At 37.8% G+C, this 65,019-nt stretch overlaps 3 protein-coding genes, 1 long non-coding RNA gene and 1 other non-coding gene across 12 annotated transcripts; 2 read left to right on the top strand and 3 right to left on the bottom strand.

The window, feature by feature from the left end:
• Positions 1–343: 343 nt before the first annotated feature.
• On the bottom strand, positions 344–5,833 carry LOC104610703 (uncharacterized). Of its 2 annotated transcripts, none has more exons than XR_016079380.1 (3): positions 3,392–5,833; positions 976–1,145; positions 344–694 (listed from the first exon to the last, which is right to left on the bottom strand). It is a non-coding gene; the product is annotated as an uncharacterized LOC104610703 (long non-coding RNA). The 2 variants fall into 2 exon arrangements; XR_737480.2 differs by having other exon boundaries at positions 1,025–1,145; positions 3,392–5,826.
• An 890-nt stretch (positions 5,834–6,723) lies between these two features.
• Positions 6,724–8,231, bottom strand: LOC104610704 (putative CCR4-associated factor 1 homolog 7). Its single transcript, XM_010277446.3, has 2 exons — positions 7,953–8,231; positions 6,724–7,806 (listed from the first exon to the last, which is right to left on the bottom strand). The coding sequence occupies exon 2, from the start codon at positions 7,679–7,681 to the stop codon at positions 6,857–6,859; it is 825 nt and encodes a 274-aa protein (XP_010275748.1). The 5' UTR covers positions 7,682–7,806; positions 7,953–8,231; the 3' UTR covers positions 6,724–6,856.
• Positions 8,232–28,606: 20,375 nt separating this feature from the next.
• TRNAT-AGU (transfer RNA threonine (anticodon AGU)) lies at positions 28,607–28,680 on the top strand. Its single transcript has one exon. It is a non-coding gene; the product is annotated as a tRNA-Thr (tRNA).
• Positions 28,681–31,090: 2,410 nt separating this feature from the next.
• On the top strand, positions 31,091–46,248 carry LOC104610705 (uncharacterized). Of its 6 annotated transcripts, none has more exons than XM_088892981.1 (5): positions 31,106–31,384; positions 31,893–32,965; positions 33,477–33,656; positions 42,001–42,774; positions 44,912–46,248. In XM_088892981.1, exons 3-5 carry the CDS (start codon positions 33,525–33,527, stop codon positions 45,896–45,898), a joined length of 1,893 nt encoding a protein of 630 aa, XP_088749107.1. In that variant the 5' UTR covers positions 31,106–31,384; positions 31,893–32,965; positions 33,477–33,524; the 3' UTR covers positions 45,899–46,248. The 6 variants fall into 6 exon arrangements, with proteins under 6 accessions (XP_010275749.1, XP_010275753.1, XP_088749107.1 ...); XM_010277449.3 differs by having other exon boundaries at positions 32,182–32,965; XM_088892982.1 differs by lacking the exon at positions 31,106–31,384 and having other exon boundaries at positions 31,877–32,095; positions 32,182–32,965.
• Positions 46,249–46,683: 435 nt separating this feature from the next.
• LOC104610706 (RTF2 RING-finger protein) lies at positions 46,684–56,588 on the bottom strand. Of its 2 annotated transcripts, none has more exons than XR_016079431.1 (2): positions 55,182–56,588; positions 46,684–47,623 (listed from the first exon to the last, which is right to left on the bottom strand). XR_016079431.1 is itself a non-coding variant. In XM_010277452.3 (2 exons), the coding sequence occupies exon 1, from the start codon at positions 56,423–56,425 to the stop codon at positions 55,277–55,279; it is 1,149 nt and encodes a 382-aa protein (XP_010275754.1). In that variant the 5' UTR covers positions 56,426–56,588; the 3' UTR covers positions 46,684–47,623; positions 55,234–55,276. The 2 variants fall into 2 exon arrangements, 1 of the variants encoding a protein (XP_010275754.1); XM_010277452.3 differs by having other exon boundaries at positions 55,234–56,588.
• Between the last annotated feature and the right edge of the window lie 8,431 nt (positions 56,589–65,019).

Here is a 65,019-nt window from a genome sequence, read left to right on the forward strand (position 1 = left end):
TCTGACTAGATTCTGCTTTGTTAGGATCTTGTCCAGCACTGCTGACCAGAGAGTGTTTTACTCATTTGTTGCATATAGGTACCTAGGGCTGTCAGTTGGACTGGATTTGGTCCAATCCAATCCAGTCCGATATTGGTCCATTTACAAATGGACCGGACCAAATCCAGTCCAAACCCAATACAAACCGGATCCAATCCAGTCCAATTGAAATGCAAATGGACCAAATTGGACCCAATCTGGTCCAAATTAAATGAAGCTTTATAAATGAAACATGGATGTTGTTTAAAATTTACAGATTTACAGTCCAAACCAGATTGAAATGCAACGCTTCATTCCATATTAAGAGTTTGTTAATATAATCTTTTAGAATTTAATTCTTCAATACTAACACACATTAAAAAAAAAAAAAAAAAAAAACAAACAAACAAAAGATGAACCAAATTCCAACCATCTTGACAAGTTCTTAACCAAAGAATACACAAGAACTACTGCATACTGTTCTTATGCAGGTTATTACTTATCAATTGAATCCAAACAGATTCTTCTTTCTATTTCCTGCTTCTTGAGGAGCCACTAGCCAGGTACACTCCCCATGATGAACACCCCAAATAATGTGAGCACTCTGTGTGGGTGTATGGACACACCCCAAATGCTTTTCTCCTGAAATTTGCCGATTCTCTGAGAAACCATAGTCCTGAAACAAAAGAAATGCAGTTAAGAACGATCTCCTTGTACTCTTATCCTGTGAAGAAAAAACAAATTTCAGCTAGACCACCAAACAAATCCAACTCCAATTACACGTCAAATTAGGAATTAGGGCAGGAGACTAGGGAATTGATTTTCTGGCAAACCAGGAACATGATTTTAATAGGGAGAGGAGTGAGGACCCACACCAAAAAAAACACAGTAAATGGGTCACACCATAGAGTTAGAGATTTTTTAGGTAGAAAATCAAGATATTAAATTGATAATCACCATGAATCTTTGCTGTCAAGATCATCCAACCCTTTATCCAATTTATTACCTAAGATTTGTGTTACAACAAATCATCATCATCAGTCCCAAGTCTCCAAACACAGTTTACTTGGAGGAAACAACTACCCAAAAAAATGTTGTCATCATCATCACTCTGAGTTCTGCAATTCCTGTAAAACAAATGTATAGAAAGTGAAAGAATTAATTAATCAGTGGAAAACGGCTATGGACATGATGCTCAAGCTACCCAACTTCAAACAATATGTTTTACCATTTGAAAATGAACTTTGCATTGACTACTCTATCAGCCAATTAAACCACAAAGTTACAAGAAACAACCAACACTCACATCTAATAACCATTTGATTCAATCCAACTTGCACAGTTCAAATAAGTTAGTAGAATCTCCTCCATGATCTATGTCAGGAACCTTGAATTTTGACCTGGTTACTAGTTAACCAATCCATGAGCTCCATGACCCATCACTCCATCAGCATTCTGGTCTGATTTTCTGTGCAGTCCAAGTCTGAGAACACTGTTTTGACTAGAAGCTCTGCCTTATTTTATCTTTTCTTTGTTAACCCCAAAGATATTGCTGTCACAGGACAGCAACCCAACCATGTTATTGTTGTCACAGAATCACATGACAGATGATGGACTAGGTAGGTGAGATGCTCATCTATGACTCTCTGAGTAGTAAGTGGTTCATGTGTGCTACTTCTATCAATGGTTTTGGGAATCAGAAACATTTGAACTATGAGGGTGTTGCAGAAACGATTAAAGCCAAAGACAACAATATGAATTAGACAGAATAGAACATGCAATCTTTAATGGAACACATCTTCTATTTGGTATCCCTTTTGGCTCTGGAGTAAAAATATCATAGCACAGGAGGTAGGTGTTGGAGGCAGAGGACAAAGAAGGATTTATATTAAGAATTTTCTAATAGTCTAAAAAGATCTTTAATAAGGATCTTACCAATTAGTAGCCCTTTTTTATATGATTAGTAATTCATCTATAAATTCTTCTTATATAAAAATACAAGAAATGGGATTTAGAAAACAACTGAATTTTAGTTTTTAATTCCCTGTTTTAGTGAAATTAAGAATAACTAGAGTGAGTATGACAACATTTAAGACACATTCAAAGAAACAGAGCAATTAACAAGGCAAAATTCCTAAGAATGCAATGGATAGTTCACTAAAACTAATCAATCATGTTATCTGAAAAAAAAGCAGTAAATTAAAAAGTATATTACTGTTGCAATTCTAGAATGACCACTGAACAATAACTGAAAACTCTCCACTCGTGTTCCACTTCTAGCCCCACATATCTAGCTGACCCTCCTTGACTGGTCTATCTTTTAAGACCTGCAAAACCTCACAAACAAAGCCCAGCTCCCAATCAAAGAAGACTTGCAAAATTTAGGAACCCACACAGTACCACCACCTTCCATCACTACACATCCAGCCAGATAATAATCCTTACATTCAGCTAGTCTTATTGGACTGGCCCAATCCAATCCAATCTTATTGGACTATTCAACCTGGACTGGATTGGACTAGTATAATCCACATGAAAAATAATTCACATAGAACACCCCCTTCATCTTTCAATTTTGGAAACAACACATGCACACCCAATCTATTTTCAAACCAGATGGTTGTCATTTGTTTTTGGAACTCACATAAAAAATAATTCACATAGAACACCCCCTTAATCTTTTTCTTTCAATATTTTGAGAATCATCTCTAGATGTTTTTAGATGCAATCCTACAATGGAATGACAAGATGGCCCATAAATTTCCTAAAACGAAAAACTGTGAATTTTATTCTGTTACAATCTCTCACTAAAAGAGAAAACCCTCTGATTCAGATAAAAATGTATCTCTATTTCTGGTTTGTCAACTGTAAAAAATGGATGTATTGCCTACTTTTTATTGCCAATCAGTGCCTGAAAAGCTTGAACAATCCAGTTTTTTTTATTTTTTTGGGTAAGCAATATCTTTATTGTAAAAAAGGATAAATACAACTAAAGAAAAGCAACACAACAACAGAAAACAAACAGACCAAGGTTACTTTTGTATATAAATCTAGGTCTTTCACCAGAGATGCTCATGATTTGGTTCAAAAAGCAAAAGATGTGAAAGATGTTTGTAATTGGTGGAACTGAAATAGCAAACAACTGGCCGGAACAACCACTACTTAACAATCAGGCATCTTAAGTTTGAATTTTCTATAAAAAAAGAAATAGAAAACAGACCGATACTACCTAAGACAAAGCACCATTAAACATCACTAGACTGGGCACAAACACAATTAGACAACCACTTCAAAAATGAATCAAATAACAAAGTAGACTACAAGACAGAAGAGCTGTGCCATCAAGGAAGCCAACTGAGGGGTGATATATTACCTATTTCAACGATTGATTGCAGTTTACAGAAGAGAGATGGCCGTTGGAGAGAGAAAACTGGTGGACATAAAAATGTTAGAGAGAAACTGCTGGAGAGAAAAAATGTCAGAGATAGTCGCTAGTGAAGACAATACATTTTCTGCACATGCAACTCAAGCAAACTAACAGAGATAGTCGCTGACTTGCCGGTGAGAGAACCATCAGAAAAAAAGCCGTTGGAGAGAGTTCCCTTGGATAAACCCTAGGTTGGAGACTTGGAGAGTTGGAGTCTGAAGTGAAGACAATATATTCTCTGTACATGCAGCTCAAGCAAACTGACGGAGATAGTCACCGACTCGCCGGTGAGAGAACCGTCGGGAAAAAAAAAAAAAAAAAGAGCCATTGGAGAGAGTTCCCTTGGAGAAACCCTAGGCTCGAGACTTGGAGAGTTGGAGTCTGAAGTAAAATCGATCCTCAGGTGGTTTGCGGACTAATCGACTTCGTCCGTTTCGGTCCACCAATTACTTAGGACCAAAATAATACGGACCAGTCCAACCTAATGCCAAAGCATGGACCATCCAACCCGTCCAATTTAAATGCGATTTGGATGGGGTCCAACCCAAATCCGGTCCATTGACACCCCTATAGGTACCACATCCCCTTCTAACTTTGATTTAATTCAAGCAAGTTTCCCCCAACGGTACCTCAAAGATAAAATGGCAGCCCAGTGCACGAGGCTCCCACCAACGCAGGGCCTGGGGAGGGAGAGATGTACGCAGCCGTATCCCTGCACATACAGAGAGGCTGTTTCCAAGATTTGAACCCTGGTCACCCAGGTCGCAATGGAGCAACCCAACTGCTGCACCAAGGTCAAAGATAATTGACCCCAAATGAGATTGTTGATGATAAACAAGTCTAGTTTAGCCCAATCTTATCATTTCCCAGACTCTGCCAAGAGGAACTCCAGTATTCCTCACGCCCCTATAGAGGATTTTCCAACTACTTTTATCCAGATCTATTATGCATGTTTTCAACACCAACCAGTATAGGCTAAGGGCTAAAGTAATGACGGTATTGAAAGGAGCACAAAGGGCATTGAACAAGTTAATTATTGAAGGTGACTCAGGGACAGTGATTGGATGGTTGCAAAAGGATGGTGCATCTCTTTGGGCTTACAAAATAAAATCAAGAAACTCAGATGGCTAACAAGAAATATGGAAATGAGAATCTTATGGATTCAAAGAGATGCAAATAGAGTTGCTGATTCCTATTGATGGGTTGTATCTTGTACTTTTCCCCTTTATTTAATTAGTTAAATGATTGGTTATTGAACAAAAGAAAAGAACTATTAGGAGCCATTTGATAACAGCTGAAGTTGGGCAGATTACTATACCCTTGAGTATTTTATTATTTAATTATTTTATCCACTAATACAAAAGAATATAGTTCAGCAATTTCAGCGGTTACTGAATGGCCCCTTAGAATCCAGAAACACCTGTAACATCTCCCCCCCCCCAAACAAACAAACAAACAAACAAGAAAAAGAAGAAGAAGAAGAAAGATCAGTAACAATCAAAGCAATTTATAAATAACGAATAAATTATAAAAAATGCTATTACTATTTGGCATACAAAATTCAATTACCTGCTTGATGAAAAGATAAATCAAATTTGTCAGGAAGAATTATTTCATATCAAAAGAGAGAAAACAACTTATCCATACATTTTTGGTCATCAAGCAACTTACACATTCAGAACTTCATCAGCTATATATGTAAATGCAGTAAAAGAGGAGATATTTAATCTGAAAAAGTAACCATGTAACAAATAAAGCAAATGCCAAGTAGAACAAAATAAAATGATAATCAATATAAACAGAAGGCAATTATCTGAATAACTCTTTAGGAACATAATTCTTCACCAGGTTATTGAAATTTTTATGTAACTTTGCTGAAACATGACAGGTAAGCAGAATGGTATCTACTATCTAGACTAATATAAAGGACTAATACTTTTAGACCACTTAAACATGAAATTCACTGCTACGATCTAAGTTCCATAGAGATTTAAAAAGTGATGCTAGTAGATTCTAATAATAAAAAATATATATAACAAAAACAAGGCAATTATCAATTTCCACCACCAGCATGCCCCAACTGAACAAAAGTAATTAATGATAAATTTCACTTAAGGGGAACAAATTAGATAATATCATCTGAAAAAGTAAAAAAAAAAAAAAACAGAAAGCACAAGACACACACTGGATCAGAAAAAAAAAAATCTTAAAAGAACTACAAGGCAGAGAGCAGACCAACATGACATACTTCAAAGTTTTTTTTTTATTTTTTATTTTTATTTTATGATTAGTCATACTTCAAAGTTTAGAATTCAGATTAAATTTTCAATTAGAAACAAAATTAAAACAAGGGCATATTGCAACCCATTCCAGGGAAGATAAACAGAAATACCACCTTCTCCTGTTTAATGTTGAACCACCAAGAAGGCCATCAAAAGAATTTTCTGCTTCTCGAAAACAAATCACCATCCTCACATCCAATTGCTTCACTTGATCCTTCACCAATTCTTTTTTTATCAATAAAGGATAAACTGTAACTAATGTCTAAAAACGAAAATAAAATAAAATAAAATAAAACAATTGTTACAGAGGATGAGGGAACACGCTCCACAATCAACAATGGCTCCTATACAATTATCATTGACTCAGCCAAAAACTATTACATAAGGATGAAGCAAAATGCTCCATGATCAGGAAAAAACTGTAACTAATGTCTAAAAACGAAAATAAAATAAAATAAAACAATTGTTACAGAGGATGAGGGAACACGCTCCACAATCAACAATGGCTCCTATACAATTATCATTGACTCAGCCAAAAACTATTACATAAGAATGAAGCAACACGCTCCACAATCAACAATGGCTCCTATACAATTGTAATAATGAATGTGGTGAAATTGTACTTAAGGCTCAGTTTGGAAGGAGTACAAATACAAATATTAGAGTGCAAAACCTTGTATTTGGTATGTTGTATATATTGGTATTTGTACTCTTTCCAAACTGAGCCTTAAGTACAATTTCACCACATTCATTATTACAATTTCACCCAAGACCTCAAAAGCAACGACCCCATCCCACCCATCCCCATCCTTACCCCTGCCCACGCCAACCTCAACCCCCCCCCCCACCCCTCAAAACAACGTTTTTTGAGTTCCAAGCGTCTCTATGGAACAATGCTAATTGCACTTACGTTTCCTCGCTAAGATTACTTAAGTGTATGTGGCGTAATTATTTGAAGTTCCACAACATTCTCCACAAAAATCCCATAGTAAAAGATTAAAAAAGAAAAGGAGAAAATTCATAACTTAAGAAGCTTTGCCAATGGTGTACATAGAGAGAAGGGAGACTCACACCAAGATGTTCAAACAAACAGTTCTCTTTTTTTTATTTTTTTGTTATCTTTTGCTTTTCAATGAGTATTCTGTCCATTCTCAACACCGAGACCATACAAAACACCTGCGTATTTCTCGGTTTGGCCATTAAAGAAAGCCTCTTTCAACTTCCTGAATGTACAAGATGTAAGCAAACTATCAGACCCTGCTTGGTGACAGATACCAATCCGTTCCACTTCCAACAGCTCCGCAAGCTTGTTCAAGCCACCGTGAAGGCTATTGCAAAACTTCATGAGGTGCTTGATATCATACACAGTTGGGAAATACATTTTTATCAGGGTAAAGAAACCAGCCTGCGTATCCGGAAGGTTCTGGCACGTCAGGAGCTTAAGCAAGTACCCAAAATCGTATCCGCTGTGAAACGTCACCCAAAGCACGCTGTCGTTCAACACAATCCCTGATGACATGAGGAGCTCTCCGAACCGCTGCGCATCGATACCCTTCTCGTTGTTCTTCTTGAAATCAATCCCGCTCTGGCGCAGCAGCTCGATTGAGTCGTTCGCAAAAACATCTTCGCTGACATTGAACTCACGGAAGTTGAATTGCCAAACGCAATACTTGTCAGTCCCACATGTCGGAAGGTTCCCCGCCTCGTCCGAAAAAGTAAGCCCCAACTGAATCAGCTTCAACAAATCAACGTTGGCCTTCAGAGTCTGGTAATGATAATCAGAACTGGTCTTGAAATTGCCCACAGGCCGAAGGACAATCCCAGGGAACTCGGTATCCATGGCGATGTACGGGTAATCATCCACGATCTCACGAATCAAAGCGAATTCCTCCTCGAGATTATCATTCCACACCTCCCTGATGTGAATCGAATCACTCTTGGGTAGAATCGACATTTTCGCAGAGAAGCAGCGAAATCAAACAGCAGGCCTTTCAAAACCAGATCCTAACCAAACCATAAGCAATAGAGCCCCCCCAAACCCTAACCGATCTACCGTATCTCGACTTCCTCCAGCCAGATCTGCAAAACACCAACCAAACAAACCCTAAATCACCCGCAAACAAATAGAAACCCTAAAAAAAACTCGGCACAACCCTAGAACAACACAATCAAAACCAGAAAACGAAGAAACCAAAACGAAACGAAGCATAAATCCAAGATCTAACCTCAAATCCGCGAAACTTCGAGCCTCGATTCACAGATCTTGAATTCCCGATCACTGGCCTCTTCTTTGACGGAAAAAGAAACAAGGAGAGAAAGAGAAATACAAATTCGATGAAGCCTTTCTTTCCTAGGGTTTCTATCGTTCCTTCTTTTCTTTTTAATAATTCCTTAACTTTCAAGAGGGCTGCTCGGAGGAAAGCGAGATATTCAGGTCAACATCGGGGGGTTCGTCGACAACGAGAACGAGACGAGAGGCTCTTCGAGGAAGAGACCCACAAAAAATCTTCCACAGCGGGAACAAATCATGAGAGAGAGAGGAGAGAGAAGGAGAGAAAGGACGGAGAGTAGAGAGAGAAAGGGCTTAGAACACGGCTTCTGCCCTTCCCTGCTCCAATCGACATTAAAAAGAAAGAAAAAATAAATCAAATTTTGATAAAATAGAGAGAGAGAGAGAGAGAGAGAGAGAGAGAGAGGAGGGGAGGGAGTGTGTGTAGGGACTAAATCATAATTTTTGAAAATAAAGAAAACAATAATTGTAAGTGGGGCCCTCCGTTCATAGGTCAGTTGAGAAGAAACGTGGCCGACTGCGAGACGTGCGTGAGTCTGATTTTTTTTATTTTTCCTTTTTTCCTTTTACAGATACAGTGTTTCTGTCTGAGAGGGTGCATTACGAAAATGTGGCTTACTTTTTCTATAATAGCGGGGAATGTCCTGGATAATTGTAGGTGTCTGAGGGTGTTTGGTTGTGCGGATTGAGTTGTCCCGTCAATGGATCAAGATGTGAAACTTGTTTCTTTTTGGCAGGAAGAAAAGGTGGGAAAACTGTGGCAGCCTTGGCCATGGCCGTCGGTGGAAACCGTGGAATAGACGTTTTAAGAGATGCTCACATTAGACATGATCGAAAGAGGGAAAGAAACACGTTACACGTGCGTGAAAGATGAAACATAGTACCACCTGGCAATAAAATATATTCCAACACTCTTCCAACATGATCTAATACCGCACATCTCATCATAAAAATAAGACCTGCTGAATTGGTGATCCGAACTCCTGAATTTGTAACTGAGAATTTCTGAACAAGACTGGGTTCCGAAGTTTGGCATTTTGTTCCAGAGCTTTGATTGGGTGGATTTAATTTAAAACGGAAACCCTACATCGGGTTATATGCATAGGGGCGTTAAAAGGGGCATTATCACTTCAGTTGTCCTATGTCATATATATTCATGTATTTGAATTGAAACTATAAATTGTTATAAGATGGGACTATGATATTAAAAAGAATGATATTTGAAAAACTGATAATCAATCAATCAATCAATTCTAAGTACAAACCGGGCCATGTTGAGTTGGGTTTTCGGGTTAGGTTGAGTTTGGGTTTATCTCACTTCTCTCTACTTCTCTTCATGTCATATGTTCTTATTTCCAAGACTCATGGTTTAATAAAATTTTACATTGAAACTTAAAATTATTGACATATACAATAATACACATTCATACATATATATGTATAAAGAGATAAATAGATGCATACACATAACATATAAAGGATATATAGTTGTATATATACACATGCATGCATGCATTCATATTTAGTTATATACATAAGTATTTACATACATAAATACATGTTGATATGATAATCACACATACAAATATGAAATTGAGTCAAGTTTGGGTTGGTAAGGCCTCAACCCTAACCCAACTCAACCCGTTAAATCAGGTTCATACTTTTTAGTTTAACCCTAACCTGAGCTTCTACTCAACCCAATCCAAACCTAGCCCAAGTTGCAACCCTACCTAGTATTCATGAAAACTTAGATGGGAAAGGGTATGCCTGGTAAAAGCTTCTTCTTATATATATTATATTACCCTTTTGACATCATAGAAATTGTCATTATTGTATAGAACATTTCACCCTTTGTATCATTGATATCATTGTCATTATTAACTATACATCTTTTGGGTATTATTTAGCTATTTATTCAAAACATTTACAATGCGCCCCATCACTAAGGCCAAAAAGGTGATGCCATAGCTAGTGTGGTGGTATTTCGATGTTTATGTTTTATATTTTCTAGATTTAGTTGCTGATATGAGCCAAGATATTATCTTTCCTATTTGCATGACTTGTGTTGCATACTACAAAAAAACTTTTTGTCATGATCTCCTCAATTAATGCCTGTTCCATCCAATGAGCGATTTTTAATTAGACTTTTTGGCTGTGGAAAAGCTTGATCCAGCTTTGCCCATCCCTTCACCTATTCTAGCCCTTGTGCTTTGTATCTTTGGCCTATTACTGCATTAAAATTACCATTAATTAAGATCCAATATCATAAAGCCAATTCAAGCTTGTTCCTTCTATATATACTAGCAATGACTTGTGCGATATACAGGGTGTCATTTAAAAATGTGTTTTTAAAGGGAAAAAAAATGAAGTAATAGTGATTTATTAAATTTTTTATATATTTCTAATTATTTACATATAAAACAGTATAAAATTATTTTATTTTTTAGTTATTGAGCTTCAAACTTATTTCTTTTTTTTATAGCTTATATGTTATGAGAAGTACATAAACCAATTGCTTGGCATGAGAACCAACTGATAGTGGCGTAGTTGATAGGTTCTCTAGCCAATTGTAGGAGACCTAGGATCACATCTTGTTGCCATTAGGGCTAGGGGATTAAGGGTTTGGGGATGGGCTACCCCCATTGTGTAGCCCTATAAAGCCCCAAGAAAAAAAAGATATGCTTAGCACGAGATCAATAACCAAGTTAAAAAAAAAAAAAAACAATTTCAAAATTGAACCAACAAAGATAACCAAAGGCACATGTTAAGTGCTTTCTTACTACATTTTATTTTGAACAAGAACAACCAATGAATAAGAAGAAGATTGATTCACCCCCATATAATGGTGGGAAATTTGGGTTTTGACATTAGTATGGCTAAGCTAGGGCTCATATTTAAGTTGGTCGTTAACCTAACCTAATGCATCTAATTTATACCCCTACTTGAGAGAGCCATAAGGGATAACGAGAGATTTAAGAGGAAAAGAGGGATTCAATGGGATGAGAGATGTCATGAGGCTTTTAATTTTTACTTGTTATATTTTTAATGATTTTATCACATGTGTGGAAAAGCAAGGAAGGAGATACATGTGAGCTCTATGGTGAGAGAACCCTTCATCTCCCCTCTTTCCTCTTTCTAGTATATACCAACGGTGACCTGTGTGATGCACAAGCTGCTATTTCAAAAGGCATTTTTAAGGGAAAAAAATGAAACAATAATAGTTCACCAAAGCTTAGTAGGTATGGGTTTACCTCAATCATACCTGTGTCAAAATCATGTTGACCTATTTAGCATGATTAATAAATGTGTGAATTTTGGATTGACCCACCCAACTTGAAAAGTGACTTGTTTATGACCCAATGTTTCAAGTGTCATGCATGTATATTTGGTTGAAATACTATTATGATAGTTAAGGATGACATTAAATGGTTTTCTGAATTTAGATAGGTAATGTATGATTGAATGTTTATTTTACAATTTAAATATATTTATCATTTAATTTAAGCAAGTTAATCATGTTGATTACAAGTTAATTCGGGTTGTTCATGTTATTAGTATAGAATTAAATATGTTAATCATGTTAATTTGGGTTATTTAAGCTGTGTCTTATTATGCCCATGTAATAAATAAGTCATGTACATATTTGAAAATTTAACGCAATTAAATAATCATGCCATGTTCATGTTGACCTATATATCTAAATATTCTTACATTGACACACACAAACATGACATGTGATCAAGAAGTGTCAACCACATCTCTTCTATTATTATTAGCCAATGAAAATATTATTGTTGAAGTTGATACATTTTATTTTCTCCTTTCCCTCCTTTGTAGTTACAGATTTATTCCCTATGATGCCAAAAAGACATGATACTTGAAAGGCTTTGACCAATCACAACCCCTGTGAATTTTGATGAAAACCCATGTGATTAGTTACCACATTTATGATGCTGGTTGATTGGTTGTAAGTTTTTCCGGTATCATGTCTTTCCGACATCATAATCAAACCCTACTATAAGGGGTGCAAATGGATCAGATCATGATCGATGTGATTTTACTCGAAGTCTAATCCTATATTCTCGAATTCGAATGTCCCCATTTCAGATCTTCATATCAAATAATAGGATCCGATCAGACATCGGATCGAATTAGGATCACCCCTATCCGATCTGGGAAGATCCAATCTAATATATATGTTATTTATTTATTTATAAATATATATAACATTTACACATGTTATTTATTTATTTATAAATATATCATTTATATTGCATTTTTATAAATTTGTTATATTATTTATTTTTTTTATAAAAACATGTATATATATGAAAATAGTTGAAAAGATACTTGTATTTTTTGCTTTTCTTTATTTAAATTGTTATATTTTATTTTTATTTTTATTTTAATAATTCATTATTTAAAAAAAAATCAAATCGGATCAGATTAGATCCAAATATCCAACTTCCTCATTGGATTCAAATTCAAATCCATGTTTATGAGATCCAATCGGATTTTTGGATAAGATCTACAATTAATAGTGTTGGATTGAATTTGGATATACCCTGATTCGTTAGATCCTTGTGCGGGTGAACTTTCACTTTGGGAAGTTTAATAATCACCATATAAGTTACATTTATGATGAAAAACCATCTAGTTGGTTAGTTGTAAGCTACCCGATATCATGTCTGATGCAGCGCGATCCAGGCACTCCTAGCTGGCGACGGACGGTACCTGAGAAGAGGAAGGTGAAGGATTTCCAGGGAGCTTGCCCGGTGGGAATACTCCGATGCTTAAGTTAGAAATCTGAGAGCTGTAGGAAATGCAAAGAGAGCTGAGAGTGCAGATAGCGCTAGATCAGTTCAATTGCCTCCGCCCCTTGGAAATCGAGGTCCTTAAATACTGGTTGTTCTATCGAATCGGGCGTAACCACCACTAGCCCTCTATCGCAGCCGTTATTCTCCAGGGCTGCGCAGGTAACCGTTGCAGGGTACTGGCCCAATCGGATGAGAGACGTGACCCGGGAAGGACAGACACGTCGTCGCCTGTTGAGAGACGTGGGCGCAGCCCGCTGGGCTGGTAGGTACTGCACCGTCAGTCAAGAGACGTAGGTGCAATCTGACGGGTACGGTCTTGTCAGATAAGAAGCTTCTTGAGGACGCCACATCGCTTAATAACGAGCTACCTTGTAGCGAGCTGCTAGGGCGTCCCGAGGTGATTCTGCCTGAGGCCTTCGAGGCGGCCTTACCAAAGGGTTGGAGTGAGCTAATTGTCCAAGCTCGCGAGCTGAAATAGCTTGGAGTGTTCCTCGTCTAGCACACTAGTGAGCTCGAGCTCGCTTTGTAGTGAGTTGTTCCGCAGCGAGCTGTTTATGTAGCGAGCTGACCCGTGAGGGTTTCAGTGAGCTCGTTACACCGGGTTGTAACCAGGCTGTCATGCTGAGCTGTTGCTTATGCTGAGTCATGTCCACGTGTCGCCTGCTTAGGAGGTCGGGTCAATTCACCCTCCATCAATGTCTTTCAAAATACTCTTTGTTCCATTGGTGAAGGTGGAATTTCACTTTGGGAAGTTAAGTAATCACCATATAAGCTACTTATCCAAAAATATTCTTGCATAAAATACCATGGCACCAAACATCATGCAATAATGACATAATATTGGCTAACATCACCGTTACCACCTAATTTTTGCTCGGCCCCTTCACCCTACCTCTTTGGTACTCCAAAAACTTGAAACACAACCAGATAAACTTGAGACTTTCAAAACCCGAGAAAACCCTCCTTTAGCACAATCCACATGACAAACAAGAACCTTGATCAGACATCATCCCCAGACTTGGAAAACTGCAACTTAGTTACACATCAACTTTCATGACTAAACTGCAAAGATCCACTATTCATCATACTAGCCCCCTTTCTAACGGTCCTGATTCATGCGATATTCAAACTCCAACTCCAAAATCAAATCCAACATATCCATCACCCCAAGATCACTAGGAAATAATCAATTAGTGAATCCCACCATGAGTCTTCAACAACCAACCGCAAAAACATCAAGATCCCATTCGGGTAGCCCTGAATGATTACCAAGATCGACCATATATTTCTCAGATCAGAACCATCCACTTGACTCCTCACCCTAATCCATGCCTACCTACCAAATTGTAGCTCAAAATTCCCTCGTTTAGCCCCCCCCTCCCCCCATCAAGCCTAGATCCTATTCCAACAAATCTCATTAATTAGATCCTACCATCCATCATCCCAACTTCATGTGACAAATCAGACATTGCCACTGTATTTGGAAACCCAAAAAAATCTAGCACGACACGGCACGACACGGGCCTGGGCCGTGGGTTGTGCCAAGCCGACCCCCAAATTTTTCACCAGGGAGGGTGGCATAGCCCGTGACAGCCCGCAGGCCGTGCTGTGCTGGCCCGGCACAACCCACTTTACACCTCTAGCCAATGTTGGGTAAATCAAGAAATACATATCATTTCCAAATAGGGATATTTTGGCTCAATTTGGAAAGAGTATAAATTCAAATATGTAAGTGCAAAACCTTGTATTTTGTATTATTTTGTATGTATTTGCACTATATATATTTGTATTTGTAATCTTTCCAAACTGAACCTTAGGTTGTGTTTTATTGCAATGCGAATTTATTTGCACTAATATAAAACCATGGTAGTGCAAATTATGATTTATTTTTATTTCAAATTTACCTTATTTTGTTTTATTATGAAGTAAAATAAGACCTGAAATGAAATAAAGTAAAACCCAAACTAAAATTAAGTCAAAATTTACATTCTTTTTATTTTCACTCCTATGCATTTGTACTAGTGCAAATAAAATTGCACTGCAACCAAACACAGCCTTAGGAATTGGGATTCACATTCTCCTTTTGCAAGAAAACTATAAAAATATTAAATTAAAGACTTCAAAATATGTACATCCAGTCCTTGGAGGGTAACTGAAATACCAATTCAGAAAGCCTCCTCCAACCCTAGGTAGTTACTTCATGAGCTAGTAAATTCTATTGTCTATTTACATACTTGAAAGTATATACATCAAAAGACCTCCTAAGAAAGTGGAAAGTATCTCTATATAGTTTATTGACCTTGTTGAAGACTTGCAGTCTACAATATTGCTATGTAAAGTTTTGGCTATTCCCATTGCATTACAAAAAATAGTGATGATGTTGATATTTCTTCTTTTTGCTTCTTGGAGCCCCAAAAAATTGCCCTCCATTCAGCTACAACTGGATCTTTTGCTTGCATTGTGCTGCCACCACACTATTACCATTATAAATTAAAATATAAGCACGTATTGCTCAATGTGTGTGAAAAGAGAAAGCATCATATGTATACAAAGCATAAGGAGTAACATGTTAATGCATGTGAAACACTCTAACAATATTAAAGAGTGCCTACAAAGGATTAGGGGTGCAACTTGGGCGGGTCCAATCCGAGCCTGAATCAGCTTAGCCTTGCATACATACATATATTTTTTTGGTAACATATATATATATACACGCACACACACACATATACATATTTGTATATATACATTTATAAGCATACTTACCTATATACATACATATTTGCATAAATATACATATATGTATAATTTTAGAGTGAGTTCATTGACCAACCCAAGCCCAACCAAGGCCTGAGCCCAACCCGAATGCATCATATTACAGTGTGAGCTAGGCTTATGTTGGAAAAATCAGACTTGACCTCAGGACTTAAGCCCAGATTTTAGAATCGATCCGGATTGACCATAAACCTTACCCAACTCGCCCAGACTTGCACCCCTACAAAGGATTATGTCCAAGCTGCAATGACCCATTATGTAGTTGATGCAGTATATCAAATTTGGGTATGAGGATTTGGAACACGTAAACAATATCAAGGGGTGCCTTCAAAAGATTATGGCTAAGGTGCAATTAACCCATTATTTCAATTTTCAAACATTACTTCGAAAATATAAGTAAATGGACAATACCAAGTGATGCAAGTAAATTGACCTAGCCGGTCAGACCTTTCAACCCATCATTTCGTCATGGTTCCAATTCAGATTAACCGTTGACTATATCAGTAACCCACTAACCTGGTCGGTTGAACCAAGCCAACCAACAACCTACTTGGCCTAGTCAACGGGTTAATTACAAATTGCAATATATGCTTTTTTAAGTTAATTTTTTTAACAACACCTATATCTATGTATGTGGGGGCATGAGTAAAACTATATAGTATTATTTTCTGCATCTGATAGGTTGTTTGAACATTGTGATCAATGGAATATTGGGGTACCTATATTAAATATGATTAGATTTGATTATAATGAATATATTAGATTTTGTGTAGATATTAGTATTATAAACTTGACTATTATTATATGTGGTTATAATGTATCAAGTTGGAGTGGAATGGATTCACATTCAACTATAGATAGGATATATACCATTAATTTGTAGCCGCTCTTGAAGTGAACATCTAGCATGTTGCAAAAGAGAAAATTTGTAGAGTTTGATGTTCTCCAACATGAATGTTTTCTTGTTGTGAGTTCTAAAAACAAATCAAAACCATTTAATTTGAAAATAAAATGGTAATTTAAGGGGGATTTACAATATGAAATGTTTTTTCTTGTTGCCAGTCTAAAAAATAAATCGAAAACCATTAATTTGATTTTCAAAACAAAAAAGAAAAAACACAAAAAAGCACGTTTTTAGTTGTGTATGTGTTTTGTTTTCAAAACTGAGACCAAAAACATATTCCTCAGTTTATGATTTCAAAAGATGTTTTCATCCGATTCTCTAATACTATGTTATATAAATCATATAGTTTCTACGTTACAATTTTTTTAAACTGTTATTTTGATAGTTTAAAAAGCATGTATTGTTTATTGAAACGAAACTAACTTGTTTTTCTCTGTAAAAACAAAACAAAGTTCAAGAAGTTGTTTTTGTTTTTTGCCAATTAATGTCGCGATTTCAAAAACATTCAAGTTGTAGAACTCTCACAATTTATGGTTTAAAGAGCATGTTTTCATACATATATAATATTTGTATTCTAATTTGATGGTTCCAAAAATATGGATTTTTTTTAAACAAAAATGACTTGGCTTTTCAAAACAAAAATTTGGTCCAAAAACGTCGCTGATGTAACAACTTTAATAAAAGATTGAAACAAGAACACCCATGGTGTAGATCGAGTCTGGATCTGCTCACAACAAAAAACTGTATTAATAATTTCCAGCATCATCGTATCTGCACATTGCAGATATAGTGGTCCCAGTCTCATGGTCAGTAGACTTGTTCATGGGCCAGGCCGGGCCGGGCTTTCACTCTGTATTAATAAAATTTTTTAAGGCCCGAGCCCGAAATTTAGACCATATTGTTAGCGGCTGAATAGAGAGAGAGATTATAAAGAAAAGAATAAAAAATGTATATATTAAATTATAAATATATGTTTTAATAAATATTATATTATTTATATATTTTATATAATATATAAAATACATATTATATATTTTATAAAATATATAATGCTGAGTTGGGTCGGGCCGGGCTTTTTTGACAAATCCTGAACCCGACCCGAAATACAGTCGAGCTTACTATGTTAGACCCGAGGTCAGGCCCGCGGGCCTAATTACATGACCAAGCCCGACAGGGATACGGGCTGGGCCAGGCCGGGCCATCAAGCTACCCGGCCCATGAACAGGTCTAATGGTGAGATATGTGGAGACATATCACATTGGAAGCGTGTTGGAACAGTTTTTGTTGGCATATCCAAGTCTGTATAGAACACCCATTTAATTTACAAGTACCACATAGGCATTCTTGATGATAAATTTGACTGTACTTTCCATTTTTTTACACAAGAGGCCTTCACCTTTAATAAAGTATTCAATCATGCCCAAAAAAGACACTACACTCCATCCTAGTAAGAAAAGGCAACATGGATAAATACCTCAATTATTTTTCTTAGGGCCATAACAATCTTTTTATTCATTTACCTTGCATAAGGGGAGAAGATACTTTAATACAAATTTTGCATCATAAAATTTGATGCAAATTCTGCATCACCTTCTTACTATCTCAATTCTCTCTCATATTAGGTGGGGACCACATCATATTGCTTTCTACATCGCTCACAAACAAATAACCCACCTGCCTTCATTCTCCTTATATATAGTGAGAACCACTTAATTTTACTTCTTGCAAACAAATAATCAGAATTTACACTCAGTCTATTTGCACTTTCATACATTAATGCAAATGAAACTCGCGTTGCAAACAAATTGAGCTTTAGGCTGCGTTTTGGAATCAGTATAAAATGTCATTGGTGTAAAAATACACCGATAGTGTTTTACATTGAACTGTAAAAGTGACCGTTACTTTTTGAAAAATGCGATGGGTGGAAGAATGTAAAGCTTTACATCGATTATTGATGTAAAACTCTATGTCGATCATGTAAACACAATGCCTACAAAACCGAACCGATGTAAATTTGACGTTGATTTTTGATTTACATCGCTTCCAAATGCAGCCTTAGCGATTGAAATTGTTATTTTGTAATGGGAAAAAGGCGCTTAATTTATTCAAATAGTTAACCCCACCCACTTTCATTCAAGATGGAGAGAAGTATAAGCATGCATGACAATATAGAAAAATTCAAAGACAAGATACCCAGATTCCAGCATGGGCAAAAAGATTTGCTTCTAAAAAATAAACAGTCTTAATTTCATGAGTCCCACAAAGTTTTTATTATTATTATTATTATTATTATTATTATTATTATTATTATTATTATTATTATTATTATTATTATTATTATATGGGATTACACAAAAAAAAACAGTGATTTCCACTTAACAGTATTATGACCCTGCATATATATTATTAGGTAATGTTTCATATGTCACAATCATTGATGCTTCAAAGATGATGGTGGTTTGGCCGGATTCACTTGATCATGTTGATCTGTTTACTCCATACTTCTGTTTCTTAAAAGAGAAAAAGAATAAGAAAAACTGTATCTTATTGCCATAATTGTACAGAGAAACAATGACTACTTTAGTGGTTGTTTTACATCACTTTCATGCCCAATGGATTTTATTGATATCTATTGCTTTCAGCTCATTATGACTTCGGCCTTTTGCTTTATTTTTCATACTTGTATACTTATTACTTTCATTCAATTCTAGTCCTTAGTCTGAACCACTTGATTTGAGGGAGAGGGAATGGATGTATATTTAATTCAAACCGTAGTAGTAAAGTTAATCCTTTTTGACTAAAAGCATTGTTTATGATTCAACACACGTGGACATCTTGAACTGCTGTAAAGGTACTGCTTGCTTCTTTGGACCGGCACCCTAACTAAGGCAATAAACTAAACTTTTGTTGGGTGTTAGTAAACGAGATCAAATCAGTCCCCACAAGATTGCCCCCCACAATGTCTCATAGCACATCCGGTCATGTATTGAAAATATCTTTTGATGATAATACCAGAAATGATTATGCTATCATCGAGAAATGTTTTCAATACACGGCGGAGATGTGTTATGGGATGTTGTGAGAGGCAATCTTGTGGGGGGGCTGATTTAAATTCTTAGACTCAGTTTGGAAAGAGTATAAATACAAATATGTACAGTATAAATATATAAAAAATAATACAATATGTAAGGTTTTGCACGCTCCATATTTGTATTTGTATTTAGGCTCAGTTTGGAAGCAGTGCAAATGTAAATATGTACAGCATAAATACATACAAAATAATACAAAATATAAGGTTTTGCACTCTATATATTTGCATTTGTACTCCTTCCAAATTCAGCCTTAATAAACATATTCTTCTAATTTGCATTTTACACAGTTGACATGCCTCTATGGTTTGGCCCACATGATTGATTGATGCACTGGTTGATGGTTAAACGGTAAATCATATCTGGCTTGACCCAACCCTATGGGGTTGGGTTAGGGTCAGGACTATCTAGGTGCAGGGTTGGATTAGGGTTTTGATTCTTTAACCTGAATGGGTTTTAGGTTTTGACTAATCTGCTCCATGGGGTTATGCTAACCCCTGAATTCTAATTCATTTTCATCTTCATTTTGTTTTTTTTTTTTTTCTTTCACCAGTGGAAAAAATGACACCTTAGTACCTATAACCTAATTCCAACTTAAATAAATGGGTTTTAGAATTTTAAAATATGTTATAAAAAGTACAATTGATTGAAAGGCTGTGGGTTGGATTGGCTTTGGAAATTGTGTGTTGCTGAGTTGGTCAGGTTGGTTTGGGTGGAAACATTGTTGGGTCAGGTTAGGGGGGAGACAAACCCACACAAAATTCGACCCGTTGGCATCCTTAGGCTCAGTTTATTTACGGTGCCAATTTCATTTGTAGTAGTGTAAATGCAGATTACAGGTTATATAGGCTATAGGGGGATTAAGGGGTGGGGACAGTAGGGTCATGTGAGGTTCATTGAACTTACAACAGTGCATGCACTTACAGAGGTTTGATCCTGTCTTCCATAGTAGAGGGATGCCGAGTAACCATCTCAGCTACTATCAAGGTCCATTGTCCTTCTGACTTGATTTTGTTTTATTGTTTTGCATTGTCAAGAGTTCAAATACAAGGTTTAGAAATACAAAATATAAAATATGTACTGTACATTTTTGTATTTCTAAAATGACATGGTCCTCACCTTACATAGAAGAGAATGAAAGTGGGGGGAGGGTTATTTGTTTGGTAGTGTGGTAAGAAGCAAGATAATGTAGTGCTCACTTTATATGAGACAGACTCAGGGTAGGAGAGAGGTGGTGCAAAATTTGCATCAATTTTCAGGTGTAAAATCTGCACTTCAAATTAACGCAAATGAGACAAAAGGTACAAATTTTTTTTTCAATTGCACTATAAAGCATAAATACAAATATATAGATGTAAAATTGAATTAGGTGCAAATTTTATATTCAATTCAGATTTTCATCACAAATAAACACAGTAAAAAAATTGCACTTACAACCTGAACCCAATCTAAGGCCATGTTTGGGAGTGCTTATGTTAAAAAATAAGTGCTTATTTTAATAAGCACTTATTTGCATTTGACACCCAACCTTTTCAAGTGCTTATTTAAAGCACTTTTACAAAAGCACTTATTTCGTATTGGGCATTTGGTAGCCTTTTTCCAATAAACACTTAAGCATTTTTTACTATTTTGTCCTTTATTTTCTTTCAAATTTTATGAAAGCAATTTTATAAAAGTAATTTTATGAAAGCTTTTTTATAAAAGTACTTTTACGAAATTACTTTTATGAAAGCACTTTTACGGAAGTACTCTTATAAAAGCACTTTTACAGAAGTACTTCTATAAAATTCAACTAGGGATAGTTTTATAAATGGTATTTTAAAATTCAACTAGTGATAATTTTGAAAGAAAACATTGAATAAGTGCTTATACTGAAAAAAAAAACTGAAAATTTAGGCTTAAAAAGTAAACCCTTATTTTTAAAATAAGCACTTTTTTCAGGCTTATCTCAACACCAATAAGTGCTTAATTGTGTGGTCCTGGCCCAAGTAAGAACGTATTTTTAAGAACTCCCAAACATGGCCTAAGTAACCCCGATCAGCCTTTACCTAATTGTTGCATCTCGCGAGAAATACCCCTATTTTGTAATGAATGTTGTATTTACAATTTTTCAACGGCATACCCAATGGGTTGGATTTGGCATGGGTCAGCTTCCTTAAATGGAGGCATTTGGATCAAACCCATGGAATTGTAAGATCTCTGTGGTAACATCACTAGACCTTACGCACATCCTTCTCTTCCCAACCTTGAGTGGCCAGACTCAGGCTTATCTTTTGCCAACAAGTCTAATAAAATTTAATACAAAATAATAACAACAACATGATCAAAACGGACCCGAACCCAACTAGATACATGGTTTTTAAACCACTGTTGACCCAAATCAGTCCACCATCTCATCATCCCCAAGTGATGCATTCAGTCATACAAGATTGGCAACATAGAACACTTTATAACTTGTCAAAGACAGACAAAAATGTGTAGATGGGGAAAACTGTTATAACTTTAAAGTTATTTTAAAGGTTTAGGGCATTCCCACGAGCAAGTCTCTCTAATGGAGACTGATAGGAGTGTTTCAAACCTTTTAGATTTCTTTTCTCTTTTCTTTTTTATGCTTTCTATCTCTAATCTCTAACCCTCTCCTTCCTCTCCCCTTTTGTCTCCCGCCTCCACCCTCTACCCCTCTCCATCGGTTAGCTTCAATAGTCCTTTGTCGGTAATTGTCAACTTCCACCATCTCTCTCTATTCTCTTCATCTTCGTCTTCTTAGAAATTCTATTTTGAGAGTTTAAGACATTCACATCAAAATAAAAACAAAGTGAAGCATGGGCTATTCACAAAGTTGTAAGGTTTTACATCTTATATGGGCTATTCACAAGAACGTCATTTTGGTAGAAGAAGATGAAGAAAACAAGGTGAGAGAGAGAGAGAGAGAGCCGGTGGTGGAAGTTGACGGTTACCAACGAGAACTACTGAAGTTGACCGGCGTAGAGGGTGGAGGCGGGAAAGGAAGGAGAGGAATCGGGCACGAGAGACGAAAAGCCAAAAAAAAGAAAACAAATGTAAAAAGTTTGAAACACTCTCTCGTCTTGCTCACTTGCACATTGGAATGGCCTGAATGTGTTGAACTGACTGTTTTGTTATAATTGGCCCCATAGCTTGAACGCTAATCCGAACTCCACACAGACATGGTCACAGCAGTAAACAATTTCACTATGCACTATCATGTTACAGCAGAACAAAGACAATGTGGAATTTTTTTTGGAGCCACTTATTTTTAAGCAGTAATTGAAAATATTTTAGGCCGGTACAACACCAATAAACATTTATATACATTTGGAAAATAAGCCCAAATGAGCTTTTTTAAGCAGCCTTTTTTAAGTGCTTATTGTGCTTTTAATTTGTTTTGGCCTGCCACATAGTTTTCAAAAATCTTATACTATTTTTGTTTGAAAGAAGTAGTTTTTCACCAAACATTCATAAGCACTTATTTATCCAATAAACACTCCCAAACGACCACTTAGTGAGCTTTGGGTGCAGGGTGCTAGCATGCTAGCAGAGTAGGGCAAAGGTCTCAAACTCAGAGTTCAACCCAAGCTGAATGGCATGAGGCAATTACGCACAATATCAAGCAACTACTGGTTTTTTGTGGTGCCTTATATATAATAAATATTTTGACTCATCCTATGAGCACATGTACGTGGCTGCATAATACTTATAGGGATGAATCACTAGACTTGAATGTTTTGATGTAGTACTTTTCTGGCTATACTATAATGAAGTGTTTTGAACCTTGATGACAAAAAAATGAAAAAGAAAATAATCCCAAAACGATGAGCTATTGACACATTTAGAAGTAGGTTTGACTAAGTCAAAATAGAGCTAAACAAATGGAGGGTGTTTAGCAACACTATTGGTTTTATTTTTCAAAAAAACAAAAAACAAAAGCTGCCACACCATAAAAATCAATATATTTTTGTTTTAAAAAGCAAAATCATACATGATGGAAAACACTGATAGCTCAGGTAGCCTAGCCCAAAAGGGGGTAAATTAGATTCTATAAATTTTCCTTCAAAATCAAATTTTTTGAAAATTTATTGTTCTAAACAAAAATATGAACATAGAGCAATATAATTCCCTAGATACACCACTTGAGAAATTTCACTATAACTAGTTACACTTCACGATGCCAGCAAAACCCTTATGACCAATTGGACTTCTAGGTGCCAACTAAAAGTGATTGCAAGCAAATTATTCAAATGCAAGAGAATGTTGATCAATAATGAGCAACTGCATTGAAGAGATTCAAAACTCTTTGAAATGAACAATGAAATATAGTAGCCTTTGCAAGCTTTTCTCCAAGTACAAAACTTCTTTTAAGCTCGGAATCTATTCCCTTAACAATGCTCTCTTGTTAATACTCTTTAAAAACTTTTTGTTCTTTAATACACTTTCACTTCCTTGAGATTTTCATCTCAAATTCACATATTTATATCAAGAAACATGCTTAAAGAGAGCATATGATTGCCATAGATCTATTAGGAAGGGATTAATCCTTTTATAGGAAATGTTTAAAACTTGTTTCCAACAAGATTGAACGCTTACTTGAAAAGGGAAGAGCTGTTAAGCCTTTAAACTGTCAAAAACTTCTTTATTTTTCATAAGGTAGTCAATTGGATCAAACTAGTAGTCAACTACTACAGGCAAGAGTAAATCTTTTCTCTCTTGTCATGGATAGTCACGTACCCCTACTCCAGTAATCAACTACTAGTTAGGACCAATGTGACACTACGCTCGACTATCACAAGTAGTTGATTGCTATTTCATGGGTAGTCGAATACTCAATGACACCAATCTTGGCTGTCATGGGTAATTGACTACCACCTTATGGGAAGTTGACTATAGATCATGATCAACCTTGGAAAACTTAAGTTGGTGATACTTAATGCCTAGAATTTGACTCCTTAAGCTTCCACACTAAGAAACTACACATTTTAGCTTAGATAAAGTCTGGGGGAAAATAGCCACCTAAAACTAATTTAACGATTAGTCTTTAAGGTTTTTAGAAATGTCGAGGTTTTAGTCTCAGTTAAGCCCAATGTTTTGCATCTTGCATATGATTACATTGAGTCCTAAATAAATAAATAAAACACATGAAAACCACTGGAGCATGATGCTTTTCTTTCTTCTTATTCCTTTTGGTGTTGTCATTACAACTTCTTCTTCTTGTTGTTTTCTTGGCTTGGGGAGATTTCAGTCCATCAATTTGTTCATTTGCTCCTTTGTGCATTTAAACATCATTACTTTTATTAAATCTCTTGAGTTTAGTTGAGGATACAATAGTTGTAGCAGCACATTTAACTTTTCATATTATTAATACTTTCAATGAATTTGTTATTATCAAAACAAATAAGTTCAACAATCTCCCCCTTTTGTTATGTTGGCAAACCATTTATTGAAAAATGGTAACAATTGAAAGCTCATATAAAGAGAGTACAAATTTAAGTTCCCCTTGTCATTAGGATACATGATACATATAAATAAATAGATATAATAAAGAGGAAGTAATAATTCATTAAACATGTTTATAGAGTATTATTTTATCATCCCCCTTGTTTCAAGTAAATGATGCAACATCAATTTTCCAATTCTCCCTTGCTTTATGGAGGTGATACATCTTCTTTTGATTAGAAGGTATTCTCCCCTTATTTAAGTTGGAATAGGTCAAAGTTGCTCATCTATTTAAGTAAGTATTGCTTACTAGAACTTGAGCTTTTTCCAACACATTCCATCAACATTTTATCATCTCACTTGCATACTAGATGACAAATTTAACAAACATATGCAGTAGATATTTCTAGGAAAAAACTCAAACCATCAATCAATTGATTAAATATTTTTCATATCAATCATATATTCCTCCCCCTTTTGGCATCAACAAAAAAGGAAAAGGAAGTAGGGAAGCAAGCACATATAGGATTAGCAGAAACATTTAATTTTATAGATCTAAGCATTGGATAAAAAATTATTAAATAGTAAATAAAGTGCATAAATCATCAAAACACATTGATGAGGGCGGATTTGGCCTTCCAATGACATTGTGACCCATGGCATCTTGGAATAGCAGGATGACACATGGACACCACCTAAGTGATGACTTAGACTCTCAAATCGTGGTTTCTCTTCGCCCCGACTCGGCAACCTGCCTTCATCGCCAACCTGGAGACCTCAACCACAACTCAAGTCGGCTAGAAACACCTCATCTAGGGCCGACTTGTAGCACCTCGTCACTGGCCGAAGTGACCTCAATGCAAGGAGTGACCTCCCTCAAGGGCATGCCGGCGTGACTGAGGTCCTAGTGGTGACCTGCGAGATGTGCTCGCTGACAAATTTGGCATGCATATGCCATCACTCCCATGTTTTTCGGAAGTTGGCCCACGTACCGAACATTCCGGAGGGTGGTCAACGTGCATGGTGGTTACCTCTGGGGATCTCAGACCGGTTAGGTGACCTCCCAGAAATCTTGAATGCGATGCGTGAAGCCCACACCAAACAATGCCTATATAAAGGCACCAACCCCAATGACACAGGGAGGACGTGCGATTAAGTACATTCGAGCTCTCATACTTTCTGATTTTTAGCTCGCAATCTACTACAAGAGTACTAACTTAAGCATCAGAGCGACCTCACCGGGTTAGCCACCCCGGGTCCTCTGACACTGTTTCCTTGCAGGTCTCTTCGAAGAGCTACCCAACTCGGCACCTGAGCATCCTCTTAATTCAATCCAGTCAGTTCGGCATCCAAGCTTTCATCCAGCAGAAAATACTCCAACTCAACCTCTGAGTCATCAGACACCAGGAAGTAGTCAGAACAACAAGGTGCTGCCAAAAAGCACTTCATCACACATGATTATAAAGAATTTGGATTTACATAGGTAGAAGAGTGTAGAACTAAGGAAACATTGATATCCATGAATCAGCTTTTTTAGCCTATAAATTGAGGAGCAAGGTTTAACTGAACGCTTTAGCTATTCAGCGGGCTGTGGAACCAATGATAGTATTCCACGTGAGTATTTAAATACATGGGGCTCACATTCTTTTACAGTGGGCCCATGAATTTTTTACCAGCGTGGAACCTCGTCATTGGTTCCACAGCTCGTTGAACAGTTAAAGCGTTCAACTAATTCGGATTCTAAATTGAGTATCCAATACAATAGGCACACGTATAAATTAAGGAAACATGGTATTCTAGAAAACTTTTTATAAGTTGATCACTAGAATACTATACCTACCAACTCAATTAATCATACATAGAACATTTTATTGAGCAACAAATTCCGTACCACTTATCTCAAGCTTCTCAGCATTGCCCCGGTTTACATTTACTCGTTCCACGATGGATAGTTCTTCGTTGGTAGGAAAGTAAGAGTCATCTTTGTCATCTCCCCATACATAACATTCATTTTCTTTTCTAAGAAGAAATTCGTCTTTGTCAACAACTTCTTCCCTTGTTATTGTAGGAGGATTGGGATGACTGGAGGAGGATTCTCTGATTAAACAAAGTTCAACTAAGCATACATCAGCTACAACTACACACTTAATTTTTCTTATTGTTAATACTCTTAATGAGTTTGTTATCATCAACACACATAGTATAAACAAACATCCCCTTAATTATTGATTTCCAATTTTGATAACCCAATTGCCCAATTTGCTCTAATCTGAATTTGACAACATTAGTGAGTTGGAGGTGAAGAATAAGAGTGCAATTTGGGATGGCCCAAAAAGAACATTACATTGCTTTGAGCTTAGGCCTTTTGTGCTGGGCCCATTCAAGATTTGACAAAAGTCCAACCCAAGCCACCCAAGTTGCACTACTAAGTGAATGAGTCTAACAATCCCAAGCAGCTTGCAAGCTTTTGTTGGTTCCCCAAAATTTTGGATGGTGATCAATGAGGACCAGTTTTAGTACTATTGGCATTTAGTGGAGCAACATGGCCCATGACCATACAAATTGGGTATCAATATTATGTCACATACATGAATCCATTTTTGTCCCAAAACTCCTCATATTCAACATCCTTCTTGAAAATCCAGATTTTATTATCAGCTTTTCATCATTTGCAAAGAGGAAACCTGTACCCATGGAGGGATCATTCAGTTACAGTTCTAGAGGTCATTTGTCTGAAACCAATCTTCGCAAGTTCAGCTTTTGGGCTGTTTTAAGAGACAGAAATGAGTGTGTTAGAACAATTTTCCAAAAATACCATTATGGGTATCCACACCCACAACTTATCTGGCCCTGATTAGTAGGACCTTAGGTCTATAAGTTCTGGATCTGAGCATATCAATAGAGATTAATTAAGACCAAGGTCTAATCTTGGACTTAGGGGTGCAAGTTGGGCAGGTTGGGTTGAGTTTATAGTCAATCCTGTCTCGACCCTCAAATTTGGGTTTAAGGCCCAAGTCCAGACTGAATTCGAGGTCAAGCCTGATTTTTCCAACCCGAACCTAGCCCGTACTGTAATTTGATGCACTTGGATTGGGCTCAGGCCCAGGCTGGTCTCAGATTGGTCAATGAACCCACTCTTATGCAAATATGTATATATACATATATATAAATATGTATAATTGGGTCGGACTCGGGCTACCTAAGAGCTAAGCCAGGGCCTGGCCCAAAAAATTAAAAAACCCAACATTTTGGACCCAGCCCAGCCCGTATAAAATTTCGGGCTTGGCCAATTTGGGGTCGGGTTGGGCCCGCCCAAGCTGCACCCCTATTTTGACCCAGAAAGTTGACCGTGTCGATTGGTTAACTTTAATAAATGGGCGTAAAAGTGAAATGTTTTCAAACAAAAAAATTATTTTTTTAGCGAAATGGCACCCCTAATGTTACCTACTTTAATTATAAATAAAGTCTGTGATGGTCGAACTGGAAACTAACATTCAATTTTGGCTCTTATTACTAAATAGAATTAATAAAATTCCCTAAAATTTTAAATAACAAAGCTCTCATAGCTCAGTTGGTTAGAGCACCCGTTTAGTAAGCGGGAGGTCTTGAGTTCGAATCTCAATGAGAGCAAAATATTATTTTTCCTAAATTTTCACAGTTTTTCGGTTTTTCGCTTCACGTGTCTGCATGAACAGGAATTCCGGATATGTCAGAGGAAACAGTGGTGGCCCCCACCAATTATTCTGGCCGAGTCCTCGATTATCCGGTTCCGGGCCCACCGCTACCTCCCTTATCATCTCTGCAAGAAAAGAAACACCAGAAAGAATCTTGCCTGGTCCAGGTCGTACCACTGACAACGGCCCCAGTCTCACTGTATACACAGCGCATTTTAGGGACAAACTCAGGTGGAACACGGGGAACAGCGTCACCTACGAGGACCACAAAACCAGTAAAAAAAAAAGAGTGACGAGCTGACGACAAATCTCCAGTCAGTCCCTCCTTCTCATTTTCCTATTTTTCCAAGTTTATAATAAAGATAAATTGATCACCCAAATAAATTCAGAGAGAATCTCTGTTGGAGACCGAAATTATCCAATCCAACGATTTCGAAATAAAATCTCAAAGTAAATTACAGATTACCACTCTGACTTTAGCCTCCTTCAACCCTTAACTCTTATTTGTAACAAAATCAAACCTTTAAATTCTAACACTTTGCTACTTCCGTTATCATTCTATTCGTTAAATAAAAAAAAAAATCATATAGTCATATGATCGTTCAACATTTTTAAATTCTCAAATATCTATTTTTTTTTTCTTTTTTCATTCAAAGTGGGTGAAAAAGATAATGTGCTTTACTATGCCTATTTTCAAGATGTGGGATCTCTCTTCCACGAGAACTCTGCCCATGTTATTCATAGCACATTATCTCCGTGAATTGGGAATATTTCTCCCTATATAATATTATGCAAGAGGATGACATATTCTCCATGTGTGGCTGAGATGTTATGTGGGCAAACGTGAACAAGAGATTCGGACTCTATTTTCAAAGGGTGTTTATGGGTTGGTTCGGTTTAGTTGACCAATTGAAACGATTTGGTTAGATTGGAGCATTGGTTACTTGAAACCGGTTGACCATTAATGAAAATTAGTCAATTGAAGTTGTATTGGTGGTTTGGGTCAACTTTTGGTTGAATCAATCAATTTAAAAGATTTAAATTTTAAAAATAGACTTAAATTTAAAAATTATAATGATATTATTAAAAAAATTAAATTTATAATATAAAAATATTTTAAACTAAAAAATATAGAAATTTCTCACTTCCTTTATTGAAAAATTAAATTTAAAATATAAAATACTAATAAATATCTATGATTGAATTAAATTTAAAATATAAAATACTAATAAAAACTTACCAACTCAGGTTTAATTGTGTTGGTTTGATCGATTTCATTAGTTTGATGAAAAAGCTTATTATTTTCACCATTTTAAAATAACATCCTCTTACTGTCTAGAGCTGTTCACGGGCTTTATCTCTACATTAATAGAAAATGTTCAGGCCCGAGCCCGAGCCCGAGCCCGAGCCAACCATTGGGCCTAGGTCTTGAGCCTGAACCCGATTCGACTATAAAGCCCGAAGCTTGGGCCTGAGCCCGAGCCCAACTAAAAATTTAGAAAAAAAAAAGATTTTTCATTTTTAATTAAATTAAAAGTTATTTTATTTATACTAAAAGACCTCAAAACCTACAAAAATAATGAAAATTCTCATTATTACTTGAAAAAAGAGAAGAAAATATATTATATATACTTTTTTATTATATAAAATATATTTTTATTAATATAATACATTATCAAGTCGAGCTCGAGCCAGACCTAACCCAAAAAAAAATTGGGCCCGATATTTTAGGCCTAAACCCGAATCCGCGGGCCTGAAATCTTATCCAAGCCTGACTTCGATCAGGCCAGGCCCGTCGGGCTATCCGGCCCATGAATAGGTCTATTACTCTCTTACCCATTAAATCTTGAAAGGGCGTTTTGGAAAATAAATTTCTTCCGTCAATCCAATTAACGAATAGAGACAAAATGTTAAAATCAATTTGGGGGGTCATTATTCAACATGAAAGTTGAGGGGCTAAGCGTCATTCTGCTAGTAGTATAGGCCGGTAATCTGTAAGTTTTCTCTAAATAATATTTATTTATTTATTTATTTATCCATATCTGGGGAGAAGGACATGGTCAACGGAATCAGATCTCTCGTCTCCAGGTTGGCCCATCATCCAACGGCTGTGACATAATGATTTATCCGACGGTGGAGATTGATTACTTTATTTCTCCACGTGGCTAAACCAGGAGAGAATACCTAGGGCTAAGAGAAGAGGAGGACGGATCCAGCCATCCAGGTGACGAGTGACGACCCGACATAATAAAAATATCTGGGAGAGTGGAAAAATACAAAAAATAAGAATGGTATCCAATCGGGCATTCGACTTTGATTTCTTCTTTTGTCTTGTTTTGCCACGTGGCAACTTTTCTAGCTTGCTGCAGCCCTAGATGGGAGGCTATAACCTCGTCTTCTTCACCCTCGCCAGATTTATGGGCAATAAAAATCCTCAGACCCGGAATCTCGGCGATCGCTTTCTTCTCATTCTGTTCTCTCAATCTCTATCTTTCAGCGCTCATCTCTTCCTATCTCTCTCTCCGTCCGTTGGTTCATAGCTTGAATCGATAATGAAGTTGTTGCTGTTGTTGTTGATGATGATGGTTAACTTTGCTTCTTACAAAACATTTCCAGCAATGGCATCGTACTGACGACCGGACGTCAGATCTCATATCTGGGTATGCCTCTGTTTGCTTGTCTGAAATGATTTGGAGCTCTTACTAAAACCATTTCATTATCGATTCATTAAATGTTCTCTGTTTTACTTTTTTGGCTTTAGTTTTCTTTTTATTTCTTTGTTGGGTTTGACTTTTTGAGGATGAATGCGATATGTCATCTGGTTTTCAGAGTTTGTGTTCTACTATTCTGTGTTTCCAGCCTTATTGTTTCGGGCATTGGATCATAATCTGCAAGATGACGTTGGACCCGGTTTTTGTTATTAATGGTTTTATTTGTTTTAATTCTAATTTTAGATTTTTGGGCAAGTATGCAGAAGTTTGACAAGATCATCCTTAGAACTTAATATGTCAAAAAAAAAAAAAAACTTGCATATTTAGATCCTGGCATAATCCAGGTTTAAACGAAAGGGATCATTTAGTTACTCTAAATTATATGATTTAGGAAGGAATATCAAGGCGCTAAGAAGTTTAAAATCTCCACTGGGTTTCTCCCTGATTGTGATCCCAGAATGATCGCTACGGGTTACTTTGCAAAAGAATGCAGCTGCAAGAGTTGCAGCCATGCACGATAAATCAGGGAACTGTGCTAAAATTTGAAGTTTATCTATCAAAAAAAGATAAATCAGGGAACTGTGGCTAGAGAAAAAAGCCTTTTAAGGAAGCGCAAGGAGATTGCAGCAAGATGCTAATGGCTGCAATCACCGGCAATAGGTATCATGCTGGCTTGGGGACTGCAAATAATTAAATATTAGATATGTTTGTTAATGTACTAACTGTGTGTTTTAAGCTGTTGGCAGCAAGCACTGAAGTAAGCAATTGCAAGTCACCATAATCATGAGCCCCCACCGGAAAATGTACCCAATGGATGTGCTAAGAAGATAAAATTCATTGTCAATTGCAAAGTTGCAAGGATTCTTCTATTCATAACCGAAGTGCAGGAAAAAAAAGTAAGTGATGATGGAGGTGGACAAGATGCCAATGTTATCAAGGAAAGAACATGTTCTCCAACATAAGGTTATGGGGCCTGGATAGCTTGGGTCTTCTCCGTGTGTTTTTTGTAAAGTGGGCTCATAAATGGTACAAAAAGAATATTACTTATAAGAAGAGAAGAGGAAGAAAAATTAAAGAAACCAGAGACAATGGAGGCTCTTCATTGTCCTTTGAAGATAGAGAGACCTTTTTTCCCCTCATTTTCCTCAGGGGTTAGAGAAACTACTTGTAAGGATTTTACTTGGGAGTTGAAGAAGTTTCTGCAAGTGCTACCAGGTAAAGGGCTGCAAGGGGTCCTTGGAGATCATTGCATATTCATAACAAAACAAGGATGTTTCTTTTCTTCTTCGCAACATTGCTTATTTTTTAATGGATACCAAGAAACAAACATCATTGCTGATGAGTAGGCTAGATTGGGTTGCAAGATTAAGGATGCATAGCAAGCCATCCTCACCTGTGTATTGTTGAAATAACTGAGCTTTGTTAGGACTTCATAGCAGGCTCTCTTTATATGCAAACCTTGTTGTAACATTGCCATCTGGAAATTGAAAGGGGAAGATCAACAGAAAGCATGGGAGTTAATTTAATGAGGTATGGACTGTAGAGCTTCAGTGCTGAGAATGATGATGATATGGGAAGCCTTTTAATTGGTCTTTCTGTCCTTTTTTTCTTTTGGGTTGTGGTGGGGAGAATTTCCTTGTATAGTGCAAAATTAGGGTGAAATTACAGCCTAAAATCTATTGATGCATTTTGATAATAAATTAGTGCAATTTAGATAATTGATACTGCACTGTTTTTCTTTTTCTTTTTTTTTAAAAAAAATTGTAGCTACATTGCATGAACTTCTCATTTTAATCATTACATATTGAAAATGGCAATTATTTGGACAACCATGGATTTGGACTAAATGCTTATATTATTCTCTGGTGCCAAATAATGTAAAGGCTTGGATGAGAATTCAGTACCAAGTTTTCTTCTCTTCATTTTTTTTTTAAGTTTTGAAATTCTCCTGTATTTTATCGCATTGATTAGATATGTCCAAACATAAGGTCTGCAGGTATCCATATTCCATAATAACCATGATTTGTGTTGGAGGTTCCAGGAGATATAATGGCTGTGAGTTTATCCACTGGTGGTCCAAACAACCTTAATGCCAAGCATGAAAATTGCTAAGGATGCATGCATGTCCAATTCTAGAATTCATCTTCTAAGTATTTCCAAGGAAAGCATGGACCAAATCCGGGCTATAATGGTGCGGCATGAAGCATTATTCAAAGAACAGGTTTGGAGTCAATTCCCTTTACATGCACACTGCATGCTTGCTTATAGAAAGAGCTAGAATATTCTATGTTTTTTATTCCTTCTTCTTCCTTTTGTTTTATCTTTCTTTACATTTTTTTGGTTGTGTGAGTGGTAAACAAGTTTGGATTTTGTCCAATTAAAAGCTGGTGCTGAGTTATTAGGCTCTCATATTGGAGAGAAAATAGTTTAGTCATGCTATTATATTTAGCTTTAAAAGGCTGCAGCAATCCATTTTAAATGTTTTGGTTAATAAATGATTTCAAAGTTTTCTCTTATGATGGTTATCCATTTATAAAATGCAAGAACAAGCAGAGAGAATGAGATGTGTACATGCATATCCCCTGTATGGCTCTAAAGGTCATATTTATCCCATAAACATACCTTATAAATAGTATCAGCTAGTAGCGAAGGCAAGACACTATAGGGGCAACTGCACTACAGAATGCAATACCTTGAACATTGACCATCTCAAAGATTAGATTACTCCTACTGACCATCTTTTGTTTGGCTTGTGGAAATACTTGAGCTCTGCATTCTCTGCATGCCTTGAGATTCATACTGGTAGCTCAATAGGCTGATCTGAAGGTCACACAAATTGTGGCTGAGTAACTTATCATCCAAAAATGTAGAGGTAGCTTACTTGAAAAATGGATACACACATCTCAAGTACACCCCATCAAGAATTCACATGGTTGTCGGCCTTAGGAAAGATTACCTTGGACAAACTTAAGGACGGCAATTTAAGTTGCCAGATGTCATGTGAAAGACAGAGGTGCAGGCACCTTTTCGTCAATTGACATGTGGTGAAAGATATTGGAACTTTTCCCTATTCATTCTCAATATGAACTGGAGCTTCTGGTATCCCCTCTTGGTTAATACGGAAACAACCAGAAGTTGCTTTGGGAGCATTTCTGGTTAATAGTCCTAATGAGTCATGCTAGGCATTGAAAGTTGGAACAACCCACCTATTCATCAGAAGTTGCTTTGTAGCAATAATGGATCACCTAATGAATTTATTGTGCTGAGACTTGAGAGAACAGTCTATAAGAGACTTTATAATTTAGCTTTTTTTTTACTAACAAAAACTAGAGAGGAATTACTGTCCCTGCTAAGAGTAGCTAGAATTTTGGGGATAATAGATTAGAATATAGAAATTGGAGGGAATTGTCAGGCTCAGGTTGTAATTGGGTTGGATGAAGGAGGATAACTCTGTCCCTTGTCTGTATCTTCACTTCTATTAGGAATATGTGGTCTTTGGCATCCGGCATGAATATCTTGTTTAGATGGATACAAAAGTAACTCCATCTAGCAAATTCACTAGCCAGAGAAAGAATGCTACAACATTTGCCTTTCTTCGTGGGAGTGGCAGGCTGGTTTCTGCCTAGCTGATTTGTATTTCTTGTATATACTCTTATTGTAAAGTCTCTTTGACCTATGTTGATAAAAAAAAAAAAACTATAGAGTTGCGGTGGGAATGGAAGCAGGGAAAGATCTAGGAAAGAGAAATCAAGATTTTTCATATTCTTCAACCAATGGCAATATCATAACGTTTTGGGTCATAGGAAAAGGGTTATTCATTTATTTTCTAGTTTGTTAGTTTCTTAGGATAAGGGTTACTCGTTTTAAGTTTCAATTTATAAATGATATCAAAGAGCTATTAAATTTTGAAAAGTTGAAGATGCAATTATGTCATTTTTCTTTCTTTCTTTCTTTCTGTTTGCATGATTTTGGTGTCAGTAGATAGGTAATTGAGTAATCTAACCAACAAGACCAAGATCTTATAAAATCTGACATGTTTTGATTTGTGGTCTTTTTACTGGAGGTGTCAACATGATGGGATTTGATTCTTTCCATTTCTTTCGGTCATTGTTGGAATTGTTTTTTAGTTGGTTTAGTTGCAGTAGAATTACTAAAGTGTTATTAGAATTATTTTAGGTGTTAAGAGCACTTATATTAGTTACCCCATGGGTTACCTACTAGGTTGCCTTGCGATTAGCCTATAAATAGAGTCATCATATTGGAATTGAAGAGATGAATGAATGGAATAGGAGCTTATTTTGAGATTACCTGTGGGCAATAGTCTGATCTTCTTTCTCTCTACTCTCTCATTTTCTTCTGGAGGTACATTATTTCTTTTCTATTCTCTATTCAGGTCTGAATATCTTCCTCTTACAATTCAGATATTTAATTTCCTTCTTCCCACCATGTTCACCCCAATAGGATTTTTCTATTTCCCATCCTATGTATAGGATATTCAAACATTTTTAATACTTAAAGTAGATTTTCTGAAACCATTCATATTCAAACTCTACTTAAGAAGTGTGTGAACAAACTTTAAAAGAAAAAAAAAATCACCAAACAAATTTAAACTCCTTTGATAAAATTCCTATTTTCTGCTTTGGCACATGATAGTGGGCTCATTGGATAGGTAAATTGTTATGACAGGTATTGCATTATTCTAATCATTTCAAGAAAATGCCTACATGTATAGCCCCTGTACTTTGAGAGTATATACAGAGAAACAATTTCTACATCAATGAAAAATAGCTATCTCCCTTCTCAAAAATTTACACAAACCAAGTTTCATACTCAAATAGGTCTGGTCGTCCACATCTCTAAAAGCTTTCAGCTTTGTGAACAGATAGTAGAGAATAAGGCCTGAAGGATTGCTATAGCTCTTCTGTCCACCTTCTCTCTAGTAATTGTTTTTTCTCTAAAATATCCTTAAATTCCTTTCTGACCAGGTGAACCAGGAAACTGATAATGAATGGTTCTCCCAAGGTTCTCCTTCTCTTGTTTAAGCCTGATGACTTCCCTGGTGGTCTTGGTGCACACTAATTGAAACTTAAAATATTGCAGAAATGTGTCAATAAGATTGAAGAGAATAGACAATGCACAAAAAAGTTATCTGAAGATTCCCAATTATGATTGCACTTGCAGAAAACACATGCCGTAGAGGTAATGCTCAAACCACGTGAGACAATCTTGTCCCTTGTTATACATTTATTTGGCATGGCTAAGCACACCATAAAAGGATCCTTCAATGGTACCAGGGGCACTGAAATCTCCTTGGTGGGGAAAGGTTTCCGGTACTGAATTGGTTAGATGCCCATAGAATGATCTGACCAAGAATAACCCAGAGTTATCCCACATCTGAACTCTAGTCCTCTCTTTCCAGGTGTAGAGGTCAGACACTGATTTTCTGAAGATCTACCATGTCCTCCACTTCCCTATAATTCCAGTTTATCCCAAAGATGTAAACCAGGCCATTGGTCCAGCCCTTCATATTGATCAGCTATATGCATCACTTTTCTTGCTATCATTAAAAAGTGGTGGAAAATTCCATTGATCAGCTATTAATAATAGCTTCTTTCCAAAGCCTTTTCCTTTTAGAACACCAGTTATGTTGCATGGAGACCATGCCATTGATCCACCTCTTCCTTTTAGAGAAGATCTGGGATCAGATCTGTATGTATTTGGAGGAGTACAAGAAAAAAGAGGAAGTGATAGGAAAATATGAGGCTCAAGAAGTTTTAGTAAAAACAGGGGTTCAAAGCAGCAAAAAAGTTGGGGATGAATCAATCTTGGGAAAGATGCAGAGGGAGGAATTAGAGAGGATTTGGGGACAGATTTGTGCTTTCCTTGAGGAGTATAGGCAAAAAGAGGAATCTTTGGAGGAAAATCAAGGAATTGCGGAAGGGCGGAACATAACAAAAGCAGTCTTAAGTAGATCTGGAACAATAAACAACCGAAGGAAGAATAAAAGATCAGAGGTGGAAAGGTTGATCTCAGATATAGAAGGAGATTTAGAATTTAGCGGAAGAGGGGAGAAAAGGAAACCCTCCAAGTAGGGCTTGACTTCAGAAGGGGAAGTCAATTCTCTTATCTCCATGAAAATCATCAGTTGGAATGTGAGGGGCGTGGGGAGTGCTAGGAAAAGAAGGCTAATTAAGGACCTCCTTAGAAGAGAAATGCCGGATATAGTGATTCTACAGGAGACCAAATTAGCTGATATTGATAGAAGATGGGCAAGAAGCATATGGAAATCTAGAGGAATAAGTTGGGTTTCAGCACCTTTTTGGGGGGCTTTGGGAGGCATTGTCACTTTTTGGAGAGAGGATACGGTGGAGGTTTTGGAGGAGCTAATAGGTAATTTTTCAGTGTCGTTAAAATTCAAGATGGTAGAGGATGGATTTACTTGGGCACTAACTAATGTGTATGGACCATGCAACTATAGAGAAAGGAATGATTTTTGGGAAGAACTTTATGGGATTCAAGGGATTTGGGATGGCTCGTGGTTCTTGGGGGGGGGATTTCAATGTAATTCGTTTTACGAATGAATCAAATAACCCCCAACAGGTCATTACAACCAGCATACGGAGATTCAATGATTTCATTAATAGTTGTGAGCTAAAGGAACTCCCATTGTTGCAAGCCCTCTATACTTGGTCCAACTTCCAAGAGACACCAACCTGCTCCAAGTTAGATAGGTTCCTTTTCAATGAAAGCTGGGAAAACAAGTGGGAGGACTTGATAACAAGAGCTCTACCTAGAGTCACATCTAACCATTGCCCCATTGGCCTAGGACAGAAGCTGCTTAGGCAAAGACCCTGACCCTTTAGGTTTGAAAACATGTGGTTAATTTACCCGGATTTCGTAAAGAAGGTTGAGGAATGGCGGAGAGAAGACCTAAGGGGGGTGAAGTGGAAAGGAGTAAGATTTCTTAAAAAACTAAGAAGTTTGAGAGCACATGTGAAGGATTGGAATAGGGAGCATTTTGGAAGAATAGAAGAATTGAAATCCTCTTTGATGACCCAAATAGAGGAATTAGATACGAAGGAATCCCAAAGAGTCATAAACTCTCAAGATAGAGATTGGAGATGGAAACTAAAAAGAGAGTTAGATGAAGTCATTTTGAGAGAAGAAATTTCTTGGAGAAAGAAGTCTAGATGCAGGTGGCTTAAGGAAGGAGATGGGAACACTAAATTTTTTCATGAACTGGAAGTGGATGGACTAGTCCTTGATTCCCAAGAGAGGATAGCCAATTGTTTTGTTGACCATTTCAAATCCATATTAAGGAAGCCCCTAGGTCCTAGTGTGGAGTTGGAAGGTGTGACCTGGCAGAGGCTTCCAGAAGAGAGTAGAAGCTAGCTAGAAAGGAATTTTGAGGAGGAAGAAATAAGAAAAGTTGTCTTCTCCATGAACAGATCTAAAGCACCAGGGTCGGACGGTTTCACAATGGCTTTCTTTCAAGATTGTTGGGACATAATCAAGGAAGACCTGATTGAGGTCTTCAAGGAATTCGAGGATAATTTAGTGATTAGTCGTGGAGTTAATGCTACTTATTTAGCCTTAATTCCCAAGAAGAAAGAGGCCAAGCATCCAAAGGACTTTTGACCTATTAGTTTGGTGACTAGTGTATACAAGATTGTGGCTAAGGTCTTATCTTTGAGGATTAAAAAGGTGCTTCCTTGTCTTATCAGCTAAGCCCAAGGAGCTTTTGTTCAGGGGAGACAAATAGTAGATCAGATCCTAATATCAAATGAATGTGTGAAGGAGATGAGGAGATCGGGTCGTAAAGGTTATGTTTGTAAACTAGATCTTGAAAAGGCTTATGACCTAGTGGATTGGAGATTCTTATTACTCGTGCTAAGGAAGTGTGGGTTTGGGGATAGATGGTGCAAATGGATAAAGGGTTGCCTTTCCTCTTGCCATTACTCCATCCTAGTCAATGGGGTAGTTAATGGTTTCTTCCCAGCTAGCAGGGGTCTGAGACAAGGTGACCCCATGTCACCTTTCCTATTCACTTTGGTTGTTGATGCTTTTAGTAGACTTCTCTCGGAAGCGGATAGGGCCGGATCCTTAAGAGGGTGGAGAATAGGTAGAGATAGAGTTTCAGTAATCCATCTTCAATTTGCAAACGACATAATAATCTTTTGTGAAGGTTGTGATCTGATGGAGGTAAGAAATTTGAAGGATTTGATAATTCACTTTAAAAGGGCCTCAAATTTGAAGATAAATTTTGAGAAAAGTTGTGTTGTGGGAATAAATTTGAGTAGAGAGGAGATGGAGTTTATAGCAGCCTCGTTAGATTGCACATGGTCTCAGTGGCCTCTATCCTACCTAGGACTTCCCTTAGGCACAAATCCAAAGGAAAGTAGGTTTTGGAACCCGGTGGTGGAAAAGTTCGAAAAAAGATTGACAACTTGGAAGAGAAACTATATTTCCCTAGGGGGTAGAGTTACTCTGATTAAAGCAACTCTAGCCAACTTGCCTTTATACTTCCTGTCAGTCTTTAGAATTCCTAAAAGGGAGGCAAAGAGGTTGGAAAAACTGATGAGGGACTTCTTATGGGAACCTGGGGAAGAGAAAAAAGATCACTTAATTAGGTGGGAGGTGGTGAGTAGAAGCAAAAATGAAGGAGGCCTAGGCTTAGGAAATGTGGTGAGTAAGAATGAAGCTCTTTTAGGTAAGTGGCTTTGGAGGTGGCCCTTGGAGAGGGAAAGGTTGTGGCATGAAGTAGTGAAGAGTATCCATGGCTGTTCTGAATCAGGTTGGGACGCGGAGGTATCCCAAAGGGTTCGCTCACAACACATTGGAAGGCTATTTATGGCATTCTCCCAAAGTTCCTCAGATTTGTAAGGTATGATGCTTGTTCTGGAAACTCCATTCTTTTTTGGGAAGATATTTGGGTGAGCACTCAACCCCTAAAAGACCGCTTTCCTTCTCTCTATTCCATCTCCCTCTTTAAAAAGAAACCAATTTCATGGTTTCTTCCCCCCCGGTTTGCCCTTTGGATTTAAACTGGAATTTTGGGTTTCGAAGAGGGTTAAGGGATGAAGAACTTCTTTGTGTTTCAGAGCTCTTGTTGCTTCTAGACTCAGTGTGCTTGGACCCCCCTAACCTGGATAAAAGGGTTTGGTCTCTAACCTCGGTTGGCTCCTTCACTTGTGCTTCTTTCTTTAAGGCCCTCTGCTCCAATCCCTCCTCTTAGGTGTTCCCTGTTAAAGAGGTCAAGGCCAATTCCTCCTAAAATAGCAGTGTTTTGTTGGGTACTTGGGTAAGATCAATACGGTGGAAAACTTGCAAAAGAAGAAACCTTACTTGTGTTTGTCCCCAAATTGGTGCTTCTTGTGTAAAGTGAAGGATGAGGACTGTAACCATTTACTGATGTCGTGCTCTTTTGCTGCCAATATTTGGAACTGGGTTGTTGCACTATTTGGGTGCAGGTGGAACCCCCGAAGTAAAGCTGCTGTTCATTCCGGCTGCCTTTGGGAGATTGACAAAAAGAGGGAAGCTAATGTGGAAATGTATCAGAGCCGCTACCTTGTGGACTTTATGGGAGGAGAGAAATGCTAGAATATTTCAAGAAAAGGAAAGAAGTCTTGCTGAAATTAAGGAATGCATAATGACAAGGACAGTCTCGTGGCTAAAATCTTCACACTTGTTGGCAGATTACTCCTTTGGCGACTTAAGGAGAAACTGGGCAGTAGTGGCTTCTACAGTCTCCACAAAGAACAAATCGCAAGCTGAATGGGAATCCCCCCCGGATGGAGTGGTAAAACTGAATTTTGATGATAGCTGCCAAGGTAACCCAGGGCCATCTGGAATAGGAGGGATTCTGAGAGACAAAGATAGCAACATGTTGTCTTTTGTTTTCAGGACCAGTGGGTGTTGGTGATTCTGTAAGGGCAGAGATACTAGCAGCGGTGCAAGGTATACAGATGGCCAGTCAACTTGGAGTGAGTAATTTGATAGTAGAAGGGGATTCCAAGGTAGTAGTGGGCTGGTTGACAAGTCCAGAGACAGCTTGTTGGGGCTACAGGGATCTGTTAAAGAAAGTTAAATGGCTGACAAGGAATATGTCAGTCAGGTTTCAGTGGGTCAGCAGATCAGCAGATCAGCAAATGCAATGACTGATTCTTTGGCCAAGCAAGGGGTGTCAAGGGGAGATCTGTTTTGGGCCACTTTGTAACTGTGTTTTAGGCTTGTGTTTGTTTAGTGTTTATGACTCAGTCCTAGGGGGAGGTAACACCTCGTGCCTCTTCCTAGGCTGAATGTACTACTATTTTTTGAATTAATAAAACTACTCTCATTTATCAAAAAAAAAGTCTTTTCCTTTTAGAACACCAGTTATGTTGCATCCATGCCTTGATATTATTATCCACAATGGCTGTTCTAATGATAAGAATGAAAGTTTCTAAACAATGTTATTTCTTTTAGTTTATTGTCCAATACTACATAACAATTTGTTATTATGGTGGAATTTTCACCAGATTTCTTATCAGTTGTTCCCTTGTATTTAAAGTAAATTTCTTTTTCAGGTCCAGGCACTGCACCAGCTCTATGAAATCCAGAAATCAGCAATGCAAGAATTAAGGAAGAGGATCTATTCCCAGGCACAATCATTGACATTTAGTTCTGAAACTGTCGCAATTAGGGAAGCTCAATTTCATGGTTCAACTGCAGAAGGAAAACCTTCTAGGATATCTTCTGTTTCTGCTCAATCGTATGAAGAAGCATCACATGTTCGGCCCATGCATCCTGTTACAGTGAAAGAATTTATAGGTTCTGGTTCAAAAACATCATTATGGATGAATAATACTGAAAATATATTTTCCAATACTGAGAACAAACCAAGGAGAGTAATTGACCTTGAAAGACCCCCAGAAGAGTATCTGGATGAGTCTGATCTTCAAGTTGAAGTAAATAATTCTGAAATAGTAAATGCTACCACCAGCTTGTCTGAAGGAACGTCAAAAACAGCCCAGGTTTCAGTAGTGGCAAACAACCCACTTGTTCTTCAAGTGAACTCTCCAATTTTGATATCTGGAGATCCAAAACTAGCTCTTGGAATGTTCTCAGAAACAAGATCAGAGAGTCGTCAAGCCTGTAATGAAGCTTTAGAGAGAAAAACTTATGGAGTCAATATTAATGAATGCACAACAGGCTTTCAGCCTCTAGAAAAATCTTCAGAGAACAACATAATTCATGATATTCCATGGAATCACCATATTGGAGTTGGGAATTCTGCTGTCACTGAGGACGCAAAGCTTTCACATAACCAATATGCTGAAAAACCTTTATCACTGCATCAGGTTATATCTTAATCTCATGGAATATAATTCATGAATGGATTTTTTTTGGCATAAATGGATGGAAATTATTTGACATGTTGAATTGATCTTTCTTATTCTTTTATTATGTAATCATAGTTGTTAAAATCTTATGATTTACAATACAATTCACAATATGAATCATGAATCCCAAGGTTTTTGATTTGAATGTTATGCCTGAATCCTTTCCCACAAAAATCTTATGATTATGAATCTTATAATTTGTATGGTTCATACAATTCAAATCAATTCAATCAAGATTTGGTTCTCTACTTTGTCATTTATTTGTTCCTTTTAATTTTTTTCAAGAGAATCTTGTTCTAAAGCTCTTTACTAGAAAATGATTATTTAGATTATTTAAGACCTTTTAGATTGCTTATTGAGTTTATTTTCCATTATATGTAGGTTAGGGAGTCATAGTGTCGATTGGTATATCATCTTAGGATTCTAGTGTACAAGACAGGTGGTAAAATCATTTTTTAAGTACATATATGGTAGATATGGCTAAAAAATAGGGTAAAATTACTTTTCTATAGATACTTAAATTTTTAGTATATCTATTCTTAATTTTTTGATTTTGTAAAAACAGAAATAATTTTATGATATGGTATGATTCAACCTTATCTACAATTTACAATACAACTATGATTTTCAGAACACGTTTGCTCTTAAGGCTCAGTTTGGAAAGAATACAGATACAAATATGTACAATGCAAATAGATACAAAATACAAGGTTTTGCACTCTACATATTTGTACTCTTTCCAAACTGAGCAGTGGACACTTGTTACGATTCATTTGTCCCATATTAGTAGTATGGGATGCTAATGTGAGGTATCCCACATCGGTAGTATGGGATGCTGTTGTGGGATATATATGTGCTTGGGTTCCCTCCCTCTAACAGCTAGCTTTTAGGGGTGAGTTCTCCTAAGGCACATATCAACACTGGCCCATTGTACATGTATTAATTAATATGGATATTCTAGAGACAAGGAACTGCATGGAAAGGTTCCTTTCCATAGAGTTATTCACATTTGAAGTAGCAACCGTGGACTATGTTACCTGGATACGGAAAGGAATGCGACTGGACAGATCCCTCATAGGGGGATTGTGATGTTGAAAATCATAATTAGGGGATGAAATGGTTGGAAGAAATGTAGGCCCATTGGATGCGGTTCTTGGCACATGTATACACCATTAATTTTATATTATTAATAAATATTTTCTTAATACTGATAAAAAATTATAGCATCGAACATGATACAGCACCCTTGTACAGGTATCCAGTTATCACAGATCATGGATTGTTATGTCCAAATTGGAATTTGCATCAAGTGGATGATCTTGACCATGAACATGCCAAAATTCCAACTTAATTGAAATAGTAGAAACCAGTTTATATATATATATATATATATATTGATAAGTAAATAGAAAAAAAATTATTAAAAGAAAAGAAGTTACAAATGAGGGTGATAAGTCAGCACCCGAGTACCAATCTCTGAATAGTTTATACATTACATTTAACATTCCCGTGTCTTTTGTCCCCCCACTTCCTAGGAGGATAAGTTTGAGTCTGCAAAGTATCTTTTCACCATCTTGTCCACTTAAATCCATGGACTGAACCCATAAACATTATTATTGGAAGAGTTAAGTTTTTGCTGCTTAAGCAATTTGCACCTTATGATTCTAACTACCTTTTTTTTTGATAAGTTATAATTCCAACTACCTTAATAATGGTTATTTCCTTTTTCCAAATATTCTGGATCATGATTCTGTAGACTTTATCAAAATGGTTCATCATCATCATCGTTGTCATCGTCAAAGCCTTGTCCCAGTTGGAGTCGGAAAACTCTATCTTAATGATTATTTAGTGAATTTTATCCAAACTAGAGCTACAAAGTCTCTTTGACGGAGCCTCCAAACGATGGGCTTCAATCCCTATATCTGTGATAGAATTATGGCAAGAGGCAAGACTGATATCTTCCTGCCCTACCATCTCAATATAGGCATTCCTCTTGTTTAACTTGTATGCTAGAACGCTGTCCTTATTGTAACTTATTAAGCAATCTCTTACTTGAAGCAAGCTGAAAGACATTTCTCTTTGGCACATGTCTCAGAGGTTAACTCCAGATCACAGTTCAGGGTCTGCCGAATGCGAAGAACAATACAAGGGAACATCTGAGCAAGCTAGTGGAAGTAATCCAGATTCAGTCCAGCAATATCAATTTCTAGAAAGTAACAGAGTGATCATAATGACCAATTTAAAATTGCATGAACAGCACAGAGGTTCAAATGATGAAGGTTCACTTTCAACAGATCCTGTCATTTCCCCTCAAGGATATCATACTCTTAAACCCATGCTGTGTGACTCAATTAAACTTGGCAATTGCATCCAAGGGAACTCTCCTTCAGGATTAAACTCAATTTCAAGAAAACAGAACTCATATTCTTCAGCTTTGAGCTCCCAGACAAATGAAGAGGGTGGGCATGAGAACCCAAACTACTCAGGTCATGGAAGTAGTAGCATAGAGTCCCAAGGTGAAGATTTTTGTAGAGAAATTGATCATAACATTTCCACAATCACGGGAAGCCCTATACATGGTTCTTATTGTGGTGAGCCAGTTCAAGTAAGCCAAGTTACTGCAGAGGGAATTCAATCAGAATTTGAAGGAGAACCTCATCTCATCAAAGATAGCTCTCTTTCTTCTTCTGTTCCAGATACTGAAATCAAGCAGAATAATCAAAGTGACTGTCCAAATAGAAGCTCTGAAGTTCCAGAAAGCCAGGAGGAACCTGCTGTCGTTAGAGAAAGCAATGAGCACCCCCATAATGAATCAAATGTGGAAGAAACACGTGAAAGCATTGCAGCAAAGATATTGCTTAGCTTTGCACCCTGCAAATCTTGGGCTGATACCAAATCTAAGGGTATTAACACCCTAATAGAAGAGTCAAGCAGATCAAGTGAAGATTGTATGAGCAGTGACAAGACACGGAATCTACATGAAAAAAGATGCATTAGCTACAGAAATGGAGGTGTTGTATATGAAACAACGAGATGGACAAAATCACCCCATGGAAGGAGGACCTTGAGAAGACCCCGATAACCACCCAATAGAGTCTGCTCGTCGTGTATAGTTCAGTCTTATTTTTAGTTTAACCTTCATTAGAAGGGTGTAAGGTAACAACCATATAGAGTGAAGAGTAGTCCATTCTCTCTACAATAACCACCATTTGATCATGAAGTCAGCCTTTTGTACAGGGAACTCCTTTATATTTGAAGTTTAATGGTGAGGAACACGTAGTGGAGGATTATGCTGAGACAACGGAATGTTGTCCAGATCTTGTTTCTACCTCTTCTACGAGGTCAGAAGACTTGGGACCAGATACCAAGCCAATGATGTAAATTCAGAGAATTCGTGATTATAAAAGCTGTTACTGTAGAGTATCTGCTGCAGAAGTTCGTTTCTTGTTGCTAATCCATGGTCTTACCCTGACAACAGTTATCCTGATATTTTTTGAAACCTTGCACTTCCCGCTGTTTTCTTGAGTTTTGCTTTGTATAGTTGTATCCTTGGCCACTCAAAGAGGAGCTAATTGATTAATGGTTAATATCATCTGATTATAATTAGTTCCATTTTGGCCTATAAATTGATTACTGGTTAATGCCAAAGACCCGGAAGTATATTAACCTGTATCTCTTGTGCCACTTAACCAATAAACAATTTTAAAATTTAAACAATACGCCATATGTAGTATTTTCATAAAATCAATTAAATATAGCCCTAACTTTTCTTCAGATTTGATAAGTTCGGCATAGAGGTAGAACTCAAAGGTTCGTTATCATCAAAATGATTCTTCAATCTTAATGGGATGAACCCAAAAGGCAATCTTGAAGTACGTCTCTAATCTGCTACTCCAATCTTCAAACAGTCAATATACAAAAAAGGGGAAGAACCCAAACGACTGCTCTTTAAACTTTCCTTTTTCTCTTCCTACAAATGAAAAGGCTATTTTGGTCTTACATATGGTTCTAACTTCTACTTACAGAGCACACCTTACAGCACTCCCTTGCAACCACTCAAAGAAACACGGAAACACCACCCTTTAATTAAGGAGATCTACTTTCTATGGAATCAACATAGGTGGAATATTCCATAGCAACAATATTCCACCTATCCCTTTTGCTTCTCTCTTGATCCCTTTTTTGGTCAAAAAGAGGAATTTCATTAAAACCACAGAAGCAGCATATAAACCAAATCCAAAACACACACAGTCACACATACACACCAACAGAAACAACACATCACCTAAGAAATCTACAGACAAAAACAATCAAAACCAACAAGCTAGCCAACAGTCTTCAAGTAAAGGACGAAACTGCTCAGGCAGATAAGAAAACCAGATTCCTTCCAATGCATGGCCATAGTTTGAGCTGCTCCATTTGTGATCCTTCGCACAAAATTGAACGAACATTTGTGGTGCTTTAATATGTGCATAATATCTTTGAGAATAAACTTATGTTCTTATCTTCTCTATCAAAATTCTGTATCCCTTTACTCAAGGCCAAAATAAGGGATTGATAGTCACTTAGAAAAGCAGTACACCCTCAGACAGTAGAGATGCAAGAATAGTGCCCCTTCTCTGAAAGCAATTGCTTCATCCAAAACTGGGGGGACAAGGCCACACATGGAGCGTAGTTTGCAGCACCAAAAAGGCCACATGAACTGCTGGTGGAGAGCGAAAAGTCAGATCATTCATTTCATCATTTCCCACCAAGGATGTTATTGACAGTCTGAGACAGGTTTCAAATCCTCCTCTCCCAAAATTTCCTGAAAGCAAGATCAATTATCTTAGAAGGGTCAGGAGTTCCACAAAAACCGACAGACAATAATAGCATGGTGAATTGTAAGACTCTTGCCATGCTTGTTTAGAGATATGCAATCCATTATGGGTCTCATCCAGTCAACAAAACTATTAGTATTATCCATCCTAATTCCGAAGTTACTTCCAAACCACACAAGTGTAATCACACCCACGAAGAATGAGATCAACAGACTCCAGCACCTGCAAGCAAGCATTACAAGAAGGGTCCAAGTGTCTTCTAAAGAGATTTTCTTTTGGGCAATACCATAATGGATAACCCTCCACAAGAAAAGCTTTTTTCTTGGGAGCTGTAGGAATGGACCACAATTGCTTCCACTGAAACTTAGACAATAAGACCTGATTATACTCTTCCTTACCTTTTAGAAGGTATGCATCTTCACAGAAACCTGCCTTTGGGATCCGGATTCCAGTAAGGAGAATCCTTCCAATCAAATCTGGCCAAACTAATTTGCAGAATGGAATCAACATAGCAAGGAAGATATAATTAAGGAGATCTATTTTCTATTGTCTACTGCTAGGATCAAAAGTCACCCATGACCTTAAAAGCTAGGTATTTGGGCCTGGGCCCCATTATTCTGAACCCACAAACTCTCAGTAACCAAATTCAGTGAAGGAGCTGCTGAACTGTTAGAGAATTGAGGGTCTCAGCAAGAAAGGAAATTTGGTTTGGAACACCATTCCGGCAGCTGTACTTTGGGCTATTTGGACTGAGAGAAATAACAGAATTTTCCATGGTAAATCTAAAAGTCCAGATGAAATAGTGCAGAAAGCTGTGGGCAAGTTATTGTCTTGGGTGTCAGCGACGGAGGATTTTAAAAATCAGAATTTGCGTTTGTTGTTTTGTTCTCAGTCTTGGATGAGATTGTAATCTGAGGTGGTCCTAGGCAGCCTTTAATGGCCTGGGCTCTATTGTAATGTCTCTTTGAATGAATAAATTACCTTACCTTTTACAACAAAAAAAAAAAAAAACTCTCAGTAACCAGGGGTCATCCCACCCTTTAACACATCTCTATTCACCTACCAGTCATCCCACCCTCTAACACATCTCTATTCACCTATTAGCACAGCCCTTTAACACTTCCATCCCCACGAACCAGATTTTCCAATATTATATGAAAGGAAACTACAAGAAGGGAAGTGTTTCACTTTAATTAGCTTGATTCACAAAGAATTGGGCTCAGTGTAGAGCCTCCACACAAGCTTGGTAACGAGAGCAATACTAAAATAATGAGGATCTCTAAAGCCAAGTCTATCTGACCCTTTTGTTTTTACTAATTGTTTGCCGATCCACCCAAGCTATTCTTCTCTCATTCTTGCTTGAGCCCCACCAAAATCTTCTCTAGGTGCATTTTAAAAGCCTGCAAATATTCTTGGGCAACAAGAACAGGACATGACATAATTTGGAATGGGTGTGACCACTGCTTCTAATAAAACCTCCTTTCCTGCTTGAGAGAGGAGTTCCTTCCAATTGTGTTTTATTCTCAACTATCTCAACAAGATTATTGATCAAAAAACTCTCTCAATGGAAGCATGTTACATGACATACGTATACCCATATGTGTTTGGGATTTTAGAAAGTGGAGTCATATCCCCCTTTTCTACATATGTTTCTGTACTTGAATCTGGGCACCGTAGTTGTGCCAGCAGCAATGATGGCTGGAAGAAGAGAAGTAACACTTTACGCATTGAAATGGGAGTTCAAACAATTGAATGCTTGAAAGTAATCACACCCTGATTTAACAATGACAAATGATGATTGATAGAGTTCTGAGGCAAGTAGTTGTGAGGTATAGTGAAGAATCACTTTGGGGTTAATACAAGAAATTAACCTGCAGGACATGAAATTAGGGACATTAGGGAAATGGCAAGGCTATTAGAGGTGATATACAACAGGTGGACTCCACATTCAGCCAACAGCATGGCAAATTCATTATCTAGACAAGGCATAGGAAGGAACTCCACGTTCAGCCAAAATCCATGCAACCTTCTGTGACTAGGATTTTTCTTTGAATTCTTTTTTTTTATCAGAAACAGGAATTATTTTTCATTAAATATTGTTAAATCATTTCATAGGAGGTTGGATCTTATCCAGTAACCCAATCATTTATAAAATCCATTACAACTCTGCCAAAAAAGATGTTCCCTGTGGACTCCTTGCTTTGATAGGACATCTGCCAACTTGTTTGCCGTTCTCCTCACCCATCTGATAACTAGCTTTGAGTCTCCTTCCACATCCACCTGTTTCATTCTAAGCTATTTGGCTAATTTCAACTCTTGTAAGAGAGATAGGAACTCAGATTTTAACAAGTCCCCATAACCAATCGGTCCTGATTACGTGGCTATCACCACACCTTCACCATTTCTAAAGACTCCCCCAATTCCTGAGGCCCCAGGTTACCCACAGAGCTCCATCAAAATTCAATTTGACATTGTTATATGAGGGGGACTTCCATTCCGCCACCACTATGTCTTTCACTATTGTGGACTTTGTCACTGTTCCCCATGGTTTTAGGATATCATCCATTGAAAAGGCTTTAAAAGCTTCCAGTGTACTTACCAAATGCACTACTTTCACCTTTATACTTTTTATTGTATCTTCTTTTGTGCTATGCTTTTCCTTGAAAATCCAACCCATTCCTTTCTTCTCATATGGCCCACAACAGAGCTGCTCTTGTTGCCCTCCACATTATTCTTCCTCTCTTTTTTGGTTGTCTCATGAAATCAGGGCTGAATAGACTGGCCACATCTGGAGGGGGTTCCCACCTGCAACCAAAGAGGGAGCAAAAATGCCTCCAAACACAAATCACAAAAGGACAGGAGAATAGTAAATGGGGGATAGTCTCACCATTTTCTTTGCAAAGCATACATGAGGTGAAAGGTACTTATTGGGCCTTCTTCTTTGGAGCACATCACAAGAGTTGATCTTACCATGAGAAACTTCCTAGTAGAAAGCCTTTATTTTAGGTGGGACTAGTGTACTCCAAATCTCTTTCACAGGGTGAATTAACCCCCCAACTCCTTGAGAGGTCAAGGCATTAAAGGAGGCACATGTAAAGTACCCATAGTGGGGCAGTCCAAATACGACTATCAGCTGAATGTGAGTCCAAACATACCGAGTTGAGTAGAGTTAACAAATCAGCCAAAGGGTCACATTCCCAACCCCTATTCCTTAAGACCCCTTCTGAAACCAATTCTGCTCTCTCACCATTTCAGGATTTTGGTTTGAATTCAAATTTTTTAACTAGCATGCTTTCAAAAAAAGAATTCCATTGGATTTCATGAACAATATATTCTCTAACATCATAAATATCAGAAGACTCTTGCAGGCTCATACCATTTCAACAATGGGACAGCTGTGAATTGTTTCATTTAAATTATCTTTTCTGGTAATAAAGAGAAAAAGCATTAAAATGCTGGGCTTCCTAAATGGGTTATCCTCCAAAACCATAGATAAATGCATGTGGAATGTGGAAATAAAGAGACCACTTTGATCAAAGCCCTGTATTTGCCAACATGAACAACTTCCAGTCTTTTTTTATCAATAACAGAATTTTTTTGATGAGTTATCAATAACAGAATTTCATTAGAAATATTTAATACTTACAAGATAGGGAGAGGTAAATTTTCTTAACCCTACAGACAAAAACTGTTACAATTGAGCCCATAACAACTGGTTCCTCCCCACCCCTTGTTTTGCTAAGACATCAGCAAGACCATTTTCTCCCCTTTTAGCCCACCAACTGAAACACACTTCCATATCTTGTGTCATCCACTTGAATCTCTTTTTTTCGTTATTGAAAGTCCAGAAACCCTTTTAACCCAACATGATCAGCTTCCATTCCTGCCTCGCCTTTCAGAAATCAAATCATTAAAATCAGTAAAAACTTGACCACCAAATCTTGCATGGGTTCAAAAATTATTCTAAGTTTTCACTTGATTCAAGAATCATAATTTTGAGGGTTCCTAAATCTGTAAACCATTTGTCACTCTAAGGATCAATGCTTTAAAAGCACAAGGTGCAAGAAAAACACAATGACCATTTTTTTTATTCAAAAAAATTGAAAAAAAAAATGCAAAAAAAAGTAAAAAAAAAACTCAAAAATAAATTAAGAAAATGTTAAAAATATTATTAATTAACTTTAATTTTAAACTAAATGTTTTAAAAATCCTATCAACTCAATTAAAATACACAAACATAATATATAAAACATATTCAAAGTGAAAATGCAAAAATAAAATAAAAAATAGCATACAGAACATATTCAAGCATCTCTAGCTTTTAATTTCTTTATTTCTTTCCCAATTGCATTATTTCAAATAGATAGTCAAGCATCTTTCGTTCCTGATTCTATGAGTTGCCCTTGTACCAAGCCCCTCGAAGCAAGCCCAAACAACTCCATGTTAAGGTCTTAAATTCTTAATCCCTACAAAAAAAAATGATTTTATAATTCTATAAATGAATAAACAACATTAGCAAATAGGAATTAAGAATATAAGACCTTAACATTGACTTGTTTGGGCTTGCCTCAAGGGGCTTGGTCGTCTGCCCCTAGCCCGACCACTAGGCTTAAAAAATAGAAAAAAAAAAAGCACAAATTTTGAAAAGGTGCACACCTGGGCTGAAGCGCAAGGTGCACCAGGCACATGCCTTTTGAAAGTGTTGCACCTGGGGCCTAAATGAGGCGCATACCTTAAAATGTGCCTCGCCTAAGCACCAAGGCGTGTCTTTTAAATCACTGCTATGGATCCCATTGTCACTCTGCTTTGCTGTATCTTTTATTGATAAAATATGTTGAACTTGATTGAGAAATAAGAGAATTGGTTCATGTTAAAAGAAAATGAAGTGATGTTTTCTCCAGTGGGTAAGTGGGTTAGGATAGAAGACTTGGCAGGCCTGCTGTCCTCATGGTCATCTCAGGAACTTATTAGTAGGGACAAGATCCTTTGGAGAATGATCTCTCTGACTTTGTGCTTGTCCATTTGGCTGGAACATTGAAATAATCTTTGAAGGGTTTGTAGTATCATTGGAAGTAGATCATCCAGGAAAATGGTTTTGTAGAAAGGGATATACTTTCAATAAAAGCTAAAAAATGATACACCAGTAAAACTAAGTCAATGGATCTCAAGTAACTACTTTTTATAGGGAAGTTCTCCCTCCTTTGAAAATAAATTATTTACTTATCAAAAATGTAAATAAATAACCAGATTCTAGAATAAGTATGGGTTTCGTGGAATAACATCTCAGAAAATTGTTTGCTTTCCCTGAGTTTTCTGTTTTTGGGGAGCTAAGTTATTTTATCTCCCTTGTATTCCTTTCCCTCTATTCTCTTAATTTAATGAAATTGATGTTAAATTGTTTATGTAGCAAAACACTAGCTAAATCCTCTCCTTCGTTCCCTGCAAAGTTATTCAGCAATTGCAAGGAGGTTTTCTTGTGTGAACAGCAGCCTTCAACTATTTTTTAATAATAGGATATCTAATTGGTAGGAAGGTGTTTATAACCAAATGTACATCCAAGCAGCTGGTAGTTGCAAAATAGAAATTTAGGATTTCATAATCTATGCCCAATAATTAGATGAATTTTTTACATGGTCACATCCCTTCCAACACCCTTCTGGAACAAAAATAAGTCATAGAAGGTCCAATAAATCTTTCTGAATTTTGTCGTAGATTGGGCACTGGCAGGCATATATCAGGGAAACTAGAATTGTCAGTCTGGCAGCCTGCTGCATTGGTATGACCGTATGAGATGAAAAACTCTACCGATGCGCACGCGCACGAGAGAGAGAGAGAGAGAGAGAGAGAGCTCTTTCAGCGAAAAATAGGTTCAAACTCATTAGCAGAAGCCACTAACATTAGAATATCAAATTTTACAATAAGATGGTATGGAGTTGAATTTTGCATTTACACTCCGGAAGCTCTTGGCCCTGAAAGAAGGAATACTCCTCTTTTTCCAGCAGTGCTCTTGAATGCAAGGCAAGAGAAGAAGTGAACCATATATTGTAGAGAAACCCTATGCACTAGAGAGCAACTAAGGACTCGTTTGGCATTGTTCCCCGAGAGTGTTCTTCGTGTTCCCGACGTTTCCGCAGAATGGGAACATGTCTGGCATGACATTTTCGATGGTTTCATGTTCTTTTGGAGTGGGAATGGCATGTTCCTAGCTCCTTTTTTTGGAGTGACCAGGACGGCACTCCACAGGAACGAGAAACTAGAGCACGCTATTCCCACGATGTCATTGTATAGGTTACCCACGTGTTGAGTGGGGTTACAATCGTAATTTCGTAACTTTTTAGCCATAAGGGAGCCCTAGTCAAGCTTAGTGGGGTTCTTCTTCCTACCGCCGAGGCACTCTCAAGCCTTTGAAGAGCTTCAACCGGGCTGCAATCGTTCGATCGGTCGCATTTTTCAACCGGTTTTCTTGCAAATGGAAGACATCATTTCTGTGTGGTCCTTTTTTATTACTTTTATGAGGGCTTGTTAAGTATGGATTTGAAAAACTAATCTTAAGATTAACAGCGTATCCAAAAACCAGAAATTCCATTTCTGTTCTGGAACAGAAATTTCTCAAGAACAGGAATAGGCAGGAACAATGCCAAATGGGGCCTAAGATGCCAACTTATTGCACCCTTGGAAAGAATGATAAATGGAGGAACAATAAGACCAAAGGAAAATAAGCTCTCATCAATTGTATATTTGACAGCACCTGGTCTAAGGAACCTCCACCTTGACGTTGTTTACAAGAGAAGGAAATTTACAACTGCAAATATGATAGTTTTAAGGCATGGGAAAGTTAAATTTAACCTAATTGGACTAACATTAGTTTCAATCATCAAGAGAAAATGAATGCAACCCATGGACAAGGATGTACATTAGCGGATTCCATGTGTCAAGGTTACATTAAGAATTGTCTAACAGGAATAGATGAGCATCAATATAGATTAAGACAGTAGAAGTCACTTGAAGCCTTGCTAAGCTTATGAATAAGGTCAAAGAAAGAGAAGATCAGCTAGGATATTGCACACACTTGTGGAGTAGGGTCAAAGAAGCTTGTGGAACAAAGAAAAGGGCTGAGACATCATTCCCTGGGGTGGTTCTCTTCTTATATTTGAACGGTCTCTTTTCTTGTATGGAGTATCCGTTCATACTGTCTGCTCTCTGCTGTTTCTTTTCGCATTTTTTTTTCTTTTTTAGATTTTATGTTTGTGTGTTTTGTGGGCGTGATTATGGAATGGAAAGCTTAATTTATTAGAAAATTTTTGTTCAAACTGCTCCCAGCTAGATAAATTATATGGCAAAGTTCTGTCTAGGATATCAAAAATCAATTCTTGGTTTCATACCTGTAAAAGTAAGACTGCAAAAATTTTTTTTTCATTCAAGAATTTACAGTAGAAAAGATTCAGTAAATGTTGAATTCCATCCATGAAAACCCAATAAATAAGATACAAATTATCATTCGATCAAATCCAATATTGTATACAAAAGATGTTGTCAACATTATACCTATTAGACTGCAAATTACAAGAGAGCCAAATAAGATAAAAGAAAAGATCACCACACAAAGAAGGCATCGCATCACCACCCTTTGGAACCTACGATCAGTTTCTTCCTAGCGGGAGAGATCTGCAAGTATAAGTCTCTTTGAAATCTGATTTCCTCGACGAAGTGAAAATAGATGCATACACTTCCTTGGTAGCATTAGGTGGCGCAATATCAGTTGCTTTGAACTTTTTAACTGAACCATTAGTCGCTCCCTTTGCAGTAACACCTGCATTCACAATTTTCCCATTTCCTTCAAGTTTTACTGAAGCCTTCTCCACATTCCTGTCATCAATAGCATGCTTTGTACCGCTCAACCGCGAAGAATCCAGGCAACCTCCTTCCGACCCATTAACACCCAATTCACCATTCTTCGCCTTCTTCTCTTTCTTCTCTCTCAACTTCGCCTTCTCCTCTTCCATCCTTTCTCTCAATGCTGTCACTTCCTCTGCAGTCCCATTGATCACAATCTTATCCGACTCGGAGAACTCCCGATGGCAAACAAGACAAGTCGACGACTTGACTTCTTTCAAAGCCTTGGCGCTCAATACATGCCCGCAGCTGCGCAGTGCAAAGAACTTATACTTTCCATTAAACTCGAGGCCCGTAATTGGGCACTGAAACCTCGTCATGAAGCTGATACCATCGTCATACTTCACTCCCGGAATCGGAGAAAGTTCAATTGGGATCATATCCTTTAGCCCTTTAATATGCCCAAACTCCTTCGGCAATTTCCTCTCTAGCAAAGTCTCGACAAGCGGCTGCTTATTGAAAACATTCCCAAGTCGATCGACGACGCAAGGATGCTTGAGAGGCTCAAACGAAAGAGCGCAAGTCGTCCACCGCGATAACCTGGTCTCGTTGGGGTCGACCTTATCGGGCTTCTTCGAGGCGTACATCTTGAGATAGCAGTCGCGAGATTCTGCACCGGTTGCGCCGCCATCTCCTCCGCCGCCGCGAAGCCTGGTTCGGAGAGTTAGGGTGGAGAAAGGGAGGATTTTGGAATCGAGGAGGGTGGAGGAGTCAAGGAGGGGCTTGCCCGAGAAGGAAAAGAATAGGGAATCTAGAGTTTCCCGGGGCGCGGTTGGAGAGATGAAGGAAAGCTTGAGATGGTGGAAGGTCTGATTAGGGTTTACGGTTAGGGCATGGCATGGGATTTGGAACTCTGGAGATTGAACGAATACCTGGAATTCGCTCTGGGGTTCCATGGTTTTCACTTTTCGAACGATGAGGGGACTTTTCTGAATTCTGGTGTTGGATTGGATTCTGATCCTAGAAAGAACTCCTCCTCCCTATTTATGCGTTTTCCTGGAGTCCGAAGTTCGTCTTGGATCTGAACTCGGAAGTCGGAACCGAGAAAATACGTGTAGATTTGCCACAGGTATCAGGTCGGTAATTTCTTATCGTTTAAGGTCCGTTTGGTTGCTTGGGTTTGGGATACCAATTGACCTGTTCACGGGCCAGGCCGGGTTCGGGCCGGGCTTTGCTTTTACATTAACAGAAAATATTCAAGCCCGAGCCCGGCCCGACTATAAAGCCCGAAGCTCGGGCCCAAGCCCGAGACCACTAAAAATTTGGAAAAGAAAAAAGATTTTTCCTTTTTAATTCAATTAAAAGTTGTTTTATTTATACTAAAAGACCTCAAAACCTAAAAAAATAATGAAAAGTCTCATTATTACTTGAAAAAAGAGAAGAAAAATATATTATATATCTTTTTTATTATATAAAATATATTTTTATTAATATAATACATTATCAAGTCGGGCTTGGGCTCGGGTTGGGCTTTTTTGAGAAAGCCTGAGCCTGGCCCGAAAAAAGTCAGGCTTGATATTTTAGGCCTGAGCCCGAGCCTACGGACCTAAAATCTTGTCCAAGCCCAACTTAGATCGGGTTGGCCCATCGAGCTATCCGATCCATGAACAGGTCTAGATACCAACAGATCTTCTTTAGTGCAGTCTAAACCCGATGTGCCCTAACTAAATGAAGAGGATATATGGAGCAAGGCTTAACCCGTCCCTTACGCCATGTTTGGTTCATTGTTTTGGGCCTCATTCTTTTAATTCTTGCTCATTATGGGTAGGAAAATTGTCTAAAACTCATCATGACTTTTCAACATTTCTCTTAAACTCACCTTAACTTTTCAAAATGTCTAAAACTCACAATGTTAGTGAGTTTTTATTTTTCAAAACTCACTTTCCGTTAGAGCTACATCAATATTCACTAACAGAAGTTGTCCATGTCAGCATAAATATAATTATCATGACCAAACTGCCCTTGATTGGCGAATTAGAGAAAAAGGCTCATTTAGGGTTAGATTTGTTCTCCTAAAATTCTCTCTCTCACTCTCTCTCTCTCTCTCTCTCTCTCTCTCTCTCTCTCTCCCTAGTCTCCAGATGTCGCACCGACCATCTCGCTCAGATCTTCAAGACTATGAATACCATTTGTCCTAATACTATGATAACATGAACAAGGGGAATGACAACTTTGTTCCAAACGAATGCTAGAAATAACGTCACAATCCCTAGACAAATTATGTAGAAAGATGTAAAATTACCAGATAGGTGGCTAATAGCCAATGCCGAGCCTCCCAGACCCGTTGAATCCACTAAATTAGCTTTGACATTCAGTGAGCAAGACGGATCTATAGAGTTATGGTTTAGAAGAGCCTCAGCTTCATCAAGACCTTCATATATAGGATCGTTAGAAGTGAGATCTTCTTATTCTAGAAGGTTGGTGGATCTAATAGAATCACCTCGCCCCCCCCCCCCCCTCCAGGTATAATATATGCCACATATGAAACACCAATAGTTGATGCATCATCATCGGCTTATCACACAACCCATAATCAAGTCTCCTCTATAAAGTCAACAAAGGCTGACTTTGAAATTAATCTTTTAAAAGTTGAGGAAAAATTCCAAATAGATATAGACCTTAGTAGGCTAAACTTTAATTCCCAACCAATAAGAAAGAAATGGTTCTTTGAAAATTTCTCTAAATTTGAGAGAGATCGTACTAGAGAACTTTGGTGCGTAGACATGATAGAAGTTAAGGAAAATATTCCTTTTTAGAATCAGTTTATACAACAAAAAGAATTTAAAAATATAAAACCCCCAGAAGAAGAATTAGAGTTATGTGTAACAAATAAACTTTCAAAAGTATGGAAAACTGCTTCTACAGGTAAAATTGTAGAATTGATACATCCTCCTTTTGAAGCAATAAAAATAGGGAAAGAAGAGCTAATAGCCTGTCAATAAAAATTTCTTCTATAATCAAAGAAGCTGAAAAGGTGATACCAAAACACTATTCCTAAAAGTACAACAAAATAATTATACAAATATATACCTGAATGTCTTAGGCAAACAAACAAATCGAATTGAAACTCTATTGAGCTCCTTAGAAGTCTCGAATCAAAGAACAACAATAATTAAAAAGGAAAAGCCTATGCGAATGGTGTGAGAATTTCCTCGAGATATGAGGATCAAATGGGCGATGTTAGACTTGTCCAAAATGAGCTACAAAGACAGCAAATAAAATGATTTTGTTCCAGAACACCAAATGGGAAAAAGGATAATCTTTAAAAACATCTTCTAAAAACGTGAAGGAAGAAGAAGAAAAATCTAACACTCATTCTATAGATTTATTAAGCAAAGAATCAGAGATATAGAAACAAAACAAGATACACCATCAATGGAGCTAAATAAGCTTTCATATAAAAGTAAAAAGCCTTATTACCCCAGGCATACCCTAGTAGACTTACTCTTTGAGGAACCTACAAGACCTCATGTAAGTTATGATGGAAATACATTTTATGAGTGAAATTTAGATAGGAAAATTGAGTACCAAATTCATGAAATAATCCATCTCATGACAATATATGTCAGTGCTAGCAAGTTGGTTGGAAATGAAGAAAAAATAATTGCCACTATAATGACTGAATGCTTTATAGGGAAACTTAAAGGATGGCGGAACAATTACCTTTCCCAAGCCGAAAGAGATTATATTGTAAATTTGGTAAAAAGAGATGAAGATGGAGAAACAATCTTAAGTCAAGGCCAACCAATTCAAATAAAGTCACCACTATAGTATTAAGTATACTAAATCATTTTATAGGGAATTCTGATGATATGTCATAAAGGATAAGTGAACAGCTTATAAATCTTAAGTGTAAAACATGATCTGATTTTAGATGGTATAAGGATGTTTTTCTGTCCAAAGTACATAGACTAACTAATTCAAGTGAGACCTATTGGAAAGAACAATTTATTTCAGGCCTTCCTCTATCATTCACCGAAAAGGTCAAGAACCACCTCAGAAGTCTAGGTGGAGGGAGAATCCAATATGCCCATTATATGCTCCAGTATTTACTCCAGATAGCAAACCACATAGGATTGGACTTATGCAATGACTTACGCCTAAAAAGGTAGATCAAAAGAGAAAAGACTAACTCCAAAAAATAATTAGGAGGTTTTTGCTACCAGTTTGGGGTAGGTCCTGAACCCACCAGAACTAAACCAACACATACAAGGAGAAAATCCAAATTTCACAAAAAAAAACCTGAGAGGAAAGAAAGAAAATCGAAATCCTCTAATTTAGGGTTAGATTTATTCTACCCCTAACTAGTGAAGTAGAGAAAAAGGCTCATTTAGGGTCAGATTTTTTCTCCTGAATCTCTCTCTCTCTCTCCCTCCGCTTGGGTCTCCAGATGTTGCACCAACCATCTCACTCAGATTTTCCAACCGCTCGGGTCTTTAGATGCTGCACCGGTCATCTCTCTCTCTCTCTTCGTTCAGGTCTCCAGATGCTGCACTGACCCATCTCGCTCAAATCTTCTGGTCATTCATAGTCTCTCTCTCTCTCTCTATCTCTCTCTTTTCACTCAAATCTCCAAGGAAGATGTTGCACCACACTCTCCTGCTTAGATCTATAGTAGATGGGTTTCGCACCGCCCTCTCTTTGCTCAGGTCTTCAAGATGCCACACCACCCTCCCTCGCTCAGATCTATAGTAGGTGGGCATCACACCACCCTCTCTTCACTTAGATCTCCTAGACGTCACACCACCCTCTCTTGCTTAGATATATAGTATGTGGGCACCACACCACCACGACCCTCTCTTTCTCTATCGCTTAGATCTAATGTTTGAAAGTTATTGCCGCACCACCACTATCCCTCTCTCACTCGCTCATATTTCTAGTTTGAAGATGTGAAGGAACGAATACAATGATAAAAAATTCAAGAGATTTCTAGTGTTTTAAAATATGTGCAATATATTATAAACTTTTGCAACTTGAATTTCGAAGTAAATCTCCATCGAGGGCTTTACAAATTTATGTACAAATATTTTTGTAAATTTTTATCTGATTGTTTGAAATATTTTTTGAAAATTTATTGCAATATACCTTGGATGCAATGTCTAATTTTTGTTTGATTATGCTGAAAATTTTTATAATTTTATTATTTTGTCTACAATTTTTTATTTTTTCTAATATATATTTTAAAATGAGCATTTCTTTTTTTTCTGAAATTTCTGCTTTTTTAGTTGATATATATATATATATCAATTTTTAAATTTTTATCACTTTATGTATTTTTGTAATTGATTTTTTTGAAAAATTTATCATTTTCTTTTTTTTTTTGCATTTTTAGTGTTTTTTTTATAATTTCCAATGTTTTTTATAATTTCTTTTTTTTTTACATTTTTCTATTTTCTACAATTTATAAATTTACTTGTATTTTTTAGTTATTTATTTGCAATTTATGTGTTTTTCTATAATTTTTTGTGTTTTTTCTACAATTTTTATTTTTTGATTTTTGTTTTTAAATTTCTACAGTTTCTATAATTTAAAAATAATTTTTTATTTTGTTTGCAATTTCTATAATTTTTTTTATATTTTTTTGTGTTTTTATGTATTTTATATTTGAAAACTTTTTTTTTGAACTTTTTCCTTTTTTCATGTCTTTTTAGTAAAAATATTAAAATTTATGTATATGTTTTATATTTTTCTATGAAGGGTAAAATGGTAATATATTAACACCTGTTAGTTTATTTAACGTCAAGTTAGTGACACAATGAGTTTTAGACATTTTAAAAAGTTATGGTGAGTTTTAGACAATTTCCCTTTTAGGTAAGAATGAGCAAGAATGAATAGCATTAGAGTGTTTGGTTACAAAATTCTTGCCACGGGCCACATTCTTTTTAGAAAGAAAAATCAGCCCATAGCACAAAAATTGAAGTAGCTTGTTGTCACGGGGATAATCATTGGGCCCCGTGCGGCACTCGAAAGGGGCGAGTAAGCCTACGCAACAAAGCAAACACATACAAAAAGGCAACAAGATGACACACGAATTAACAAAAGGCCACTTGTATTGCAATAATCAGTGATAAGCACAAGCACACAATACAGTGTCGAGGGGATCTCGTGCTTAACTTTTACATGCTTATGAGCTCACTCAACTACCTACCTCCCCTCAAAGAGTACGTTAAGCTTTTGGGGGAGTGATAATAAGAAACATCAAAAAGGTGAAAAATCATACTACAGTATTACGGTAATGCCATTGGCAATCCCCAATACAAAAGTACATGCATAACCCACCCATGACACACACTTGGACACTGGAGTGGCGGATGCAGGCACGATGGTTGGAACTTGATGGCGTAGCTCCCCCACTCAATTTAGTCTTCGTCCTCGAAGACTAGCTTCTGCTTGAGGCTTGAACTTGTTGTTGGTGAAGGAAAGTTCTTCGATTTTTCCACGAACAGGGTTTCTTCCAAGGCCTAGATAGGAGGTTGGGTAGATGGCTAGTGGATGTTCTTGATGGTGGGAAAACCTATGGCTAGTTCTTAAGTTAAGTCCCTGCCTGGCTGCTTCGAGGTAGGATTTTGGATGGTTCCCGATGGTGGTAGGAAAATTGGTGGCCAAGGCTGGGTCAAAATGGTATTTTGGATTGTTAGGGTGTTGGTTCCCATGCATTTTTCCCCAAGGGTGACTCACAGGGCTACTACAGTATTTAGCTTGAGGGATGATGTGAATGTGGTCCCTAAATGGCTTGGGTGGCACTCGCTCGCCCCGGTGGTTGTGGTAGTAGATGTGGGCAAAGTTTGACACGGCCTTGGGTCTTCTGTTGGGCCCACCAGTTGTGGGGGTGTGCGGCTTCTACTGCAAAGGTGGCTTCCTCTACTGTTGTTGTGGCGGCATTGGCACTGACGCTGGCGCTGGCGCTGACTTCTTCCTGGAGTTGCTACGATCACTTCTGGTTGCACTAGTGGTGGTTGTAGATCTCTCTGCCATCAATGGTTGAGGGTGGTGTTGGAGTTGCAAGGCGGAGACTTGCTTCTTCTTGGTGTTGGCTGTGGCGATCATGTTGACCATGCAAGGTGACTGCTCGTCCAAGATCATTAGGGTGTCAAGGTGAGGCGCCGGTGCCGCTTTTGCCTGTATCATGAAGTCCATTCCAAGGACAATATCAAAATCATCTATGTGGACGACAGAGAGGTCAATCTCTCCATCCCAGGTGCCGAGTTGTAGTCTTACTTGGTGAGCCATGCCTTCAGTAGGTTTGGCACCTGTGTTAACTGCTTTGATCTAGCCAGGCTCTTTGGAAACAACAAAATTAAGTCTATTGGCTTCTGCAATGGATATGAAGTTGTGAGTGGCTCCTGTGTCAACTAGGGCCCTGGTTGGCCTCCCGCCAATGGTTACATCAACATACCTCAGTCCTCTCTTGACTGAGGAGGGTTGTTTGGAGGTAGCCCCTTTCTTCATCATGGCATTGAAAAGTTGGAGGGCACCCACTCTTGGCGCCTGGGTACTCCGTTCCCCATCACTCTGCTCATCATCACTTAGCTTGGCAATGAGGGCATTCAGCTTTGCTCGCTTTGGGCAATTCCTGGTGAAGTGCTCCTCCCCACAAATGTAGCAAATGGGAGGATAGCTTGGTCTCCCTTGATATCTGTTGTTGTAGTAGCTTTGACTTCCTTGTGGCTGCTTCCCTTTGTGGTGCTCGACTGGTTTGTGGTTGAAGGGTGGCTTCTCCTTCAGGGGACTTGGTTGTCTATCTCCCCCACTCGAATGTGTGGTACGCTGGCTAGCTGGTCTGCTTCCTTCGTCATCGGACAGTCTCCGTTCACTAAGTTGTTCAGCCATGGCCATGGCGGAGGCAAGGTCCTGAGCATTGCGTCGTTAGAGCTCGAGCTCGGCCCAAGGCTTTAGGCCATCCATGAAGTTGAACAATAAGTCATTGTCTGACATATCGGTGACTTCTAATGTGAGGGCTGAAAACTCTTTGACATAGTCATGGAGGGAGTCGTCGTGCTTGAGAGTTTTCATCTTGCGATGAGCGAGGTATTCCACGTTCTCTGGGTAGAACTATCTCTTCAACTCTCTTTTAAAGTCAGCCCAGGTACGGATAACACGCGTACCACGTTCTATATCAACACACCTTCTGCGCCACCACAACATAGCGACATCAGTCAAATACATAGTAGCAGTACGCACCCGAGTCATTTCATCAGGCGGCAAGGTACTGCTCCATTTGCCACATGAAGTTGTCAAGCTCTCGTGCATTGCAGGTACCCGAATAGGGAGTTGGCTCCCTAATCTTGATGTGGGAGGGAGTATGTGCAAATGAAGTGCTAGCTGGATTAGCGACGACCCTCTTCAGGATTGCACATTCTGCTTTGAGTTCCTCTTAATTGAGCTTGGGTGTTGGAGGAGGCACATGCGGCGGACTTCATTGAGGCCCACTCCGCTCTCATTTCATCTAGTTGGGCCTGAACGGCCATTGATGTGGAGGTGCTTCTTCTCCACGTTGCCCACTCTTTCTTCATCTCATCGAGCTGGGTTTGAAAACTGTCAAGCCTGTCTTAAACCTGCGAGTTGGAGGATCTTGCTTCTTGTTGGCGCATAGTGCTGCAAATTTGCTTGAGCGTGCCATTGATTATGTCCCGAACCTCGTCCACGACTCCACTCAAGCGACCTTCAATCTCGACCAGTGTGTTGTCCATGCCTTCCATGTTTTGATGCAGCTCGTCTATCGAGTCTTGCATCTCACCTACGGTGGCTTCGCAGCGCAGCATGCGCAACTCAACGGCTGCATGCTTGTTGGAAGATTTCTCACGCTTGCTGGGCTTCGGTGCCTTGTCCTTGCCGATGTCGTCGACGGGCGCATCATCGGCCTCATGGGCTGTGGAGAGTCCATGCTCGATCTCCTCCACGATGTCCATGTTGTGCTTCATGCTGTCACTCGCATCGCGAGTCGAATGGCTTAAAAGGAGCTCCTACTCTGATACCAACTGTCACGGGGATAATCGTTGGGGCCCCGTGCAGCACTCGAAAGGGGCGAGTAAGCCTACGCAACAAAGCAAACACATACAAAAAGGCAACAAGATGACACACGAATTAGCAAAAGGCTACTTGTATTGCAATAATCAGTGGTAAGCACAAGCATACAATACAGTGTCGAGGGGATCTCGTGCTTAACCTTTACACGCTTATGAGCTCACTCGACTACCTACCTCCCCTCAAAGAGTATGTTAAGCTTTTGGGGGAGTGACAATAGAAAACATCAAAAAGGTGAAAAATCATACTACAGTATTACAATAATGCCATTGGCAATCCCCAATACAAAAACACATGCATAGCCCCCCCATGACACACACTTGGACACTGGAGTGGCAGCTATAGGCACGATGGTTGGCACTTGATGGCGCGGCGAAGAGAACACTTGTTACATTGCAGCATGAAAATAATCATACCCCATCTTGCTCATTTTCATTCTTTGAGGAAAATATGCCTACAAAACTAC

Source organism: Nelumbo nucifera, chromosome 8, assembly GCF_055504915.1.
Source record: "Nelumbo nucifera cultivar China Antique chromosome 8, China Antique-T2T, whole genome shotgun sequence".
Taxonomy (NCBI): Eukaryota; Viridiplantae; Streptophyta; class Magnoliopsida; order Proteales; family Nelumbonaceae; genus Nelumbo; species Nelumbo nucifera.

What these genes read in the sequence shown, in the direction of transcription:
- LOC104610705 (XM_010277447.3), top strand. Translation starts at nt 33,525, where the DNA reads ATGCCAAGCATGAAAATTGCTAAGGATGCATGCATGTCCAATTCTAGA. An exon ending in AAGCATTATTCAAAGAACAG is followed by an intron (nt 33,657 to 42,000) that starts GTTTGGAGTCAA and finishes TTTCTTTTTCAG; the next exon opens with GTCCAGGCACTGCACCAGCT. An exon ending in AACCTTTATCACTGCATCAG is followed by an intron (nt 42,775 to 44,911) that starts GTTATATCTTAA and finishes CACATGTCTCAG; the next exon opens with AGGTTAACTCCAGATCACAG.
- LOC104610704 (XM_010277446.3), bottom strand. Translation starts at nt 7,681, where the DNA reads ATGTCGATTCTACCCAAGAGTGATTCGATTCACATCAGGGAGGTGTGG.
- LOC104610706 (XM_010277452.3), bottom strand. Translation starts at nt 56,425, where the DNA reads ATGGAACCCCAGAGCGAATTCCAGGTATTCGTTCAATCTCCAGAGTTC.